Source organism: Triticum aestivum, chromosome 5B, assembly GCF_018294505.1.
Source record: "Triticum aestivum cultivar Chinese Spring chromosome 5B, IWGSC CS RefSeq v2.1, whole genome shotgun sequence".
NCBI lineage: Eukaryota > Viridiplantae > Streptophyta > Magnoliopsida > Poales > Poaceae > Triticum > Triticum aestivum.
The window spans coordinates 333,006,180-333,078,268 of record NC_057807.1 but is presented as its reverse complement, the minus strand read 5'-3'; positions in this window follow the sequence as shown (position 1 = coordinate 333,078,268).

Below are 72,089 nucleotides of genomic sequence, written 5' to 3'. Positions count from 1 at the left end.
CTCTTGAAGATCCATTTATTCTTAATGGCTTGCTGATCATCGGGCAAGTCCACCAAAGTCCACACTTTGTCCTCAAACATGGATCCCATCTCAGATTTCATGGCCTCAATCCATTTCGCGGGATCTCGGCTCATCATCGCTTCCTCATAGTTCGTAGGTTCATCATGGTCTAGTAACATGACTTCCAGAATAGGATTACCATACTACTCTGGTGTGGATCATACTCTGGTTGACCTATGAGGTTTGGTAGTAACTTTATCTGAAGTTTCATGATCATCATCATTAACTTCCTCACTAATTGGTGTAGGAATGACTGGAACTGATTTCTGTGATGAACTACTTTCCAATTTGGGAGAAGGTACAATTACCTCATCAAGTTCTACTTTCCCCCGACTCACTTCTTTCGAGAGAAAACTCCTTCTCTAGAAAGGATCCATTCTTAGCAACAAAAATCTTGCCTTCAGATCTGTGATAGAAGGTGTACCCAATAGTTTCTTTTGGGTATCCTATGAAGATACATTTCTCCGATTTGGGTTCGAACTTATCAGGTTGAAGCTTTTTCACATAAGCATCGCAACCCCAAACTTTAAGAAATGACAACTTTGGTTTCTTGCCAAACCATAGTTCATAAGGCGTCGCCTCAACGGATTTTGATGGTGCCCTATTTAAAGTGAATGTAGTTGTCTCTAATGCATAACCCCAAAATGATAGTGGTAAATCGGTAAAAGATATCATAGATCACACCATATCCAATAAAGTGCGGTTATGATGTTCAGATACACCATTACGCTGTGGTGTTCCAGGTGGCGTGAGCTATGAAACTATTCCACATTGTTTTAAATGAAAGCCAATTTCGTAACTCAAATATTCTCCTCCACGATCAGATCATAGAAACTTTTATTTTCTTGTTACGAGGATTCTCCACTTCACTCTGAAATTCTTTGAACTTCTAAATGTTTCAGACTTGTGTTTCATTAAGTAGTTATACCCTTATCCAAGGTTGTCAGAATTGCGATTCTGTTATACGATTCTACGACTTTACGATCCAAACTAAACCCTATGATTCTACGATTTTAGTTCATAGAATCTACGTTTCTACGATCCTGATAGTGAAGATTCTACGATTTGCAATCCTACCATCAGAGCTCCGATCCGATTCAAAATCACGATTCTGACAACCTTGCCCTTATCTGCTTAAATTGTCTGTGAAGGTAGAAAATAACAATACACGCCACGAGCATCAACACTCATTGGACCGCATACATCGGTATGTATTATTTCCAATAAGTAACTATCTCGTTCCATTGTTCCGGAGAATGGAGTTTTAGTTATCTTGCCCATAAGGCATGGTTCGCAAGTATCAAATGATTCATAATCAATTGATTCCAAAATTCCATCTTTATGGAGTTTCTTCATGCTCTTTACACTGATATGACCCAGACGGCAGTGCCACAAATAACTTGCACTATCATTATTAACTTTGCATCTTTTGGCATCAATATTATGAATATGTGTATCATTATGATCAAGATTCAATAAACCATCAACATTGGGTGTATGACCATAGAAGGTTTTATTCATGTAAATAGAATAACAATTATTCTCTATCTTAGATGAATAATCGTATCGCAATAAACATGATCTAATCATATTTATGCTCAACGCAAACACCAAATAACATTTATTTAGGTTCAACACTAATCTTGAAAGTATAGGGAGTGTGCGATGATGACATATCAATCTTGGAACCACTTCCAACACACATCATCACTTCTTCCTCAACTAGTCTCTATTTATTCTGCAATTCCTGTTTCGAGTTACTAATCTTAGAAACCGAACAAGTATCAAATACCCAGGGATTACTACGAGCACTGGTAAGGTACACATCAATAATATGTATATCAAATATACCTTTCTTCACTTTGCCATCCTTCTTATCCACCAAATATTTGGGGCAGTTCCACTTCCAGTGACCATTTACTTTGTAGTAGAAGCACCCAGTTTTAGGCTTAGGTCCAGTTTTGGGCTTCTTCACGGGAGTGACAACTTTCTTGCCATTCTTCTTGAAGTTCCCTTTCTTCCCCTTTGCCCTTTTATTGAAACTAGTGGTCTTGTTTAATCATCAACACTTGATGCTCTTTCTTGATTTCTACCTTCATCGATTTCAGCATCACGAAGAGCTCAGAAATCGTTTTCTTCATCCCTTACATACTATAGTTCATCACGAAGTTCTAGTAACTTGGTGATCATGACTAGAGAACTCTGTCAATCACTATCTTATCTGGAAGATTAATTTCCACTTGATTCAAGTGATTGTAGTACCCAGACATTCTGAGCACATGCTCACTAACTGAGTAATTCTCCTGCATCTTTTAGGCGAAGTATTTGTCAGAGGTCTCATACCTCTTGACACGGGCATGAGTCTAAAATACCAATTTCAGCTCTTGGAACATCTCATATGCTCCGTGGCGTTCAAAACATTTTTGAAGTCCCGGTTCTAAGCCGTAAAGCATGGTGCACTAAACTATCAAGTAGTCATCATATTGATCTAGCCAAACGTTCATAACGTCTGCGTCTGCTCCTGCAATAGGTCTGTCACCTAGCGGTGCATCAAGGACATAATTCTTCTGTGCAGCAATGAGGACACACCTCAGATCATGAACCTAGTCCGCATCATTGCTACTATCACTTTTCAACTTGGTTTTCTCTAGGAACATATAAAAAACATAGGGAAGCTATAACACGAGCTATTAATCTACAACATAATTTGCAAAATACTATCAGGACTAAGTTCATGATAAATTAAAGTTCAATTAATCATATTACTTAAGAACTCCCACTTAGATAGACATCCCTCTAGGCATCTAAATGATCACGTGATCCAAATCAACTAAACCATGTCTGATCATCACGTGAGATGGAGTAGTTTTCAATGGTGAACATCACTATGTTGATCATATCTACTATATGATTAACACTCGACCTTTCGGTCTCCAGTGTTCCGAGGCCATATCTGCATATGCTAGGCTCGTCTAGTTTAACCCGAGTATTCTGCATGTGCAAAACTAGCTTGCACCCGTTGTATGTGAACGTAGAGCTTATCACACCCAATGACATGGTGTCTCGGCATGATGAACTGTAGCAACGGTGCATACTCAGGGAGAACATTTGTACCTTGAAATTTAGTAAGGGATCATCTTAGAATGCTACCGCCGTACTAAGCAAAATAAGATGCATACAAATAAACATCACATGCAATCAAAATATGTGACATGATATGGCCATCATCATCTTGTGCTCATGATCTCTATCACCGAAGCATCATCATGATCTCCATCGTCACCGGCACGACACCTTGATCTCCATCGTAGCATCGTTGTTGTCTCACCAACTATTGTTACTACGACTATCACTACCGCTTAGTGATAAAGTAAAACAATTACATGGCGATTGCATTGTATACAATAAAGCGACAACCATATGGCTCCTGCCAGTTGCCGATAACTTTGTTAAAAAACATGATCATCTCATACAACAATTTATATCACATCATGCTTTGACCATATCACATCACAGCAAGCCCTGCAAAAACAAGTTAGACGTCCTCTACTTTGTTGTTGCAAGTTTTACGTGGCTGCTACGGGCTTCTAGCAAGAATCGTTCTTACCTACGCATCAAAGCCACAACGATTTTTCATCAAGTGTGTTGTTTTAACTTTCAACAAGGACCGGCCATAGTCAGACTCGATTCAACTAAAGTTGGAGAAACACACACCCGCCAGCCACCTTTGTGCAAAATCACATTGGTAGAACCAGTCTCATGAACGCGGTCATGTAATGTCGGTCCGGGCCGCTTCATCCAACAATACCGCCGAATCAAAGTAAGACGTTGGTGGTAAGCAGTATGACTATTATCGCCCACAACTCTTTGTGTTCTACTCGTGCATATAACATCTACGCATTGACCTGGCTCGGATGCCACTGTTGGGGAACGCGTTAATTTAAAAAATTTCCTACGATCGCGCAAGATCTATCTAGGTGATGCATAGCAAGGAGAGGGGAGACTGTTTCCATGTACCCTCGTACACCGAAAGGGGAAGCGTTTCAATAACGCGGTTGATGTAGTCGAACTTCTTCGCAATCCAACCGATCAAGTACCGAACGTACGACACCTCCGCGTTTAGCACACATTCAGCTCCATGACGTCCCTCGTGATCTTGATCCAGTTGAGGACGAGGGTGAGTTCCATCAGCACGACGGCTTGGCAACGGTGATGATGATGCTACCGGCGCAGGGCTTCGCCTAAGCACTATGATGGTATGATCGAGGTGCGTAACTGTGGTGGGGGGCACGGCACACGGTTAAGAGAAACTTGTGTATCTTTGGGGTGCCCCCCTGCCCTTGTATATAAAGGAGGGAGGGAGAGAGGCAGGCCCTCCTAGGGGCATGCCAGGTGTAGGGAGTCCTACTAGGACTCCCAAGTCCTAGTAGGATTCCCTTTCCTTTTCGGAGTAGGAAAGAAGGAAAGAAGGGAGAGCGAGAAGGAAAGGGGGGGGGCACCCACCCCTTGTCCAATTTGGCTTGAGCAGGGGGGAGGCACGCGCCACCTCGTGGCCCTTCTTCCCTCTCTCCACTAAAGCCCAATAAGGCCCATTAACTTCCCCCGACGAATTCCTGTAACTCTCCGGTACTCCAAAAAATACTCGAATCACTCGGAACCTTTCTGATGTCCGAATATAGCCTTACAATATATCAATCTTTATGTCTCGACCATTTCGAGACTCCACATCATGTCCGTGATCTCATCCGGGGCTCCGAACAAACTTCGGTCATCAAAACACATAACTCATAATACAAATCGTCATCGAGCGTTAAGCGTGCGGACCCTACGGGTTTGAGAACTATGTAGACATGACCGAGACACATCTCCGGTCAATAACCAATAGTGGAACCTGGAAGCTCATATTGGCTCCTACATATTCTATGAAGATCTTTATCGGTCAAACCGCATAACAACATACGTTGTTCCCTTTGTCATTAGTATGTTACTTGCCCGAGATTTGATCGTCGGTATCATCATACCTAGTTCAATCTCGTTACCGGCAAGTCTCTTTACTCGTTCTGTAATGCTTCATCCCGCAACTAACTCATTAATCTCATTGCTTACAAGGCTTATAGTGATGAGCATTACCGGGAGGGCCCAGAGATATTTCTCCGTAATACAGAGTGACAAATCCTAATCTCGATCTGTGCCAATCCAACAAACATTTTCGGAGACACCTATAGAGCATCTTTATAATCACCCTTCTACATTATGACGTTTGGTAGCACACAAAGTGTTCCTCCGGTATTCAGGAGTTGCATAATCTCATAGTCTGAGGAACATGTATAAGTCATGAAGAAAGCAGTAGCAATGAAACTGTAACGATCATAATGCTAAGCTAACAGATGGGTCATGTCCATCACATCATTCTCCTAATGATGTCATCCCGTTCATAAAATGACAGCACATGTCTATGGTTAGGAAACATAACCATATTTGATTAATGAGCTAGTCTAGTAGAGGCATACTGGGGACAATATGTTTTGTCTGTGTATTCACACATGTATTAAGTTTCCAGTTAATACAATTCTAGCATGAATAATAAACATTTATCATGAAATAAGGAGATAAATAATAACTATATTATTGCCTCTAGGGCATATTTCCTTCATGATTACCATACCTTTGCCCCACTCCCCTGAGTTTTTAGATGAGGCCTGTGGTGCCCCTCCACGCCAGATCCATATCCCCTACTCCAGAATGTCACAGCCTAAGCTTCACCATGTATCCTGGGGAGCCTGACAAGCATTCGGCCAAGAATAGGTTTATCATGGCCTCTCCGGTGGACGTTGGCAAGGTGCCCGCCGTTTGCTCCGACCTATTGATCCCGGAGCAACACGTCACCAAGGAAGCCGGCGAAGACGTTGACTACGTTGCCATGCCGAAGGCTTCATGTCAGCGGGCTAGCGTATTGCCATATCTCGGGAAAGTTGGCTACGACATCAAGCTCGTCCATAGCAACGGCTTCACGTGGGCCATGTCACAGGTTAAATGGTCCATCCCAACCCCTCTGATTCAACCGCCATCGATCTCTTCGATGACCCGGCTGCTAATCTCCTCCGCCAAGTTGTCAAGGATTTGCGATCTTTATACACCATTGAGACCAGTTTTTCATTTCTGAAGGACACGTTCTACGGCGGTGGCTTGGGATCCTTAGTTGCCAAGTCAGATCTCATCGACCACGACCACGACCACGAGGAGGGCACCCACGAAGGTTCTTCCAAGGTGAAATATCCCACCTGTGACATCAAAGAGCGCACCATGGGTCTGTGCTCTTCCAACTAGAAGGATCCCATCCATGAAATGTGAGGCATCATTCTATCAACAAATCTTACCTTTTCTAGCTTGCCAACCCGTACCCTTTGTTGTAGTAGAATTTGCCGTGCGGTGCTTTAACCGTGCCATGTTTAATTATTTCAGTTATGCAAAAATGTATTGTTCAATAGGGCTATGTGATGTTTAAGTATGAATTGTCCACTTCAGTTTCACGAATGGCTATATTTGGTTGTTTATAGTGAGTAGATGCCCTGTTTATCTGTATTTGGTTGTTAGGTTGGTTGGAGTGAGCATTTTTCCAGTTATCGAGCAGATGCCTTGTTTATATGTATTTGGTTCTTAGTTTGGTTGCAGTGAGCATTTGTCCAGTTATCAAGCAGATGCCTTGTTTATCTGTATTTGGTTGTTAGGTTGCTTTTTTAGCATTTTTCCAGTTATCAAGCAGATGCCTTGTTTATCTGTATCTGCTTGTTAGGTTGGTTGTAGTGAGCATTTGTCCACTTTTCAAGCATATGCCCTGTTTATCTATATTTGCTTGTTAGGTTGGTTGTAGTGAGACTCTGTCCAGTTTTCAATGGCTATATTTGGTTGTTATACTGGTCATGTATGTCTTGTTTATTTCAGTCATTCACAATGTGTTGTCATTATCTGCAAGTCGGAACTATGCCGCTCGCCTACATCAATACCAGTTTGAACGGCTATATTTGGTTCCAGCTATTCCTGGTGTAGTTAACACATGCCCTTTATTTCAGTTTTACACATTTATCCAGTGTGATGTTTAAGCATTACCTACATTCTATTCATTTTCAACAATACCAGTTTGAATTGCAATATTTGATGGCAGTTAAGCCTGCTTTCGGTAACATTGCCTTCCATTTTATATGTGCTTTAACAGAATTCTGAAACCAACACATTCAAGCTATCATTTGGAGATGATGTTGTTTACCTTTGCTATATATGTTTGATGTTAAGGTTGCTGTACTTATCATGCCTTTACACTACTTATGCAGGACAACAACGGGAGTGGCCACCATTTTCCGCTGAGGTTAGCTTCATCCCTCGGCTTGTACCCCCCGTCATTCCATAAAGTAGTGCATATAGATCCAGGCCTGGACACTTGTTAGCTTATAATATTGACTTGTTGCTTGTAGGTACATATGCCCTTGGAAAGGATCCACACATCAACCCTTTTTGCGTATGGGGCAATGAGATATTCATGAACAAGCATCAAGTGAGGAAACTGATAAGGATTATTAGCAAAAAGATACGAATGGTGGCAAGCAAGTTATTTGTTTATGCAGCCTTCTCTTTTTACTGCCCATAATGAGTTGTTAGACAACAATGTCTGAATATTTTTCATTCGCAGTGGTTCCCGAAGCAGTTCACTCAAGATTACCTCGCAAAGTACATGATTTGTGGACACACAATGAAGGTTAAAGTATTTCATCCAGACTACAATGAGCATCGAGAAGTCCTAACAAAGACAATGAAGGATGGACGTGCAACCATCACAAGGGGTTGGCCTAGAGTCATGCGTGCATTACACTCGGAGGAGGGCACAATATGGGCATTCCACTTCACCTTCTCCAGCAACAAGAATGTCTTTCACCTCTCTCTTTACAGTCTTTAGTACAACTATGGTTCATCATTCTTTACTTGGTGCTTTTGTAGTTCTTCAGTATATGTACATGTGCATCGAATTATGCATTCGTGGTTGAACCTATATCTGAAATAAACATGGTTGAACATGAAATAAGTGATTGCCTACTTTCAAATTCAAAACATGTGATTTTTAAATTAGGTATTAATTAGGGATTTCACTGCACACGGTTTGCGAAAGTGAAATGTCTGCGATAGACATGGAGATCATAAATGTTTCTGGGATCCACTACGTGTGCGATCAATCTCCACTGCACACACGACATCCTCTTGAAAACTGTTTGCGTTAGGCCACCTTGCGCAAACGTTTACCACATAAGAACTATGTGTGATGGACATCCTTTGCCACACAGTTCCTTCTATGCATCGTGTGTGATGCATTAAATAACGCAAACGATAAATTGTTAATATCGTGTGCAATGGCAACGCTTGTTGGTGTCAAAATCGGCGGATCTCGGATAGGGGGTCCCGAACTGTGCGTCTAAGGCTAATGGTAAAGGAGGCGGGGGATACAATGTTTACCCAGGTTCGGGCCCTCTCTATGGAGGTAATACCCTACTTCCTGCTTGATTGATCTTGATGATATGAGTATTACAAGAGTTGATCTACCACAAGATCGTAGAGGCTAAACCCTAGAAGCTAGCCTATGATTATGATTAATCTTGTCCTATGGACTAAACCCTAGAAGCTAGCCTATGATTATGATTAATCTTGTCCTATGATTAATCTTGATTGATCTTGTCCTATGGACACCGAAGGGGGCTAGGGTTACACAGAGTTGGTTTCAGAGAAGGAAATCTACATATCCGAATAGCCAAGGTTGCCTTCCACGCAAAGGAGAGTCCCACCCAGACACGGGATGAAGTCTTCAATCTTGTATCTTCATAGTCCAACAGTCCAGCACAAGTACATAGTTCGGCTATCCGAGGACCCCCTAATCCAGGACTCCCTCAGTAGCCCCTGAACCAGGCTTCAATGACGATGAGTCCGGCGTGTAGATTGTCTTCGGCATTGCAAGGCGGGTTCCTTCTCCAAATACCCCAAGGTAGATTTTGAACACAAGGATCGTGTCCGGCTCTGCAAAACAAATTCCACATACCACCGTAGAGAGCACAATATTCGACTAATCTGATCTACTGACAACTTTTCCCAGCGTGACATCACGCCACGACCCGGTCATTATTCGAACCGTTTTTCTCAACCTGCTACTGCACATATTGCGAGGCGGTTTCATTGGCACGTCTTGTCGAAGTAGAGATCGTGTCCCCTTGTCACGGGATTCTCATCAATACGAGTGTGGGTAACCCAACCGCGCCATCAACACGACGCTTGGGGAATAAGCGAGTTTACAGGATAAGTGGGGAGACGCATGGTTTCTACCGTCTTTATAAAGAAATAAGGATTCCCTTTTTTCACCCACGCCTTCTTCTTTCTCTGCTCATCCATTCTCATTCACTCGAGCTCCAGCACCCAAGTTCTCACCTTCTCCGCAAGGCCATCCCAAGCATGTCTGGAGTGGGAGGCAAGTGGATGGCCTCCTCCGTTAAGGAGGAGGACATCACAAAGCTCCGGGAGGCCGGATACCTGTCCGCGAACATCGCGCACCAGCTTCCGGCTGAAGGGCAAATCGTCCCTACCCCGTTACCCCAGAAGAGGGTAATGTTCCTCTCTCACTTCGTCCGCGGACTGGGATTCCCCCTCCACCCGTTTGTCCACGAGCTCATTTTCTACTACGGGCTGGACTTCCATGATCTGGCCCCCAATTTCATCCTCAACATCTCGGCGTTTATCGTCGTGTGTGAGGCCTTCCTCCGCATTATGCCCCAGTTTGGCCTATGGCTAAAGACCTTCAACGTGAAGCCGAAGGTGGTGGTCGGCTAGCAAGCAGAGTGCGGAGGTGCCATGGTGGGCAAGATGCCCAATGTCACTTGGCCCGAAGGCTCCTTTGTGGAGAGCGTGAAGGGGTGGCAATCGGGGTGGTTCTACATCACCGAGCCGCGCGACTCCAACTGGGTGGAGATCCCCGAATTTCGATCCGGCCTCCCCATGTGGCTCACCTCTTGGAAAGAGAAGGGCTTAGCCTGGGGTTCATCGGTAGAGCTGACCGGAATTCAGACCTATGTCCAAAATATGATAAGCAAGAAAATCAAGCTTGTTAACGTGGTCCAGGTCATGCTCTTCCGTCGGATCCTTCCATGTTAGAGACAGGCTTATAATATGTGGGAGTTCGACCCGGCCAAACACCAGACGTTGCGAGAGCACTTCGACACGTCGCACGAAGACGTCTGGAAGGTGCTGTTCAAGGCCACCGAGGTACCACCGCCCATAGCCGAAGATCGCGGACTCAACTCCAAGCGCCCCGCCAATCCGGTAAGTTTTTATATTTTGCAAGATGTGCCTTTCCCCATCATGTTCGCAGGAGGAATCTAAGCCTCCATGACAATTTAACAGGACCGGGTGGCGATAATGGAGCGGATGGACTGTCCGGCTCCACTACCCGAAGATCCAGCATTGTCTCTCTTAACGAAGATGCTGTTTCTGACGCCTTATGAGGTGCCAGAGAAGAAGGCCAAGAAGAAGGCCACAAGGACCAGGAAAGGTCTCCCGCGCAAGGTTGTAGCGGACTCATCGTCCGAAGACAACGAAGCACGCTCCTCCAACGAAGTCGAGGAGGAGGAAGAAGAAATCCCTCCCCCCCAACCGGGGGGGGGGGAGAAGAGGATGGCCGCACCGTCTGGGGAGGCCGAGGGGTCCAAGAAGGGAAAGACCTTCTTCTGGACCATTCCACCACAACCACCTATAGCGGCAAGGAGTGGCTGCCCAGGGACAAGCCCCTGGCCAAGTCCTAAGTATCCGGACACTATAATACTTCGGGTATGTTTTGATTTATTGCTTTCTTATCATGCCGAACGTGCATATGTAGTCCGGCCAAGTCCCACATCGGGGTATCCTCCTCGGATGTGTCTTTGGGCCAGTCGGCGATGAACAGCAATTCACTCCCGACGGCCACCTTCCCCCGGCCCACGGACGACACCGAGGTGTTGTCTCAGAGGATACCGGACCAAGGGGAGACAATTCTGGAGACGCCCCCAGGCGAAATCCCAGCCACCATGCACATGGGGGGGGGAGGCCCCCATGGACTCCAATAACGGGGCCACAACAAGTCAGGCCCCCAGCCGGATACTACGCCGGAACCTCCAGTGGTTCCGGATTCAGGCAGGCAACCTCTCACTAAGGGGGGCGAGCCGCCTGTGCTGATGACCTCTATCCATCCAGAGGCATCGGACAACTTGCTGGAAGTGCTTCGCGGTGCTTCCATTGACGAAGAGCACCGGACCATCATGAGTGCGGTGATCGAGAAGGTCCGGTCTGCCAAAAGCAGATTGACCGAAGCTTGCACCAGCCTCCTAACAGGCTTTGAGGTAAGTAATAAAGTTATAAGAAAATATCACAATATAGACAGTAGCCCCTGATGCTCTATTTGGCGTTCGGAAAGAAAGGCCGAACAGAGGATCAAATAACATCCATAGGAGTCTAACAGAAAATGTCCATGTGAATAAGCAGGCGTCACTGCTAACCACTGCCGCTCGTACTGCAGAGGCCTCCAGACTGAAGCAGGACCTGGAGCGGACCGAAGGAGAGCTCGGCCTCGTGAAGAGGCAGCTTGAGGAGAACAAAGGCACCTAATACCCCATCTGTATATTCATAAAGAAAAAATGGTTTCAGCTCATAAAGGCATCATGAACTTTAATAGGGGCCACGACCGAAGTGGCAGCCCTTAAGAAGGCACTGACCAAGGCCGAAGACAAAGCGGCCAAGGAGCGCACCGAGCGCGAGAAGCAAGAGGCCCGGGTCGACGAGGTCCAGCAAGAGCTCCAGGATTTCATCAAAAAATACGAGTCCTTGGAGCGTGACTCTAAGACGCGAGAGTCAGAGCTTGCTAAGGCCCTCCAGACACGAGAGAAGCCAAAGCCAAAGCCCAAAACGCCCTCCAGGAGATTGAGGCAGCCAAGAAGATAGCGGTGGGTAAGACATTCCTTATGCAAAGCAAGCATGTGAAGGAGACTTTCCTTTTACTAACCCGAATTTGGAGCTCTCTAGGAGCGTTCATAGATCTGCCGTGCAACATATCAGATGCCGCAGAGTTCTACCGAGCCAAAGAAGGGAGCTCGACGGAGAAGTTGTTCTATTCTTAGTATATTGGGGCCGAACATCCGATGCCCTTGAGCGACCAACTGAAGCAACTGGTCAAACTGCACAAGGCGGCCGAACGGGCCATGAAGGACCTTATAGTCCGGCTGTGGCCTGCCGAGCCCTTGCCCAGCAGCTACTTCGGCCTTATGAAGCGGCTTGTAAATGCCTGCCCGCGGCTTGAAGTCATAAAGCGGCCAATTTGCATTGAAGGTGCACGCATGGCCTTCACCCGTGCAAAAGTGCACTGGGCGAAGATGGATGCCGAGAAGCTGGTGACGGAGGGGCCGCCGAAGGGTAAGGAGCACCACCACCCCGAAAAGTATTATGACAGTGTCCTGAAGGGCTCCTGCCTTGTGGCGGAGCTATGTGCTAAGGATGTAATATTTAAATGAATGTACTCATTTGATATTGTAATATGAAAACAAGTTCATGTGCGCTATATAACGCTTGCTGATTTAAAATTTTACCTTCTGTGCGGCCATTTATAAAATCTAAGAGTTGGCCAGTCGTCGGCTTCTGCCCCCATGTAAATAGTACCGGGGTGTTCGGGACAAATCTAAACACTCTTTATCCAATTTTTTGGTCCTTTAAGGAGGTGTTTAGCGCAACGAACAAGGCAATCAGAATATATAGCTTTATCACTCTCACTTAGCCATAGAAGTCTATAATTTTAAATTTTGGCGTAGCCCTTGGTATTCGTAAGGCCGAACTTGGGGCACTATACATGCCTAAATCGGACAAGGCCGATTGCTCGCCCAAAGCGGAAAAAATCTTTAAGGATTTGAGACCTCTCGAACAGCGACCAGCTCTCGCTGCATCATGAGAGTCAGTTTTCGGCTTTCTCTACAGAGGTGCTCGTCCGAAAGAACCGGGACACACACTACCAAAAAAATACACTTTCGTGATGATACGTGTTTGTCACAGTAGGTCGCGTTTTTTGTCATGCATGTACATCCATGACGATTTTATGATAGAATCAAGATAGTCATACCTGTGCTGTCGTAGAAGTGTTCCATGACATTACCAAAATTATCATCAAGGAAGTGTCCACTTCCATGACGATAAATTGCGCGTCACAGAAGTGCTTTTGTCAAGGGTGACCGACACATGGCATCCACCGTAAAGGAACGCCGTTAAGGTATCGGGTCGGGTTTTGGATCCGATAACCCGTTAACAGCCCCGACCAATGGGGATTTTCCACGTGTAAAATCATCATTGGTTGGAGGAAACATGTGTCGGCTCATCGTTGGGACAGATGTCATCCACTCATTGGACAGAAGGCGCCTATGATACGTCGACACGTGGCACGACCCATCAAGTTTAAATGGGCCGGCCCAACTAAAGGCCCACAAGATTTTGCGGACCATAATGGGCCGACCCAGCTAAAGGCCCACGAGATTTTGCGGACCATAATGGGCTGGCCCAGCTAAAGGCCCACAAGATTTCACGGGACATAATGGGCCGGCCCAGGTAAAGGCCCACAAGATTTTTGTGTGCCATAATGGGTCGGCCCAGGTAAAGGCCCACAAAATTCTTGCGGATCATAATGGGCCGGCCCAGCTAAAGGCCCATGAGATTTTGCCAACACTAATGGGCCGGCTCAGCTGTAGGCCCACAAGATTTTGAGGACCCTAGTAGGCCGGCCCATTAACTGGCTGCCATGTTTTGGGCCAAATGCCAACCTATATTTGATCTGGTCCATTAATGGCCTACCATGTTCCGGATCTAATAATGGCCCATATGAGATCCGGCCCATTAAAATCCTCCCACGTTCTGGGGCAAATCACGGCCCAGATCAGGTCCGGCCCTTTAAGAGGCTTTGGACTCAATTATGGCCCATATCAGATTCGACCCGTTAACTAGAGGCTATGGTTTTGGGCCCACTTGCTAAAGGCCCATTTAGTAATTCGGCTGATATTAGTTTCGGCCTGTTAAGGACCTGTTTAACATTTCGGCCCTTTATTAGTTTCGGCCTGTTAAAAGCCCGTCATATAGTTGGGCCTAACTATGGCCCGATTTGCATCTGGCCTGCTCGTAGCCGATATCTGATTGGGCCAAATAAGGACCGAGACAATTTTGGCCTGTTAAAAGCCCGTGATTTGATTCGCACAATCATGGGCCGGGGTCCATTTCGGGCTGCTGCCGGCCCGTGAGCTGTTCGGCACGTTTCCGGCCCAACCTACTTCTCAGCCTCCTAAAAGCCCATTGAGTTTTCTTGTGAAAAGAGGGCCGGGGGTTACTCGGCCTATTAAAGGCCCAAATCTACTAGTGGGCCAGTTTGACGGGGCCCATGATGCGGATCATACATCGTGATTGCATGATGGCCCGATTATGTACCGTAATTTTACGGTTTGGCCGGTTTACTGCAAAGACAGGATATATATACAGTAAAATAACTGCAGTATCGTGAATAAGAAAAAACCTAGACTATACAATAAAGAAATTACGGCATATTACATCCACTGGGCATCAAAGTTCGCCACTATGATAATAAAGCACAAGCAGACAGCAGGTTACATACACTGGGCATCAAAGATCGCCACAAGTGCAAATAAACACGCCTACAAAATAATATACAAAACCGACAGCACTTCAATAGAGTTCAAGAAAGGTTAGCCCTGCTGGCGAGCTGCAACGCAAGCACCTGAGCAAGATGATGAGACTGCGCTTGTGCAACACTTATATCTTCCTCACTCTGAAAGATAAATAAGCAGACAGATGACAGGTTTTGCACATAAAAGTATCAGTGCTGACAATTCATCACATTTCTTACTGACGAATAAAGTGACACAATTTAAAATGGGAAACGTTTGGGGCCGGGGCACCGGTCGAAGCTTCGGCCGGTCTAGTCCACGCGCGCACGCCGCGACCGCGACCCAGTCGCGAGCAACCACGTGGCGCTGTGGATCTCGCGAATCTCGCCTCATTCCTGTCTCGCAGCTCCGCGGATCTCGTCCCCATCCTCATCTCCTGCAGCCCCGGCGCCCACATCTCGCTGTCGCCCACATCTCGCCGTCGCCCATGGAAGGTCGAATCCCCCGCGCGTCCATGGATGTAGATCTCACCCCGCCATACTTTACAACCCGTTTCTCCATTGGATGCAGCCCGTTGACCAATCCCCATCCCCGGCGGTTGCAACTCCCACACTACTCGTGCTTCTGCCTCGCCGCCGACGAGCCGGACGGCGATGGTCGACACCGGAGGCTTCTGCAGAATCGTCGCACCCCCTCATGTTGCAACCGTTTTAAAAAAGCTCCATCCCCTAGATGAAAAGCTTCAACCAGATGTAGAGAAAGCTACAAGTGGTCAGCGCCATCGCCAGAAAGCTACAACCATTGACATGAAATGCTACATCCTTCGATTAAAAAAGCTTCAACCGAAACGACACAAAAAGCCTTGACCAAGTGCCGCTAAAAAGAAAATAGCTACAACTTTTGGTAAAAAAGCTTCAACGGTTGTTGGAAAAAGCTCCAACCATTGAGAGAGAAAGCTACAACTAGACACTATGAAAATAAGAAAGCTTCAACCAGTGACGGCTGGAGGTGGAAGAAGATGATAAAATGCTGCAGTTTTGCTACATGCTTCAACCGGCATAGATTTTTGCTACAACTGGCATAGCATTTTGCTACAACTAACGTCATGTTTTGCTACAACACACAACCGGCGTCGCGGTTTTGCTACAACTAGCATCATTTTTTGCTACAACCGGCATAATGTTTTGCTACATCCATCATGGCCGAGCTGCGACCCAGCACGGGTTTCCGTGAATTCTGGCAGCGAGATCCAGCACGGGGGGCAGGGGCGGATGCTGCAACCGGTCACTGGCGAGCTGCTACGGGCTCGTGGCGAGCTGCAACCTCGACCGGCCGTAATGGAGCTCGAGCCCAAATCCATGGCGGCAAGGAGGCCATGACGTATGTAAGACACGATTGAAGCAATCCCAAGGCGGCTTGATAGATGGGGGAGCCCCTCGTCGACGTGATTCGGCCGCGGGGAACGAATAACAGGCGGATCTAGCCGCCGCCGTCGCGGATCGGGGACGGGCAGTCGCGGGGGGATCCAGCTCCCCTGTTTTCCTTGCTATGGTTGTTCATACACGGTCGCAACAAAACTGTTCTTTTTTGCTGCAACGGTTGCTTCAGTCCGTGTATGCGTGCAGATCTAACGGTCCATGCAAACCGCATCGGACGGCTGTGCCTCGACCGGCCCAACTGTTGGGCCGGTGCGCCGGCGCAGATCGCTGCCCATTTAAAATTGCATTAACACAATATGGTATTGTTCAAGTCAAGACATGACAGGAAATGACATTGTGAAGGAGTTGGCAGCTTCACGACACCAGTGGATTACAGATCAAGAACTCATAAGTATCAATGATTAGGGTGCTGTCAATTTATCCCATTTCAGATTGGCAAATAAAGAGACGGTTTAAATAATAGTAGAATGATATGACATTGTTCATAGTTAAGATATTGCAGAATATGACATTGTGCTGTAGTGGGTAGGTTCACCACACCACTGGATTACGGATGAAGAACAAAAGCATACATGCAGTGCAAAAGAAGATAACTTGCTCTATATAGTTTAATTTACATGGTATGAAGAAGGAACTTGCTTGTACAACTGAAAACTTAAATTGAGAAGGACAAACTTTTGTTTATGAACTACATAATAAACTTTAAACATGCAATTTGATGCAAACACCAAAAATAAATAGCTGTTATAGTCATGCCTAAGCAAATATACACAACAAAGTTTGAAGGCTTGAGATGGACAAACTTACATTACTGGTGATGACAGGCTCTATAAAGCCATTGTCCATGCTGATGGGGGGGGGCAATTCAAGAAGTTTACCACAGAATCTTCTTCATAAGCATTGCCTTTATTCTACATTTTGTTAAGAGTAAATATAGATGTGATAATATACTAAAAAATGGAGAATATTTAAGATAACATGAAGAGTGATGCTACATAACCAAGTAGCTATAAATGTATGTGCAGCGATACAGGCAAAAGGCACATCCAAGAGCAATGCACAACTAAACTTCTTCAGTACCAGCCTTATGGTAAGAGTAAATAGAGATCTGATCTGTAGAAAATGGAGGGCAAAGGAAAATAAGCTGCAGAGTGATGGTACATGAACAACTACCTGCCAATATAAGTACACTGATAAAGGACAGCATGTACCTACAAGAACAATGCAGAGCTAAAAAACTCATTGGCATTGAATATATTCTACACTAATGTAACCATTCATACAGATCAGATAATTTGGAGCGAACAATTGATAAGCAAGCTATCATGCATACTGCTGTCACATAATGAACCAGGTATGTATGCAAGTACAGTGATACATGATAACTGGTACTAACAAGAGCAAAGCAGTGGACAGCATATTTGAGATATCCTGTTGTTCTTTTCAAACCGGAATTCTTCTTCGAGCAGATTTCCTGCAAAAAAGATCTGTAAGGCACATGCGGAAAAGTAGAAGTTCAAATTGTCATGTGATTTCATAGACAGTACCTCATCCTAGGAACGAGACCAGTGCATAACAAGGTTTTTCCATTCAATGTCTTCTAAATTTAGCACAGGAGACTTCACCGGATATTCGTTTATAGACTTGCCAGCAAAGTGTGATTTCCTCAGGTAACACCGATACTGCTGCAATGCTTCCTTGAAAATCACAAGCAAGCTTTGCTCGTCATGACTATCCAGATTGACCCTCGCCTAGTTACAACAATGTAATGTAAATCATTGATCTGTTCGATCAGCAGAAAACAAGAAAATAATAACCATGAATAATAGCACTTACACGTAAGTTGGACATGAAGATGTGAAAATGGTGTTTGTCTTCACCATAATCTTCCCATGATGGGAATATATGCACGTAGTCCCTAACAACATTGAAAGCATTGTCTTTTAAACTGGGAATAAATGGAATGGGGTTCCAATCTCCAGGATTTGGCCGTCTCTGCAGTTGGGATAGGTCTTTGATTGGTGGACTTGTTGTACTTTTTGCTGGAGTGGTATTTTTCTGTGGTATGACTGGTGCTATGGCAAATGAAATCGGTATACCTTTTGCTGGAGTGCAGGTCCTGTGTGGTGGGGCTAGTGGTGTGGCCAGTGAAGTATGGGTACAGTCTGCTGGAGTCGGTCCTACGTTTTGTGTCACTGGTTGTACAGCCAATATAAGTGGGGCACTGTCTGATTTCTACGGCACCACCACGTTTTCAAGGACTTTGCTGGTGCTCCTTCAGGTTCGACAATCACCCTCTTCCTTTTTGATGTCTGATGCACAAGAACAACATTTGAGTGAAAAAACATGGTATGATGACAGATGGAATATGTATTGATAATGGATGGGCATGACATCTCGAGTTATATGATGAGTAAACTAAGCAGATGGCGGTGCAACAAAGTAGAAGAAATGCAAGACAACATATGCAAGATACGCGCACTCAATAAAACCTTACCAAATTAGAACAGGCACCTTGATGGGTGAACAGGACATGCCTTCTGCCTTTGACTCCTCGAGGTTAGAATAGTCATTAGGATGATATTCTGAACAAGAATCAACAGGTGGGGAGCGTATGAGTTTCATTGCTTCCAGAATGGCACTCAATGCCTTGGTGCCAATTTTGTAAGTCATTGCAGTGTTCCACAATATTCTTATGATGCGCGGATTCTAATATTCACTGTAATTGCGTATAATATCTGAGAACCATGAAAACATAAATAGTTGTGAGATTATCTTTGTAATGTAGATGATATTCTAATATAGGGGCGCCCCTGTAAACACTTGTGTGCTATCACTGGATTCTGATGAGAGAGCTCATTTGTGCTGTAATATAGTGCGTGCATTTATATAATCTGACACAAGTACGCAAAAAAGAGGCTCCAGAAGTAAGGATAGCTGGCAGATGATAGGTTCATAATATACTGTATAGAGAGTTTATTGCCAAACCATGATAACAAGAGCACACAACAACTAGGTAGATCATAGTGTACATAACAGGGGTACACCATAACCATGATATATAAATCTGGGAAAGTGGAACTGGCTTGAAAATACGGTGTTGTATTACCGCTAGTAATTGAAAGCCTATAGATCACGTATAGGCCAGCTCTATCAGCTGTTGACTGCAGATGTCCCTGCGCCCCTTCCTGACAAGGAACATATTGTACGTACTAAATACAGAATAAACAAAGAGGAACATGTTAAAGAACAAAAGAGGAAGCATATTCTTGAGGTTCCGCTTCATTGCATGCAATGTTGGTTGCCACTCATGATGAATCACAATGCCCAAAGAAATGCAATTCCATGTTGTCTCTCTATATGTGGCAATTTTGAACAAGAGTCATTAGGATCATATTCTGAACAAGAGTCAATAGGTGGGGAGCGTATGAGTTTCATTGCATCCAGAATGGCACTCAATGCCTTGGTGCCAATTTTGTAAGTCATTGCAGTGTTTAGCTTCAAGAGTGGACTGCTGCTAGTGCGACACAAAGCAGCTACACAGATCATAGTGTAGATATAACGAGAAAACCTTAAGCATCAGAGTAAAATCAGCAAAGTGGAACTTGCTGGAATATATGTGCTAGTATTGCCGGTACGGCTAGAAAGGCTTCGGATACCAGCTCTCTTCAAGTGAAGGTGTGGTACTGTTAATATCAGTGTAACTCTCAAAGGCGACACAGCTCCCCGCATTTCCTTGCTATTCTTATAGGATTCAAGTGGGCAGGCCACTACAAATCCTATTCCTATGTTTACAAGATCCTACGAATCAAAGAGGCTCAAAGTGTCCATCACAACCGACCGTATAGACCTCTACACTGCAAATGTCCCTGCTCATCTTCAGTACAAGGAACATACTGTACTACTATCCTACTCCCTTCGTTCCAAAATATAAGTCTTGGTAGAGATTTCCACTATGGATCACATACAGATGTATCCAGATACATTTTAGAGTGTAGATTCACTCATTTTGCTCCATATGTAGTCCATGGTGGAATCTATACAAAGACTTGTATTTAGGAACGGAGAGAGTACATATTAAAGAAGAACGGAAGAGGAACATGGTAAAGAAGAGCAAGCAGATTTTGGATAATAAAATGTTGGTTGTGCAGTTCCCACACATGATGAACCAGAGCGCATTAAGAATGCATCTCCCAGCTGTCTCTCGACCATTTCAGGCGGTTGGATGAAGATCCTACGTCTCCTAACCCTTCTTCTTCTTCGTCTTTGATTCTTCCCATACAGAACACCGCACGGGCCGCCGGCCGGACCACTGGCCCCCACCACCTGTGTTCCTCCGCCACCCCACCCCCACCCCAGCCCCAACCCCCAGCCGTGTCGAGTTTTCTACGTTCGGCGAGGCCCCACAACCACCCGAGCCCCTTCGATCGCACCGGCAAACTCCGGCGAGCTCTGAAAAATTGACTGATCCAATTTTGAAATTTAGTCTACTATGATTTAACTAGTGTGGAATATAAAAGGGTAAAACCATAAGCATTGGGAGTATGGTGTTGAGCGTGCCATGGCGGATCTGAAGGTGCAAACCGGACAAAGGCAACTTCGCAACCAAGACAAGAAATCAGAGTAAAGCAGTGGTGATCTATTTTCTTGCTGCGATAAATAAGTTGAGCAGATACGAAAGAGTACCGCCTCTGGTGCGGCGCCGTGTACGCATCTGCTGAGAATTTGATGGTGCTGCGGTAGCGATGGCTGTCGGCGGCGTGGAAGCAGATCTAGGAGGGTAGACGGTGGCGGTAGGGCGCGGTGGATGAGACAGTCGTAGGAGCACCGCCGGCAAGGTGGACAACGACGGGGATGAAGCGAGAGGACGGGATGCAAGGATCCCGGTCCAAAGCCGTGGATGAGAGAGGTCGATCTCTTGTAATGGACGGTGGCGTCGTGGTATCATCTCCGGCATGGTGGAGAAGGACGACGGTGGATGGGGTGGCGGACAGAGGAGGGTGGGGTGGAGAGGGTGTTTTGGCGCCCACGGAGTACGAATGGGGAAAAGGGAGGTAGAGAGGAAGGGGGGAACCATGTATTCAGGGCGCGCTTGTCTCAAGTGCGAGGAAATTTACAAAATTAGCCCCTGTTTTAAATTTCTACTACATCACAGCAATATTAGTCGGTTGGGGATAGGACAGTAATCTCATATACATCGAATATTTGCCGACGAGAGTTTGTTTTTGGCGCCCACCGTGTATGAATATGAATCGGGGAGGGAGTCTATTTAGGCCGAGGACACACACTGTTTTGGCACACACCGTTTATGAATCCGGGTGAGAGGTGGTTACGTCACATTTGGGTGAAATTACAAACCTACCCCTATCGAAACCTATAGAAATCCAGCAGATAGGCTTTGCGTGGCAGGGATAGGCAGTAGTAATTTCCATCTCGCAGATTTTGGTTCGGGCGGTTACTGCGACTTTCGCCGCTTCGTTCAAATTTTGCAGACTGCATGTTTACCGTGCCAACTCATTTCGAATCCCGTTTGTATTCTATTTTTTTCGGGCGGGATCCATTTTCAATTGGAGTTACATTCTATATACATCATTTTTTATAAATACTTTCAAAAGCACAACACCATTTATACATAAATATGGTTTACAAATGGCATGATCTCAGATTCATAAGGTTGTATCCATCAATTTCGATTTTCAAATATTTGAAACCACTTTATGTTGAAATCCAATGTATGCATTCCTCGCTAACTATCTCCAATTAATGTGTGTTTCATGCGTTTTTTTACTTATCAAACATCTATAATGTGTTTCACACACGCAACATATAGTGTAACCCCGTTTAGACATTAATTGCATATAAACCATGCATTGTTTGTAATTAAAGAATCTATAGATCACCAATATTGATAAACTATATAACATTACACGTGTGCCCAAATTCAAATGAATATGCATGTTTGATACACCAATTTGCATTATGATATTATCGATGTCGTGATCTCCAGTTTAAATATTTGAATCCCCTTTAATCCATATATTCATCTCATACAGCTATCACTCATGCTTATATAGGACTATCTCTCTGGACCTATACGCGTTCATCGTCTCTTAGGTATCTCTCATGCTACCTGTATGTCGACAATGATCTTTTATCTTCATAACACACTGACGGTACTCTCTCCGTCGACCTTCATCACTCTATCTCTCTCTAAGTATATCTCGCTCTCTGCTATGTGTCTCTAACTATGATTCTCCACGTGGAATCTCTTTCTCTCACACAAACACAAAACTTTGTCTCCCGGGGTCTCATTTCTCTCTACTATTCCCATGTGTGCCACTCGCACACCCCTCATACAGAGATGTCTTTCGCTCCTTAGATATGAGAACCTACGACTCTTCCTCTTAAATATCTCTTTCTCACACACAAACACAAACTCTGTCTCCCAGGGTCTCATATTTCTCCATTGTTCTCTTGTATGTCGCTCACACACACTCTCTCTCCCTAGAGATATATTGCGTTCCCTCATATGTCTCTCTAGCTATAACTCTCGTTGTGAAATATCTTTCTCTCTCGCAGACACAAAACTCCGTCTCTCGGGATCTCATTTCTCTCTGATATATGTTTGTATATGACTCACATGCACGCTCTCTCTATCTCTTTCACACCCACACACATAACTCAGCCTTCTGATCCACTCGACTCCTATCTCTAATGCACACTAGCTAGCATCTTTATCTTTCTATTTATCTATTTCTCCATCAACCTTCTTTCTCGCCCTCACTCTTGATTCCTATCATGCACACTACGTATGTTTCTCTCTACATGCAGACTAGTGCCCTCTCACACACATATATAACTTCACCCTGTGAACCACCTGGCGGTCATCTCCAATACCCAAACTAGCAGATGTCCCTCTAGCTAGCATCTCCATCTCTGTATCTATCTGTAGTTTCTCCGTCAACATTTCTTTCTCGCACGGAGTCTTGCTTCCTATCACTCACACTATATATGTCTCTCCATACATATGCATTTATAGGTTGATCTCTTTTGCACAATCGTTGTGCCTCACTCCCTCTGCTCGCCATAGATGCATGCTCCAGCCCACGCCACTATCTCTTAAAGACAAAAACACATGCTCAATTGTCGGGACTTCTTCCCTGCATTCTCACATGCATGCATATTGTCATACCGATCCGTCTCTCCCATGTCGTTGATCTTATGACTTATGTCTTATTTCTTTTATCTCGATCATGCGCGCTCACACGCACACATCCCACGTATACATGTATACCTCTCACACATGCACGTTCAAGGTCTCTATGTCTCCATACGTAGTTAATTACCCTCAATCCTAATGCCACATCGAATCGTTCTCCTCTTTTGTGCACATAACTTCCGCCTGGATGGGTAAAACACACACTCACACTTAACAATCTCCTTCTAGCTACCCCCCGCCTCTCACTCTTCCCCTATATCCCCGAAACCAATAAGACCATCCCTTTGTTTAATTCCCACCTACATGCACCATCGATATATAGTAGTCTTCCTCAGTGTCTCTCGAACAAACACGTTCTCTCGATGTCGACTCCTCTCATGCGCACACACCTTCTCTTCCCTCTCTACGGGCATTTTCTCTCTCGCACCCCATCGTTGGTGGCCTCTGCCATACACATCACCTCTCTATGATGAAGCCATGCACACTTAAATTACATCCGCCACAGAGGACCCCACGACACACACACACACACACACACACACACCACACACTAAGAATCCATCTCTCTCTCTCTCACAAACACACACACACACACACACGCACGCACGCACGCACCCCCCACACACACTAAGACTCCATCTCCCTCTCTCTCACACACACAAACTAAGACTCCATCTCTCTCTCTCTCACACACACACACACACACACCCCACACACACACTAAGACTCCATCTCACACACACATGCTCTAGGCGGAGCATTTGTTCCTACCACCCTTCATCCAACCTTACTCATATGATAAACAATCACCTTTATTTACTTGCATAACATGGACAAATTCCACTTTACTTTAGTAGTCAACAAACTTATCATCTGTACCCTTATAAAAAAACGAGTTGGCGATGATGGTGTGCCTGCCATCTTGTAATACAAACCGTATGATCTATATCTGACGGATAGAAAGCAAACTATGATAATTTTACAAAAGATACCCGCACCTCTCTCCACATCATTATCTCCCACAACCTCATTGCTCAGCAATTAAAAAAGGAATAAGTCTCTGGAACAATCTAGCATGCATGGTGGCCGCTGCCACTTGCCGGCGCCGTCCATCCCCATGCCTCCGCCCATTCCGACCACCAGTCACCACCACGCTCCACTCCTCCTCGCCATATCTCTCATCTTTCATTTTTTCAATGACATTCTCGAGATACCAGTTTTCCGATAAAATTCTCGAGATATCATTAGCTTTTACACATGGGATTACACCTGCATGGGTCAATCACAACAGGTGTTTTGTAAAAAAATGCATATTGATGTTCCGTGCAATGCACGAGAATCTTGCTTGTAATTATATAACGCAAATCACAAGCAGGAAGTGACATTTTTTTGACACACCCACGTTAACATGGCCACGTAAATCACTAGCTAAAGTAAATACTATTATACTTATATCTTGATGCAAAAGGTTGAGTACATGTCCGAACAGTATAGTCGCACACACACACTCTGTCTCTCAGAATCTCTCTCACACACACACACCAGTTACGTGACGCCCACTTAAGCAGACACATATGTTACAATTTGTGCACCCGCGGGTACACGTGATGCTGTGCATTTATTTAAGCCGGAAGGCGAACCCAAACAATAGTTGCATTCATTCCCCTCCCGCCGCCTCTTCTCTGGTCGCCGTCGCCCGGTAGCCATGGACCGGCCGAAGGTAACAACATACGCCATACTCCTGCCGGAGCGGCGCTTTAATATGGAAATTTTAGTGGTCATGCATGCATCTTTTTGTGCTAGCACTCCTATATAAGGGTTGATCGGTCGCTTCCCGCGAACATGCGCGGGCAGTGGAAGAAGAAGGAGAAGGGAAGCGGGCTGTGGAGTAACGTTTTTTTACCACAATTTCTTAGGAAACTGAGTGCAATAATTGAGTAGTTTTGCAAACTACCAGTACTACACCTGAAACTATTCAAAACCTATACTCCCTTGCCAACGCGCGCTTCCCACATGAAACAGTCAGCGTCACCCTGGAGCGTTAGTGCCGCATTAATGCCCGACCAGAGCGGAGGCAACCTCTCACTGGCGCCGGCTTTGAAGTGGCGCGACGGCCGAAAGAGCGCCACTTCCTGGTGCACGCGACTGCTCAGCGTCGAGACTGGCCATAGGCCCTGTTTGCATCCATGGGTTAGAGTTAGTTTGAGCTAGTTGGGGCTCAAATAGCCCTAAAGTATCCAAGCATGAAGGTTTAAATTGGAGGAAGTTGCACCGAACCCACCAAAAAAAACTATCCCACCCAAGAGGTGCTAACTAGAAATAGTTCTCATTGGGACCACTGAAAAATCACTTTTCTCTCTCCATCAAGTGCATTTATTGTCAATCTAACCCTGTCACCCAAACAACTCTTTGGCTATAGTTAGTTCAGGGTTAGTCATGAGTTAGTCTAACCTCTAGCTAAGTTAGAGTATCAAACAGGAGCAGTATAGGACATGCAAGTTGCTCAAAGCATACATGCAAATACGTACGTGAAAGGATTTTTTTCTTTTTGAAAACGGAACGTGAAAGGAATTTTTTTTAGAATGCTCTTGGAATTTCGCTAATATGTGATGAGTTAACCGACCTCAATGGACGACAAAAATGCCAGCCCATCGCACTTTGATAGAGACGAGGAGGGAGAAGCGATACAGGCTGTTACTAGAGATAGGTGTTGCACGGAAGCCAAGAAATATGGTGATAGCGTGGGTTAGCCATGTACTAGTATGATGTAACTACACTGGGCTGCCGTGTTTCCTACTCTTCCAGTCCACTGTGGAGATGATTGGTTAATTTTATATTGCTGAATAATATTAAATATTATGAGTGCAGACGCTCCACCACGAGGTTCCTTGTTCCTTCTCGGTCGTCCGGAATCTATGTTCTTCCACTCTATTTATTTACGTGAGCTTTGTTCATCCTTTTGCCAACACGGGAGACATGCATCAAGGTGCACGTGTTATGCAAGGATCGTTCCATCTATATGAAGAACACATGGGACTGGAACTACGAGACGGACATGTACCCAGGAGTGGATGTACGAACCTGAGTAATGTAGCGCAGTAAGTGAAGTAGAAAGGCACAAATGGTATGAACATGCGTGGCATATAGGGTGTGTTTGGTTGCGTTGTCATCTCAGCATAGTTGTTCCCTCTTCATGCATGCTCAACTCAACACCCCTCTTCATGCATGCTCTCTTCATGCATGCTTCTAGTGTATTTGTGCTAAACTAGTGTGGACTCATGCACCCTCCATACACTCTACCAAACACCCAAAAGTAGGTCGAGAAGGGAACTCTTGGGCGGCATTTGTCTCTTACTACATACTACCACTAAATGTTGTACGTGCAATGCACGGTGATGTTATGGAGTACATGCCTAAGTACTCTACTACTACTATATTAGTTGGAGGCACATATTAACTTTTATATTTGTTTATGTGTATGCCCCGAGACCTTTCCAACTAGACGTGTCTTTCTCTCCAGGTCGCACTTTTTATCGTTCATACCAGTAAGTACTACTATGTGTGGTCTCCGACCCAGAAGTGGAAGAAGTGGAGACGCTCTACCATGCTGTTTTTTTTACATTGGGCTCTACCATGCTGTTCATGTCCCACTCCTTTCGCTGACGTGTGGGACATCCAGCACGTGTCGTGTTTGGCACCCTTCGTCGTAAGAGTTGAAACGCTAGCATTCATCAGAAATAAAAAATAATTATAAATCAGTAGTGATACTTTTTTTTGCGAACCAATCAGCAGTGATACTATACCACGTGGTTTCCTTGCTCCTCGATATCGGAAAGAATACTTTCGTTCGCCAACATGTGGGACATCGATCATCCTGGTCCACTTGCCATGCACGTAGAACTCCAAGGGAGAGTCACCCAGGTCGTCGCGCTGCAGTAACAATGACTAATGAGCCGTCAAATCACAGGCCCACTTCCCACTTTGAAGTTGCTCGGACAAAGGAACCATCATGACTTCGTTGAATTCCGCTTCTTGAAGAAAACTACTGTACCAGCAGTACTGCTAGCTACAATAGTTACTCCAACAGAGGCCTCCTTTCGTTCATAGGATAGGAATTTTATAGGAATATGAAAATCATAGGAAGTGAGATGACATGCATCTAAATTCCTATAGAGAAAGAGATGCCATTTGATGCATAGGATAGGAATTTTTCCATTTAGTCTAGGCTAATGTACTCGTAATTTGCTCTAAAAACTACAGTAGTAACTAGTAGTACCGGTACATGCTCGTACTCAGACACAGACACACACACTAACTACTAGTACTACTACTTCTCACATGCTGGCCAGATGCCATCGTTCTCCTTCCCGGCTTTGTCGGCGACACCCCACCGTGCTTGGATCTTTGCCGACCTCTCTGTAACGGCGCGTGCGTCCTTTTCTTTCTTGCGGCAGCAGGCCTCTCTTTTCTTGAGTGCTTTCTGACTTTTCCGCTCCCTCTGTGCGGCTTTGGCCACCTCTTGCTCTACCGCCCATTCGGCCTTGGCATCTTCAAATTCCTCCCACATAGTTGTAAGGTCGCGAGCGGCGATGAACTTGGCACGGCGGGATGCCATCGCTTCCCTAGCATTTTGTGTGCGGTCGTGGGCGGCGAGGAACTCGGCGCGGCGGGATGCCATCGCTGCCTTACCAGTTAGTGTGCGGCACGGTGGCATGACCGATGCTTGGTGAGAGCTCTGGGGTGGAGTGGCCGGACAACCGTGTAGTGCATTGGTTTGTCAAGAGCTCAAGGACATAAGACGAAGCAAATTTGGATTCCCCTTCAATCCTGGTCATTTATTACCGAGTAAAATGCATCGGCGGTCATCGAACTTGTCTTGATAGCTCACTTTGATCATTGTATACGAGATATGGTGATTATACGGTCACTGGCTCAGCGTATAGCTCCATATTTGTCTGGTTAACCAGTCAAACAGTCCGCATGCGCCTCATCAGCTCGTGTTCTTTATCTATCTACCCGGGCCTACCTGTCAATGGAGAAAGAAATACTGTAAAAACCAAAATTATGCGTATGTGGGGAATCAAACCACGGACTCGTCGCTGCAGCGCACCCTCGTCAGCCAAATGAAAATGAAATACTTCGCGTCAGACACTCACGCTCACGCTGTCAAAGCATGCTAATGCATGCACGTCGCCCTCTAAATCAAAGTCCTGCTCATGGCGCAACGCAAACGGCAAGCCCATCACCTGTGCGCCCCAGCGGTGCCTGACATTAATGTTTAGACGTTTGATGGAGGCCTACGTGAACGCCGAGCATGTATTCACCTGGCTCAACACCAACGGTCATACTCGGACCGCCTTGCTCATGTATATCGTCCATCACAATGACAAACTATAAAACAACCTAGCTAGAGAGGGTACTATGGTAGTATGGTACGGAGTATGTACTATCGTGAGCGACCGATCTTAGTGCCACTGCACACCGAAACCCCTTCCATCGCTAGCGCGTGCTTCCCGCCTGAAACGGTCACCATCTCTCCAGAATGTCAATGCCGCATTCACCGAACTTAACTACAGGTGCAATTGGTGTGTCACTGACATGCAGGCCAGATGCCAGTTGGGCCCACATGTCAGTAACCCAACGCATCTTCAGTTAAGTCACTGAAGCAGCGTCCGCATTCACGCCCGACGAACCTACTCCGGCGCCAGTTGTCCATCCGTCTGCCGTGGCTCATTGCCATTCGCCCGCTATATTAACTTGAGCCCCTATTCCCAGCCATATCCAAAGACCCACACTTATTCTCCTCCGGTCCCTTCCTTCTGTCGGCACCACTCCAACCATGGCCTCCTGGCAGTCCGAAGCTCTCTTGGACGTAGTATCGCAGGAGCAGACGAGGGACATCCGCGGCTCCGCTCCGGGCGTGCTCCAAAGCTCTCTTCGACGTACTGTCGCAGGAGCAAACGAAGGAGATCGCCCGCACCCCCTGGCCACCCTCCGCCGCCACGACCACAAAGCCGGCGCGCGTGCGCAGGCGCAGCCGGCAGCGAGGAAGGGTAGTACACGGTAGGTCGCCGCCGCTCTGGTCCCGGGAAGGCCACCGCTACTCCACTTAGTCGACGCCAATCTTGGTGGGGTAAACATCGGCGGCTGATTAGCCGCTTGACGGCGACGTGGAGGCGGAAATCTTCAGAACCTTATGCTCCGGAGGAGGAGGTTATCGTGGCGGATGAGGAGGAGGCAAAGGCAATGGCCGGCTTTCTCGGGTTCATGGCCCGACATGGTGGTCGGGCGCCGATGATCGTTTTGATTAGGTTTACAGTAGGTTTTAGTATGGTTTGTGCGAAATATGTAATGAATTTCGTCCAGTTTGTAGGAAAAGTTTTTGAAATGTAATGAATTTCATCCGGTCAATTTGAAATTTGCTTTGTTTGCACGAATTTCGTCTGGTTAGTTCATATAGTTGTCGAAAGGTATGCGCACAGCATCGGCTGGCATCCATCAGTGTCCTCGGACAGATGCCGGTGTAAATTTGTGGGCCAGCACTGGAGATGCCCTAACTATCATGCTATAATCACTAACAGTCCTCCATTATTTGGCAGGGAACAGTTATCCCTCAATCAAAATCAGATCCGCGGTGTTTCGCACTCCTCCTTCTTAAGAGTGTAAACTCTTGCTTACATAAAAATGGAGCAAGTGGATGACACTGTAGCACGTCATATCACTCGAACTAGCCCGCCTAACAAGCGGGAAAGCACCGCCCTTGTCATTTTGTTCTGGATTTCTATCGATCGATCACGCGAAAATGTTACGCTTCGCAACTTATAAAGGAAAAGGCGGCACACTTACGACTCGTATGCGTCGCACCCTGCTACGTCTCGAGCTTGCGTTGGTTTTCCCCGAAGAGGAGGGGGTGATGCAGCACAGTAGCGTAAGTATTTCCCTCAGTTTTTGAGAACCAATGTATCAATCCAGTAGGAGGTCACGCGCAAGTCCCTCGTACCTGCATAAAACGATAGCAACTCGCAACCAACGCTTAGGGGTTGTCAATCCCTTCACGGTCACTTACGAGAGTGAGATCTGATAGACATAATATTTTTGGTATTTTTGGTATAAAGATGCAAAGTAAAAAGTAAAAGCAAAACAAGTAAATAAAGTGATGGAGATTGATATGATGAGAATAGACCCGGGGGACATAGGTTTCACTAGTGGCTTCTCTCAAGAGCATAAGTATTCTACGGTGGGTGAACAAATTACTGTTGAGCAATTGACAGAATTGAGCATAGTTATGAGGCTATCTAGGTATGATCATGTATATAGGCATCACATCCGTGACAAGTAGATCGAAACGATTCTGCATCTACTACTATTACTCCACTCATCGACCGCTATCCAACATGCATCTAGAGTATTAAGTTAAAAACAGAGTAATGCCTTAAGCAAGATGACATGATGTAGAGGAATAAATTCATGCAATATGATAAATACCCCATCTTGTTATCCTCGATGGCAACAATACAATACGTGCCTTGCAACTCTTTCTATCACTGAGTAAGGACACCGCAAGATTGAACCCAAAGCCATGCACTTCTCCCATTGCAAGAACTACCAATCTAGTCGGCCAAACCAAACGGATAATTCGAAGAGACTTGCAAAGATAACTCAATCATACATAAAAGAATTCAGAGAAGATTCAAATATTATTCATAGATAAGCTGGATCATAAACCCACAATTCATCGGTCTCAACAAACACACTGCAAAAAGAAGATTACATCGAATAGATCTCCACGAGAGAGGGGAGAACATTGCATTGAGATACAAAAAGAGAGAAGAAGCCATCTAGCTACTAGCTATGGACCCGAAGGTCTGAAGTAAACTACTCACACTTCATCGGAGGGGCTATGGTGTTGATGTAGAAGCCCTCCGTGGTGGACGCCCTCTCCGACGGAGCTCCGGAACAGGCCCCAAGATGGGATCTCGCGGATACAGGAAGTTGCGGCGGTGGAATTAGGTTTTTGGCTCCCTCTCTAGTATTGGGGGTACGTAGGTATATATAGGAGGAAGGAGTACGTCGGTGGAGCTCCGAGGGGCCCACGAGGTAGGGGGCACGCCCAGGGGGGGCGCCCTCCACCCTCGTGACCTCCTCGGAAACTTCTTGGAGTAGGGTCCAAGTCTCCTGGATCACGTTCGGTGAGAACATCACGTTCCCAAAGGTTTCATTCCGTTTGGACTCCGTTTGATATTCCGTTTCTTCGAAACACTGAAATAGGCAAAAAACAACAATTCTGGGCTCGGCCTCCGGTTAATAGGTTAGTCCCAAAAATAATATAAAAGTGGAAAATAAAACCCAATATAGTCCAAAACAGTAGATAAAGTTGCATGGAGCAATCAAAAATTATAGATACGTTGGAGACGTATCAGGCATCCCCAAGCTTAATTCCTACTCGTCCTCGAGTAGGTAAATGATAAAAAGAAGAATTTTTGATGCGGAGTGATACTTTGGCATAATTTCAATGTAAATCTTCTTAATCATGGTATGAATATTCAGATCCGAAAGATTCAAGATAAAAGTTCATATTGACATAAAAATAATAATACTTCAAGCATACTAATCAAGAAATTATGTCATCTCAAAATAACATGGCCAAAGAAAGTTCATCCCTACAAAATCATATGGTTAGGCTATGCTTCATTTTCGTCACACAAAGATGTTCCCAACTTCTATAACCCCGATGACAAGCCAAGCAATTGTTTCATACTCAAATAATCTCAAACTCTTTCAACCTTCACGCAATACATGAGCGCGAGCCATGGATATAGCACTATGGGTGGAATAGAATATGATAATGGGGATTGTGTGAGAAGACAAAAAAAGAAGAAAGTCTCATATTGACGAGGATAATCAACGGTCTATGGAGATGCCCATCCATTGATGTCAACATGAGGAGTAGGGATTGCCATGCAACGGATGCACTAGAGCCATGAATGCTCAACAAAAGAAAACTAAGTGGGTGTGCATCCAACTTGCTTGCTCACGAAGACCTAGGGCACTTTGAGGAAGCCCATCATTGGAATATACAAGCCAAGTTCTATAATGAAAAATTCCCACTAGTATAAACAAGACAATTTATGAGACTCACTATATGAAAAACATGGTGCTACTTTGAAGCACAAATATATCATACTCACTACATGAAGAACAAGGTGCTACTTTGAAGCACAAGTGTGGTAAAAGGATAGTAACATTGCCCCTTCTCTCTTTTTCTCTCATTTTTTTATTTTTCTTATTTTTTGGTGGGCTTCTTTGGCTTCTTTTTTTTTATTTTTTATTTGGGCTTCTTTGGCCTCTTTTTTTGTAAAGTCCGGAGTCTCATCCCGACTTGTGGGGGAATCATAGTCTCCATCATCCTTTTCCTCACTAGGGAAATGCTCTAATAATGATGATCATCACACTTTTATTTTTCTTACAACTCGATATTACAACTCGATATTTAGAACAAAGATATGACTCTATATGAATGCCTCCGGCGGTGTACCGGGATGGTGCAATGAATCAAGAGTGACATGTATGAAAAGTAATGCATGGTGGCTTTGCCACAAATACGATGTCAACTACATGATCATGCAATGGCAATATGACAAAAGTAAAGTATGTCATGATAATGATGATGGAAGTTGCATGGCAATATATCTCGTAATGGCTATGGAAATGCCATAATAGGTAGGTATGGTGGCTATTTTGAGGAAGATATAAGGAGGTTTATGTGTGAAAGAGCATATCATATCACGGGGTTTGGATGCACCGGTGAAGTTTGCTCCAACTCTCAATGTGAGAAAGGGCAATGCATGGTACCGAAGAGGCTAGCAAATGCGGAAAGGTAAAAGTGCGTATGATCCATGGAATCAACATTAGTCAAAAGAACTCATATACTTATTGCAAAAATCTATAAGCCATCTATCGGGGAAGCTGATCCACGAACACCTATGGGGCCGGCGGACCGGGCCCCTTTCGGTTCGGCGGGGGGCGGAGGTCGCACGAAGAGCGGATCGAGGCGAAGCACACGAGCAGTTTACCCAGCTTCAGAGCTCTCCGGAGAGATAATACTCCTACTGCTGCTTGTCTGATTGTATTGAGTTCTTGCTCGGGAGCGCTGAGTGCTACAGTACACACGAGACCGAGCGTGAGTGTTTTCTGGTTTCGAGCTCCCCTCTATGTTGTGCACGGGCCTCCTTTTATATGCTCAAGGGGTCTCCGACAGGTGGCAACGTAGACAAGGGCAAAAATGGAAAAGGGAATTGCGGTTGGTACAGCTACCTGTACAGTGCATCCTACCTAACCCTGACGGCAGGGGACAAAGGCATTAAATGCCCGTCTGTGTTGCCCGAATAGTGCAAAAAGGACCGTCAGGGATGACACCTCTCGCCACGATGGCAGTCTTGTCAGCGTCGCTTGCCACCATGCACCGCTGGCTGCACAGCCTCTTGCCACGCGTACCTAGAAAGGCCCCAGGGTGACACATTGGTTGATGTGCTGGAGCGTGGGTACAGAGCGGTAGCCTGCCGCGGCAAGCGCCTTGCCGCGGCCGTTGTCTTGTCACGTCCGGAAGCTTGTCACTCACCGGGCCTTGCCGGGACGCATGGCGCGTCGCGGCAAGTTCCTTGAGATGCCTTGGTTGGCCTTCCCGGCAAGCTCCTCTTGTCGGGGCCTTGTCTCCTTGGCTTGAATACTTTGTTCTTGAATGGCTCCAAAAAGAACCACGGAGGACCTTGGTGGTCACCCGGCAAGCCTTGCCGCGGGGCGTTGCAACTGCCCGTGCACAAGTTTGGGATACTGGGGTACCCCTACTCTAGTACACCGACACCATAAAAAATCAAGTACTACGTACAATGCTCCTAGGGGGATAGATTGGTAGGAAAATACCATCGCTCGTCCCCGACCGCCACTCATAAGGATGCACAAGCCAGGTACACTTTCATGCTTCAAATTTGTTACACAACTTTACCCATACGTGCATACTACGGGACTCACAAACTTCAACACAAGTATTTCTCAAATTCACAACTACTCAACTAGCACGACTTTGATATTATTACCTCCATATATTAAAACAATTATTAAGCATTAGATTTATCTTAGTATTCAATTCACTCAAAATAAAGTTTCACATATCTCGAACACTAAGTATATTAACATTAAGCAAATTACCATGCTATTAATGACTCTCAAAATAATCGAAGTTAAGCATGAGAGGTCAAGTTTCTTTAAAACAAATCCACCACCGTTCTCTAAAAGATCTAAGTGAAGCACTAGAGCAAAAAATTATCACGCTCAAAAGATATAAGTGAAGCACTATGAGCAAAACTATCAAGCTCAAAAGATATAAGTGAAGCACATAGAGTATTCTAACAAATTTCAATTCATGAATGGCTCTGTCAAAAGGTGTGTACAGCAAGGATGATTGTGGTAGACTAACAAGCAAAGACAGAAATAATACAAGACGCTCCAAGCAAAACACATATCATGTGGTGAATAAAAATATAGCTCCAAGTAAATTACCGATGGAAGTGGACGAAAGAGGGGATGCCTTCCGGGGCATCCCCAAGCTTTGACTTTTTGGTGTCCTTGGATTATCTTGGGGGTGCCATGGGCATCCCCAAGCTTAGGCTCTTGCCACTCCTTGTTCCATAATCCATCAAAAGAATTCACCCAAAACTTGAAAACTTCACAACACAAAACTCAATAGAAATCTCGTGAGCTCCGTTAGAGAAAGAAAACAAAAGACTACTGCAAGGTACTGTAATGAACTCATTCTTTATTTATATTGGTGTTAAACCTACTGTATTCCAACTTCTCTATGGATCATAAACTATTTTACTAGCCATAGATTCATCAAAATAAGCAAACAACACACGCAAAACAGAATCTGTCAAAAACAGAACAGTCTGTACTAATCTGTAACTAACGCCAACTTCTGGAACCCAAAAATTCTACCAAACTTGGAAGACCTGGGCAATTTATTTATTGATCAGCATCAATTGGAATCACTATTTTATCACGTTCTGGTGATTTTTAACAATTCGGGCACTGAGCGCAAAGATTCTGGAAATTACAGCAAGATCAAATAACTATCTTCCAAGAAGATCTAATAGGTTTAACTTGGCACAAACACTAATTAAAAGATAAAACCACATCTAAGCAGAATCTAGATGGATTATTTATTCCTAAGAAGAACCAAAAACAAAAAAACACAAAATAAAATTGGGTTGCCTCCCAACAAGCGCTATCGTTTAACACCCCTAGCTAGGCATAAAAGCAAGGATAGATCTAGGTATTGCCATCTTTGGTAGGCAATCCCTAAGTAGCTCTCATGATAGATTCATATGGTAATTTTATTTTCTTTCTAGGAAAGTGTTCCATGCCCGTCTTTAAGGGAAATTGGAATTTAATATTCCCTTCCTTCATATCAATAATTGCACCAATCGTTCTAAGGAAAGGTCTACCAAGAATAATAGGACATGAAGGATTGCAATCTATATCAAGAACGATAAAATCTACGGGCACATAATTCCTATTTGCAACAATAAGAACATCATTAATTCTTCCCATAGGTTTTTTAATAGTGGAATCCGCAAGATGCAAGTTTAGAGAGCAATCATCAAAGTCACAGAAATCTAGCAAATCACACAAAGCTTTGGGAATAGTAGAAACACTAGCACCCAAATCACACAAAGCATGAAACTCATAATCTTTAATTTTAATTTTAATGGTAGGTTCCCACTCATCATGGAGTTTCCTAGGGATAGAAACTTTCAACTCAAGCTTTTCTTCATAAGATTGCATTAAGGCATCAACAATGTGTTCGGTAAAGGCCTTATTTTGACTATAAGCATGAGGAGAATTTAACACAGATTGCAACAAGGAAATACAATCAATTAAAGAGCAATTTTCATAATTAAATTCCTTGAGATCCAAAATAGTGGGTTTAGCAATATCTAGATTTTTATTTCTTTCAATCCCACTTTTATCAATTTCATCATCAAGATCTAAAAACTCAGAATTCTTAGAACGCCTTCTAGGTAAAGGAAGATCATAATCAGATTCATCAAGATTCATATTGCAGAACAAGGATTTAATAGGGGACACATCAATAACTTTTAGATCTTCATCTTGATTTTCATAGGAATTAGAAGAACATGCTTTAATAAAGGCATCTTTGTAAGCATGCATCCTAGCGGTTCTTTCTTTGCACTCATCAATGGAAATTCTCATAGCTTTGAGAGACTCATTGATATCATGCTTAGGAGGAATAGATCTAAGCTTTAAAGAATCAACCTCAAGAGAAATTCTATCAACGTTCCTAGCCAAATCATCAACTTTAAGCAATTTCTCTTCAAGCAAAGCATTAAAATTCTTTTGTGAATTCATAAACTCTTTAACACTACTCTCAAATTCAGAGGGCATCTTATTAAAATTTCCATAAGAGTTGTTGTAGGAATTTCCATAATTATTAGAGGGATTACTAGGATAAGGCCTAGAATTAAAATTCCCTGTATACACGTTGTTACCAAAACTATTCCTACCAACAAAATTCACATCGATAGATTCATTATTATTCTCAAGCAAAGTAGATAAAGGCATATTATTGGGATCAGAAGAAACACTCTTAACAAATAAATTTCTAAGTTCATCCATCTTTTCACTCAAAACATTGATTTCTTCTATAGCATGCACCTTTTTATTAGTAGATCTTTCAGTATGCCATTGAGAATAATTGACCATAATATTATCTAGGAGTTTAGTAGCATCTCCTAAAGTGGTTTCCATAAAAGTGCCTCCCGCGGCTGAATCTAAAAGATTTCTAGAAGCAAAATTCAATCCAGCATAATTTTTTTGTATAATCATCCACAAGTTCAAACCTTGAGTAGGACAATTACGTAGCATTAATTTCATTCTCTCCCAAGCTTGTGCAACATGTTCATGATCAAGTTGCTTAAAATTCATAATATCGTTCCTAAGAGAGATAATCTTCGCTGGAGGAAAATACTTAGGGATAAAAGCATCTTTGCACTTGTTCCAAGAATCAATACTATTTTTACGCAAAGATGAAAACCACACTTTAGCACGATCTCTAAGCAAAAAAGGAAATAGCTTTAATTTAACGACATCATTATCGACATCTTTTTTCTTTTGCATATCACATAAATCAACGAAGCTATTCAGATGAGTAGCGGCGTCTTCACTAGGAAGGCCAGCGAATTGATCTTTCATAACAAGATTCAACAAAGCAGTATTGATTTCACAAGATTCAGTATTGGCAAGAGGAGCAATCGAAGTGCTGAGGAAATCATTGTTATTGGTATTGGTGAAATCACACAATTTGGTAGCATCTTGAGCCATCGCGACAAACAAGCAAACTAACACACGAGCAAACAAAAGGCAATGGGAAAAAGAGGAGGAGATTGGGAAAGAGAGGGCAAATAAAACGGCAAGGGTGAAGTGGGGGAGAGGAAAACGAGAGGCAAATGGCAACTAATGTAATGCGAGAGATAGGGATTGTGATGAGTACTTGGTATGTTGACTTTTGCATAAGCCTCCCCGGCAACGGCGCCAGAAATCCTTCTTGCTACGTCTCGAGCTTGCGTTGGTTTTCCCCGAAGAGGAGGGGGTGATGCAGCAAAATAACGTAAGTATGTCCCTTAGTTTTTGAGAACCAAGGTATCAATCCAGTAGGAGGTCACGCGCAAGTCCCTCGTACTTGCACAAAACGATAGCAACTCACAACCAACGCTTAGGGGTTGTCAATCCCTTCACAGTCACTTACGAGAGTGAGATCTGATAGAGATAATATTTTTGGTATTTTTGGTATAAAGATGCAAAGTAAAAAGTAAAAGCAAAACAAGTAAATAAAGTGATGGAGATTAATATGATGAGAATAGACCAGGGGGCCATAGGTTTCACTAGTGGCTTCTCTCCAGAGCATAAGTATTCTACGGTGGGTGAACAAATTACTGTTGAGCAATTGATAGAATTGAGCATAGTTATGAGGTTATCTAGGTATGATCATGTATATAGGCATCACGTCCGTGACAAGTAGATCGAAACGATTCTGCATCTACTACCATTAATCCACTCATCGACTGCTATCCAGCATGCATCTAGAGTATTAAGTTAAAACAGAGTAACGCCTTAAGCAAGATGACATGATGTAGAGGAATAAGTTGATGCAATATGATAAATACCCCATCTTGTTATCCTCGATGGCAACAATACAATACGTGCCTTGCAACTCTTTCTATCACTGAGTAAGGACACCGCAAGATTGAACCCAAAGCCATGCACTTCTCCCATTGCAAGAACTACCAATCTAGTAGGCCAAACCAAACGGATAATTCGAAGAGACTTGCAAAGATAACTCAATCATACATAAAAGAATTCAGAGAAGATTCAAATATTATTCATACATAAGCTTGATCATAAACCCACAATTCATCGGTCTCAACAAACACACTCCAAAAAGAAGATTACATCGAATAGATCTCCACGAGAGAGGGGGAGAACATTGTATTGAGATCCAAAAAGAGAGAAGAAGCCATCTAGCTACTAGCTATGGACCCGAAGGTCTGAAGTAAACTACTCACACTTCATCGGAGGGGCTATGGTGTTGATGTAGAAGCCCTCCGTGGTGGATGCCCTCTCCGGCGGAGCTCCGGAACAGGCCCCAAGATGGGATCTCGTGGATACAGGAAGTTGCGGCAGTGGAATTAGGTTTTTGGCTCCCTCTCTGGTATTGGGGGTACGTAGGTATATATAGGATGAATGAGTACATCGGTGGAGCTCCGAGGGGCCCACGAGGTAGGGGGCGCGCCCGGGGGGGGGGGCCTCCACCCTCGTGACCTCCTCGGAAGCTTCTTGGAGTAGAGTCCAAGTCTCCTGGATCACGTTCGGTGAGAAGATCACGTTCCCGAAGGTTTCATTCCGTTTGGACTCCGTTTGATATTCCGTTTCTTCGAAACACTGAAATAGGCAAAAAACAGCAATTCTGGGCTGGGCCTCCGGTTAATAGGTTAGTCCCAAAAATAATATAAAAGTGGAAAATAAAGCCCAATATAGTCCAAAATAGTAGATAAAGTAGCATGGAGCAATCAAAAATTATAGATACGTTGGAGACGTATCACACCCCTGACAGTCCAGCTCGCACGCTGCTCACCAGAGGGGACACGCATTGTCTTGCAATTTCACTAACATGTGGGACTGTAATTGAATAAACCGTCGATAGCCGAAATCTAATCGCTCGGCGGGCGTTGGCTAAGAAGAGAGAAACGGGGGAGGGAGAAGAGATCGCCCGCCCGCCGCACACGGACTCCAAGAAATATATGGTGATAATGTGAGGTGGGCCATGCTGGAGTCCGGACAGCTTCCAGAGCCCGCTCTCACCGTCCTGGCCCCTCAAGGCGCCAGCTGCCCGCCGCATGCATGCATAGCAAGTAGTACTCCTTATGTGGAGGAGAGAGAGGCATTGACAAAGTCAAAGAGTGGGCTCTGCAAGAGCCCGTCTCTACACGTGCTCCTAGGTATAAAAAAATAATTCTAAAAAAAGGCATAAACAACAATTGTGTCTTAAAAAAAGAAAGGTAAAAAACATTTGAGAGGAAATAGATAGAGAGAAAGTGAGAAAAAGCTGTAACCTGGGAATTACATGAGGAAGGAGGGAGTGGTGCACATGCCAAGTTCACTGGGCTGCCGTGTTTCACACTCCTCCGTCGTAACAGTGGAGACAATAGCTTTCATCAAAAATAAACAATGAATACTCGTTGCTCGTCCTCTATATCGGAAAGAATACTTTCATTCGCTGACATGTGGGACGTCGACCATCCTGGTCCACCTGCCATGCACAAAATTATCCTGGTTTACCCCAGTCGTATCACAGGCCCAACCTTTCCCACTGTAAATTGTTCGGACGAAGGAACCATCATGACTTCGTTGAATTCCGCTTCTTCAAGAAAACTTACTGTACCCGCAATACTGCTACCACACGCGAAGACTGGACGACACTGTACGACGTCATATCACTGAAACCCACTAGGCCAAACTAGCCCGCCTGGGTCATCTATTTTGGAACGGAGGGAGTACGTCTCTGCACTGCTATGATTTTGTGTTGCACCTTCTCTGTACTTTTGCTACGATTTTCCTACCCTATGAACCAAATGAGGCCTGAATGTATCCGTGTCGACTATTGTCTGATCGATTGCTAAACCTACAATTTTAGGAGCTAGGGCTATTGGCCGATCGACGAGGGATAAGTATAAGCGTACCACGAGCTCATCAGCCCCAACATTTCTCTTCGGTGAGTGTTTTGCAAGTACTATAGCTCGCACAGTAGCTAGCCTACTAACACCAAGAATCATCAAACAAGCCCTGCTAATATGATAAACAGTTCAAACTTACATCTAAGCATGCCATATATTACATCAAAAGCTGGTGAGGATACATCTGTTTCCATAACTCGGAGAGGGTACACATGATTTATCGCATGATTCACTATCAAACAAAAGTAGCAAGATCCGCCCACACAAGACAGTGCACTAGCCCTAAGATGGTTTGATAACACGCATCGTTCTGATAATTAAACATAGGGCAATGCAAACTACCCTGAAGGATTAGCGCGACCAACTATTTCTTGTCATCGATCTCTCGGGCAATGACCACAGCATGGACAACGGCATGGGAATCGATTTCTGGGGTGATGTCCACAGGACTGACCGCGACATCAGAATCGATCTCTGGGGCGATGTCCATAGGATGGACAGTGGCATCAAAATCGATCTCCGGGGCGATGCCAACAGGACGGGCCACGACATCGGAATCATCAAGGACGTCAACCGGCACCTGCACAACCCTAACATATTAGCAAGAACATTGCAAATAATCAAAAACCACAACTATGGTAATAAGCCATTATTTTTTACCTTGTGCAGCTCACCGAGGGATCTCATCCCTTCGGGGGCCATCTCCTCGTCCTCGATGGGGGCCATCACCTTGCCAGGGGAATACTGCTTCTCAACAGCGACTATCTCCTCAAACTCGGCCTTGAGCCTCGCATAGGTGGCAATCAGAGTTCCTGGGGTAGGCATGGTGGGGCCCTTGCTGTTCTTCCAACTTTCTTTGAGGAGTTCGTCCGCCAACGTCGTCAACTCTTTGGCCAGTGCTTGTTTCTTGGAGTTCTTCGTCTCCAATGGTTGGCCCGCCAACATGGTCAACTCGTTGGTCGGTGCTCGCTTCCTGGAGATCGCTGTCTCCAGTGGGTTGTCCGCCGACAACTCTTTGCCTAGTGCTCCAGGATCCATCAATGAACTGACAAACAAAAAGCAATCGAAAGGAAACCACAATCGGTGAAAACGGGAAAAGAATAGGATGTGAGAATCAGTCGGTGCTTCACAAAAAGAAGATTCTTGGAATGAAAATATAGCAGCATAACTGATTCGCCCACATTTCCATCATCGGTACAGAAGAAAAATGGCAGAAGTGAGTAGCCTGGAGTGAGGTTTTATTCAAGAAAGGGAAGAAAGGGCTTGAACGAACGTTCCATTGAAATGATGGTTGCTTCGCCCAGTCCAACTTGGAGGCCACCTTACCACTGCTGGTAAAGGTGTGGGTTTTGTGATATGATGGGTCATGACAGCCACACCGGGGTGACAGGTGAGTCTCGACTGTAGCACCTCACTGTGATTTGGTGGATGGCACGTGGGCCTGGATGCTTTGAAATGTCTCACATGTAGATAGAGCGGCTAGTCATATAGGAGTGCTCAATATTGTGCACCGCGACCAAGGCGGAGAGGAAAACGAGAGAACTACGTAATTAATGCATGAGTTTAATTAGTAGTTTTGTAAAGTACGAGATACATTCCTCCAATCGCAAAATGCCTTGGTTCATGAGATTTGAGATTTGAGCCCTATAAACCGGAAGGGAGGGAGTACTGCACGGCTGCACGCAGTGTAGTCTAGTCACTTGTTGAAATCTCTATGTCGGGGAAGCTGATCCACGGACACCTATGGGGACCGGCGGACCGAGCCCCTTTCGGTTCGGCGGGGGGCGGAGATCGCACAAAGAGCAGATCGAGGCGAAACACATGAGCAGTTTACCCAGTTTCGGAGCTCTCCGGAGAGATAATACTCCTACTGCTGCTTGTCTGATTGTATTGAGTTCTTGCTCGGGAGCGCTGAGTGCTACAGTACACTCGAGCTGCTATTGAGACCGAGTGTGAGTGCTTTTCTGCCCCCCCCCCTACGTTGCGCATGGGCCTCCTTTTATATGCTCAAGGGGTCACCGACAGGTGGCAACGTAGGTAAGGGTAAAAATGGAAAAAGAGGGGTGGTTGGTACAGTTACTTGCACAGTACATCCTACCTAACCCTGACGGCAGGGGACAAGGGCGTTAATTGCCCGTCTACGTCGCCCAAACAGTGCAAAAAAGGGACTGTCAGGGATGCCACCGCTCGCCACGATGGCGATCTTGTCAGCGCCGCATGCCACCGCGCACCGCTGGCTACACAGACTCTCGCCACGCGTGCCTGGAAAGGCCCCCAGGGCGACACGTTGGTGGATGTGCTGGAGCGTAAGTACAGAGTGGCCGCTTGCCGCGGTCGTTGTCTTGCCACGCCCGGAAGCTTGTCACTCACCGGGCCTTGCCGGGACGCGCGGTGCGTCACGGCAAGTTCCTTGTGATGCCTTGATTGGCCTTCCCGGCAAGCTCCTCTTGCCGGGGCCTTGTCTTCTTGGCCTAAATACTTTGTTCTTGAATGGCTCCAAAGGAACCACGGAGGACCTTGGCGGTCACCGCGGCAAGCCTTGCCGCGGGGCGCTGCAACTGCCCGTGCACAAGTTCGGGATACTAGGGTACCCCTACTCTAGTAGACCGACAGGAGCCCCCGGGCCTGGGCCACACACGGTGCCGAGCGCTGTTGGGCCAGGCCCAAAACAGGGCACGGGCACGCGTGGCCTAGTTTATGCCGTGTCTTACTCCGTATCCGCCGCGCCCTCCCCCAACGGCACGCGTCGAATGCGGCATCGTGGGAGAGATCGTGGGTGGTTTCTTTATTCGGAAGGACGAAACGTCCGCCCCCTCCCTCTTTATAAGCAGAGGAAACAGGGGCAGTTCGCCCATCTCACCGGTTGCTACTCCAATCTTAACAAATCTCCGTCGCTCCCCCCTTCTTCTCGAAGCTGAAAGAGAGGAGCGCTTCGCCCCCCATTGCCACCAGTACCACCAACGCCGCCGATCTCCCCCACCACCTTCGCCATGGCTCCGAAAGCCGACAAGGGGAAGGGCGTGAAATCGGTCGAGGCGCAGCGGCTCGCAGCGCTGCGGAAGGAGCGTGCAATCTTCCCCCCTCAGCTTGGCGCGAAGGAGCTGAGGGAGTACTACTACCTCTTCTGGTCGACCGAGACGCAAGCGCATCCGCGCACGAAGGTACTCCCGGCCGCCGCTTCAGAACTAGCTCCAAACGGGTACCCCTTCTTCGCACTGTTCTTCTACTACGGGCTCTGCCCGCCCTTCTCTGAATTCTTCTGCGACATCATGAACACCTACGGGTTCCGCCTCCTTGACTTCACCCCCAACGCCGTTCTGACCATGGCAGTTTTCGCACATCTCTGCGAAAACTTTGTCGGAGTCCACCCAAACGTAGCCCTCTTCCGCCACTTCTTTATGCCTCGGGTTGAGAGAGGAGAGCCTCTTGCCGGCGGGATCGCCTGGATCTTGAGAGTCGGCAAGAAGGAAGCTTATCTGGAGGGAGAGCTCTGCAGCAAGTGGGAGGAATGGAGAGCAGAGTGGTGCTGGATTGTCGAGGAGAACCCGCAGCCATTTACTGCCCTGCGCCAAGCCCCAATAGTGCGTGGCAATGACTGGAGCAACGTGGCCCCGGAAGACGACAGGCTGAAGATTGCCGTCCCGGATCCTACGCCTCAGGCTTGCCGGGCTCATCGTAGGCGCCGTTGGCGCAGATTTTCTTTGTCGTCGCATCGCCCCCCTGCAGGAGAGGAGGAGACCCGCCTGGGAGTTCCAGAACTCGGTGGATATCATGAGGCTGCGCCCGGGCCTCAACTTCAACTTCACCGTCCTGGAGCTGGATGCGATGCTCCTGGAGCTGTTCAAGCGCGATCCTCAACATCCATTCATGTTGCCGAGGAGGGTCGTTCCGTTGTGCAACAACTCTTCGCTCGACCGCATCCGCGCAATGATGCCGCTGTGCGACTCGCACGGCATCGTCCCGACTTGGCAAGAGCCTGCCGATGACGTCTTGTGGGATTTCTTTGGCGGCTTGGTAGAGGTGCCGGTCCGCGCTGATGAACAGAAGAGCCTCACTCGCGACACTACCGATGATGAGATGCAGCACATCACCACCAGGCTGGAGGAGGCGGTGGCAGCCGCTGCCGTGGGTGAGTTTGGGTTCACCGTGAGGAGGCGGAGGCAGCAGAGGCGGCAAGCCTTGCCGAGCGCGAAGAGTTCACCGGCGAGGAAGAGCTTGCCGGGCCTGAAGCTGAGCCGAGCGAGCCCGGCGAGGGAGAGCTTGTCGGGCCTGAACCTTCAGACAGCCTGCCGCAGGCGGAGCCCCCAGCCCCGCCAAGAAGGCGTCTCCGCAAGGTCACGGACTTAGCGGGGCGGGAGACGAGCCAACAGCCGCCGAGCCGCGCGACACGCTCTACCACGGCAAGCACCGTTGCCGCGGGAGCGCCTCACGCCGCTGCGACAACTGGAGCGGGGTCTTCCCGGTCCACCGCTACTGCTCCTGTGAAGCGGGAAAGGGAACCTACTCCTCCGCCTCGTCGCACCGGAGGTGAGCCGGACTTCGATCTCTCCGCGCTCAGCTCCGACGAGGAAGAAGAAGAGTAAGATTCCTTGCTATTCTTGTAGTTCTTCGATTCTATTGCTTTGTCTTGTACCTGACTTGTTTTTACTCTGAACCTATTCCTTTTCAAGACGCTGGCCCAGAGAGCGGCGAAGAGAGCCAAGGCTCCGTTGATTGTCATCGAGGACGACCCCACCGCGACGGCAGAGGACATGTTCGAGACCACCTTGTCGGACCCGGCATCCATTCCTCAAAGCAGCCCCCAGCGCAGCCCTCCACGTAAGTATATGGTTTAGTTCATGCTGTCAGGCGCGCATGGGTGCTCTCTCTTTGCTTATATCTGACTGTTGGTTTGTGTAGGAGCAGAGCAGCCTCACCAGGAGTGCCCGGAAGCCGCTCCTGAAATGCCTTCTGCTTCGACTACACCGCCAAGGGAGGCTTCCCCGGCAAGGGAGCATTCTCCGGCAAGGGACAGCTCCCCAGCAAGGGACAGTTCCCCGGCAAGGGACAGTTCTCCGGCAAAGGGCAGCACCAGTGATCCTCCAGTGGTTGAGACCACGACTGCAGATCCCAGTGCAGGTAACCCTTTTGCTTGAAAACTTCCCTTGGGTTCTTCTTCTTCTGATTTTCTTTCTGAGTATTTGCTTGACTTTTCTCCTTTTTCCGTTCGTCAGATCCATCTGCTGCGGAGCCAATGGATACCGAGGCCGCTGGCGAGGAGAACACTGAGGAGAACGCACGCAGCAACCCCGACGACGACGTTGTCACCGAAGGAGAGGCCGGTGCTGATGATCCCGCCGGCGAAGAGGCCGCCAAGGCTGCCGCCGCAGAAGCTGGCGAGGGGTCCGGCGATCGCACTGACGGCCCCGAGGCCGCAGGAGCGCCAGGCGCTGCACCGACCGCCGATCCCTCCGCTGATGCTGCAGCACCAGGCTCCGAAGAGCCCCAGCCCGGCGCCTACTTGAAGGCCGGCGACGGTATCTTCATCAAGCTTCCCTGGGCGTCAAGCTCTAGGGCGCCGGTCGAAGGAGAAATTTTGGACGGAGAAGTGCTCGCCTCCGCTGGGCTGACGATGGTCGACGCGCCAAGCAGCAGCAGCGACGAGTCCGAGGAGGAGCGGCTGCTGCGGAAGCTGCTGTCGCTCTACCGCGCTCGACAAGCCAAGCTAGCATCACGAGAAGCACTTGTCGCGAAGGCGGGAGTGGACATCGAGAAGCGCGCGGAGGAGCTCCGGGGCCTCAGGCAGGAAGCCCTCCGGTCCCTGGCGGAGGAGCGGGAGCAACTTCTCGAGGAGCGGAAAGCCTTCCTCCTCGAGAAGGCTGAAGTTGAAGAGAAGCAACGACTTGTCACTGAAAATCTATTTGCGCAGGAAGGAGAGTTAGCGCAGCGCAAGGTCAACCTTGACAGCCACGAGGAGGAGCTTGCCGCACGTGAGCAAGCAATTGGCGGGGCTCTCAAGGAAGCAAGGGATGCTGCCGAAGCTGCCGAGGCCGCCAAGAAGGAGCTGGAAACGAAGGTGGCGCAGCTGGAAGCCAATCTCAGGGTGAGCAGCGAGGAGCTCGCCGCGCTCAAGCGTGAGCGCGAGAAGGACGCTGCCGCTCATGGTGAGCTGCAGGGTCTTCTCGCTGAGAGGAGCAAGGAGCTCAGCGCCGCCAAGGATTCCAATGCAGATCTTGAGTTGAAGTTGGCTACTTTGACTCAGACGCTGGACGGCGCCAGGGAGCGGGAGGTGGCCTTGTCGGAGAAGATCAAGGCCGACGAGGCGCTGCTGGCGAGTGCTGCTGCCACCCATGATGCTTTCAGGGAGACTGTGGAGCACTGGACCGAGGGTCTTGTGGATCTTGCCGCCGCCATCGACGGGGAGCTGGCGCAGCTGGGGATGGAGGATCTCGGGTACTCCTCCGACGAGCACCTCCAACCCAGCGCCAAGCTCAGCTTGTTCTTCAAGGGCGTGGCGACAGCCCTCCAGCGACTCCGGGAGAAGATCCCAAAGAAGCTAGCCGACGAGTGGCGCAAGATCTGCGCAGGAGCTCTCCAGAAGGTGCTGATGAAGGTGGCCTTCCGAAACCCAGGCCTCAACTTCACCAACGTCCTCAAGTCCTTGCCGCCGGATGCTGACCTGGAAGCGCTCAAGGCCCTTGTCGCACCCATTGTGGACAAGGTGAGCGGGATCAAGAGGGTTGAGGGCGATCGCGTAGATTAAGCCGCCCGTTTTCTCTTTTTCTTGTCACTGCTGGTCATGTTATGAGAACAATCTATTAGAGCTGCGACAAGTTATCTTGTAATATAACTCTATTTTGAGTAGAGATTGCTGTGTTATTTCCTTTACTTGATTCCTTCCTTTGTATGTTTTTGCCCTACGCTTTTAGGGAACTTGTCGGTGCAGGCACCTGGGCTGCGAGCGCTGAGTGCGGGACATCAGCAGCCTGCTGGCGGTGCCGCTACCGACAAGAAACCTTGTCGCAACTAGTCGCAGCTCACTTAAGTTGTTGAGCGGACTCGAAACAAAGTAAGGGCGCAACAAGCTACGAGTTGGTTCCTCTGCGCACAGGTTTTCCATACAAAGAACGGTCGTTCGAGGAAGATAACTTAAAAATTAAAACTGATTGCTCAAACTCTGGCAACTTAGCTTTTCTGTCGCTTGCTTTCTGGTAAGGCGAAACTTCCTTGAATGATGCCTGGTCCACACCATTATCTTCTCCTTCCCCCCGGCAAATTTGTGGGCGAGGGAACCTTCCTTTCCTTTTTGAGAAAAATAAAGAAGAGAAAATAAAGATATGGAGCCTTACGGCTCGTTATTGCTTACCGGGGGTAGGTGCTGCACAAAATGTCAGATAACGTATGCAAAAGTAAAGTAGATAGCATGGTATTGACAAGATGTGCGGAGCACATGAGCTTTACTAATGCACGGGTTCTGCGCCCGGCTTTGTACAAAGGATTACATGCAACATCGGCAAGACTTGTACAAAAGGTGGTTGCCGGAACGGGTTCCGGCAACCGCGCCCTACGGGTAAAACTTACGAAGATGCTCAATGTTCCAGGAGTTGCTCACCGGAATGCCATCTTCGGTCTCAAGGCGGACAGCGCCAGACCTAGTGACTCGTTTCACCCGGTAAGGGCCTTCCCACTTTGGCGTCAACTTGTTGGAATTCTTGGCGGACTGAACGCGCCGAAGAACAAGGTCGCCTTCCTCGAAGCTTCTGGCATTAACTTTGCGGCTATGGTAGCGGCGCAAAGCATGCTGGTATCGAGCAGCTCGTATAGCAGCCTAAAGACGGTCTTCCTCAAGGAGCAGCGCGTCATCTTGTCACAGCTGCTCTTGCGCGAGCTTATCATAAGCGAGCACTCGAGGTGACCCGTATACGAGTTCCATGGGGAGAACTGCCTCTGCTCCATAGACTAGAGCGAAAGGTGTCTGGCCAGTGGCTCGATTTGGCGTCATCCTGATCGACCAAAGAACCACCGGCAGCTCCTCGATCCAGTTCTTTCCGCACTTGTGGAGCCTGTCGAAAGTTCTGGTCTTGAGCCCGCACAGCACTTCAGCATTTGCCCTCTCCGCTTGACCGTTGCTTCTCGGATGAGCAACAGAAGCGAAGCAGACCTTGGCGCCAAGATCTTGGACGTACTGCATGAAGGTGCGGCTCATAAATTGCGTGCCGTTGTCGGTAATGATCCTGTTAGGGATCCCGAAGCGGCAAACAATCGACCTGAAGAACTTTACTGCTGACTGTGTTGTCACCTTCCTCACTGCTTCCACTTCCGGCCACTTTGTGAACTTGTCGATTGCAACGTACAAGTACTCAAAGCCCCCGACAGCTCGGGGAAAGGGGCCGAGGATGTCGAGCCCCCAGACCGAAAATGGCCAGGATAAAGGGATCGTCTGGAGAGCTTGAGCTGGCCGGTGTATCTGCTTGGAATGGAACTGGCACGCTTCACACTTGGTTACTTGTGCAGTTGCATCCTGGAGGGCTGCCGACCAAAAGAAACCTTGCCGGAACGCTTTGCCGGCAAGTGCTCTTGCGCCAATGTGGTGACCACATATGCCTCCATGTATCTCTGCCAACAGCTCTTGTCCTTCTTCCCGGCGAATACACTTCAATTTCACGTCGTTGAGTCTTCTTCTGTACAGTGTGCTGTCGACAAACTGGTACATACTTGACTGCCGGGCTACTCTTTCCGCTTCTTCCTACTCTTTGGGAAGTTCTCCTGTCTGAAGGAAACGGACAATCTACTGTGCCCATGCTGGAGCTTGCGGCTCGACAACAAGGACTAAAGGCACATATGTTGCTGTGGGAACATCCGCTTCTTCAGCGAGAACCTGTGGCTCTGCCGGAGCTTGATGTTCCCCGACAAGCTTGCCGGAGCAAAACTTGTCGGGAGCGTCTGCTTCAACAGAACAAACCCTAAGGCTTGTCGGAGCAGACTGCTCCTCAGCATCCTTGGTGTTGATTTTGGGGACCTTCTTGGCGGCGGCTCCGGGGAGCTCTGCCGGAAAATAGTCACCAGGAATCAACTTCCTCTTCTTGCTCTGTCCAACTGAGGGCGTTACGGATGGTTGAGTCAGCTTGAGTACAAAGATCCCTGGTTCCACAGGTAACTTAAGTGCGGCGCACTTTGACAGACTATCGGCAATGTCGTTCTGAGCTCTTGGAACATGTTCCATCTGTAGGCCGTCAAAGTGCTCTTCTAGCTTCCTTACTTCATCCACATAAGCTTCCATCAACGGACTCTGATAGTTCTTGTTCACTTGGCGGACGACAAGCTGCGAGTCACCCCTGACAATGAGCTTCTTGATCCCAAGGTCTGCTGTGATCCTGAGACCGGCAAGCAAACCTTCATACTCTGCTGTATTGTTCGTTGCTTGCTCCATGGGAAAGTGCATCTAGACTACGTACTTGAGGTGCTCTCCAGTGGGTGCGACAAGTAGCATGCCCGCACCGGCGCCTTGCAGCGAGAAGGCACCATCAAAGTACATCAGCCACTCTTTGCTTGCTTCTTTGACGGGGATGCTTGTCTCTGGAATTTCTTCATCTTGTGTTGGCGTCCATTCTGCTATGAACTCTGCCAATGCTCTGCTTTGGATAGTTGAAGTGCTCTCAAACTTGAGGCCAAAGCTTGACAGTTCTAGTGCCCACTCGACAATCCTGCCTGTTGCTTCTGGATTCTGCAGTATCCTCTTCAGTGGAAAACGGGTGACGACTGTGATCTCATGTGCTTGGAAGTAATGGCGCAGCTTTCTCGAGGCCATGAGAAGGCCGAAAAGCAATTTCTGCACACCAGAGTATCTTGATCTAGCTCCCTGCAGAAGGGAACTGACAAAGTAAACTGGGCGCTGCACCATTCTTTTCTGCATCTTGTCACGCTCCTGCGTAGATCCATCTTTGTCGGGACCAGAGCTTGCCGGTGAAGTCCCCTGCTTGTCGCTGGATGCATCTGCCGTGGTTGCTGGCTCATCATCTGCCTCCCTTTCCGCTACTAATGCAACACTAACCACTTGATTGGTTGCCGCTATATATAGCAGCAACTTCTCTTGTGGCTTAGGTGCGACAAGTGTTGGAGTGGAGGACAGGTATCTCTTCAAGTCCTGCAGCGCAGCCTCCGCCTCCGGAGTCCATTTCATTGGACCTGCCTTTTTCAATATTTTGAAAAATGGTAGGGCATGCTCAGCAGACCTAGAGATAAACCTGCTGAGAGCAGCTACGCAGCAGGCAAGTCTTCGTACATCCTTGACGCGCTTCGGTGCTTCAATCTGCTCAATGGCCTTGATCTTGTCGGGATTGGCTTCAATTCCCCGCTGAGACACGAAGAACCCGAGAAGCTTGCCGGAAGGGACTCCAAACACACACTTCTCGGGGTTAAGCTTGAGGTTGATCTTGCATAGATTTGCAAAGGTTTCATCTAAATCTTGAATCAGGGTCGCCCTATCCTTGCTCTTGACCACTATGTCATCCATGTAGGCTTCCACATTTCTGTGCATCTGTGGCTCAAAAGCGTGATGGACTACTCTTGCAAATGTTGAACCAGCATTCTTTAAACCGAAGGGCATCCGTACGAAATAGTATGTGCCACATGGGGTGATGAATGCAGTCTTCTCCTCATCCTCTTCTGCCATGAAGATCTGATGGTATCCTGAATATGCATCAAGAAATGAAAGCAAGTCACATCCGGCTCTGGAGTCAACAATCTGGTCGATGCGCGGCAAGGGAAATGGGTATTTGGGGCAAGCTTTATTAACATCGGTAAAGTCGATACAAAGCCTCCATTTCCCGTTTGCCTTACGCACGACTACAGGATTGGCCAACCACGTAGGATGGAGTACTCCTCTGACAAGGCCTGCTGCTTCCAATTTCTTGATCTCTTCTGCAATAAATTCTTGGCGCTCCACTGCCTGTTTCCTGACTTTCTGCTTGATGGGCCGCGCATGAGGAAAGACGGCAAGATGGTGCTCGATTACTTTCTTGGGAACACTGGGGATGTCAGACGGTTGCCATGCAAACACGTCGACGTTTGCCCGCAGGAAAGCAACGAGCGCGCTTTCCTATTTAGGGTCGAGAGTGGCACTGATGGTGAAGGTACCACCAGTGCCATCCTCCTTGGCGGACACCTTCTTGGTCTCTGGTGGAGCTGCCATTGTCTTCTTACACTTGCCAGTGGAGCTCGATGGTGCGTCCTCGATGGTAGCGCAGCACTCCGAAGAGGTGCACTTGCCGGAGTGGGCATCAGAACTCTTGCCGGACTTGGTCTTCTTCTTCGCCCTGGGAGCTTCAACGGCAAGTGACTTGCGATCTGTTGCTGCTGCTGCCTCCCGGTAGATCTTGTCGGCGCAGATAAGAGCATGCTTCTTGTCGCCAGGGACAGAGATGACACTTATCGGGCCTGGCATCTTCAGTATGTTGTATGCGTAATGAGAGGCTGCCATGAATTTGGCGAGCGCTGGATGGCCGAGTATCCCATTGTAAGGTAATGGAAAATCAGCAACGTCAAAAGTGACCCTCTCAGTCCTGAAGTTCAACTCGCTGCCAAATGTCACCGGCAACGTGATCTTTCCCTTCGGCTTGCTCCTTCCCGGATTGATTCCTTGGAACGTGTCGGTCTCTTCGAGCTCGCTATCAGGGATCTGGAGTTTCTGGAGTACTGCGGAGGAGATCAGGTTCAAGCCGGCCCTGCCGTCAACTAGCATCTTAGTGACCTTGAGGTTGCGGATAGTTGGTGAAATCAACATCGGCAAGCACCCGACCGCAGTTATGCGATTTGGGTGGTCCTCAATATCAAAGATGATAGGCGTGCTGGACCATTTCAGGGGCTTGCGTGATTCGACGGGTGGCTCTGCAGCATTGACTTCCCGTACCCACTGCTTGAGCTAGCGGTGTGAAGTATGCAGAGAAGCACCGCCGTCAACGCACAGGACCTCTGTGGCTTTCTGGAACTCCTGCTCGTCGGTCTCGTCATCATCCATATCTTCATTGTCGTCGTCATCTTCATCTTTGTCACGGCCGCGGGGAGGTCTATCTCCTTGCCGCCGCTTGGCCTTGCCGCGGCGTCCTCCTCGGCCGGGACGTTTCTTGATGGTTCCTCCAGCACCTTCCTGGGCTTTCTCCTTGTCCCGTCGCTCGTATTCAGCCTTTTGCTGTTCGACAAGCTGCTCGACCTTCTTGCAGCTCTGGAGGTCATGGCCCTTGGTGCGGTGGATCTTGTAGTACTGCTTGTTGGTGTCGTTCTGCTTGTCGGCAACCGCCACAGCCTGGTGGTTGGTGCCTGCGGCAATCTCCTTGTCGGAGCTACAAGCTTTGGCTTTCTTGCTGGACTGCTCAACGACTAGCACCTCTTTGCCTTTCTTCTTCCTGTTGTTCCGCCGCCGGTTTTTCCTTGCCGGGGCAGTCTCCTCACTATCAGATCCTCCTGCTCCTATATTCTCTCCGGGGAGTTTCTTCCCTTCCTCAGCACGTGCACACTTGTCGGCTAGGGCATATAGCTCACTGACGTCTCTGATCTTGCACATCGCCATCTCCTCCCGCATCCTGCGGTTTTGCATGTTCTGATGGAACGCGCTGATTACCGCGATAGGGTGGACATCTGGGATGTTGTGCTGTACGCGGCTAAATCTCTGAATGTACTTGCGCAGGGGCTCTCCTTCCTTCTGGGCAAGCAGATGAAGATCGCTCTCTTGGCCATGAGGCTTGTGGCCGCCTGTAAAGGCGCCGACAAACTGATGGCATAGATCTGCCCAGGAGGATATGGAGTTATCCGGCAAGTGCATGAGCCAGGATCTGACATTGGGCTTGAGCACCAGCGGGAAGTAGTTGGCAAGGATCTTGTCGTCTCGTCCCTCGGCGGCCTGCACCGCGATGGTGTAGATGCTGAGGAACTCCGACGGATGTGACTTGCCGTCGTACTTCTTTGGTACGTCTGGCTTGAAGTTCTTCATGCTGGGCCACTAGACTTGCCGCAGCTCACGAGTGAACACAGGGCAACCTACCGCGTACGGCAAGTCGCCTGGTTCCCCTGGTGCATGCATGTCGACAGTGGACCCAGCGCGCTGGTCTGATTGACGTCGCGCTTCTCTTTGGCGCTCGATGCGAGTATGAGCGTCTTCTTGTTGTCATTCGTGAAGAACTTGGCGCTGATCGCGATGAGCTCGTGGATCTGATGATGCGGTAGAGTCGTTGTCGAGGTTGATCCGACGAGTCGGCGATCTTGGCCTTCGGGGTGGAGAGTGCCTGGTAGTTGCACCCCCACCGGTTTCGTTGCCATCGGCTCGTGCCTGGCGGTCCTGCCGTGGCAGCGATGCACTCGGCTGCCGCGGAGTGTCGCCGTTGGCGAAGCCGATGAGACTGTGAATGGTGGCCCTCCATCCGTCGATCTTGTCTTCCGTTGGAGGGTAATCCAGGAGCAGTTGAGATCGTGCCAAAGCTTCTGCTGGAGTGGTGGGAGGCAGTGGTGAACGGTGCGAGGAGCGGGATATGCTCGGACTTCTAAATATGTTAGAAGGAGCAGTATCCCGTCCGGGCGACCGTGCCTCGCTCGTGCCAGCATGTTGGCGTGCATGCTGGTCTTGAGCACCCTGAGATCCACCAGCTCGATCTTGGCCCAACAAACGTATGGTACTGCGAGTACCATGACGCTGTCGGTCCTGCGCCTCCTGAGATGGGCGCGGAACATGTACGGACGCCGAGGTCTGCGCAGCCTTGTCCTTGGACTTGGCAGCATCGTGAGCTCCCTCGTCGATGTCCGTTCTTCCGCCGGCGTCTTCACCACCACTCATTTGCTCCGGGGGTGGTGGGATTGACGTGGACGGAACAGCTGCCGCCGAAGTCTTCTTCTTCGGTGGCATGTCGATGAAGAAGATGAAGATCTAGCTCGTGTGAATAGCCAGATCAGGTTCACACAACCTCGACGCCCCCTACCTGGCGCGCCAAAGATGTCGGGGAAGCTGATCCACGAACACCTATGGGGACCGGCGGACCGAGCCCCTTTCGGTTCGGCGGGGGGCGGAGATTGCACAAAGAGCAGATCGAGGCGAAACACACGAGCAGTTTACCCAGCTTCGGAGCTCTCCGGAGAGATAATACTCCTACTGCTACTTGTCTGATTGTATTGAGTTCTTGCTCAGGAGCGCTGAGTGCTACAGTACACTCGAGCTGCTAACGAGACCGAGTGTGAGTGCTTTTCTGGCCCCCCCCCCTACGTTGCGCATGGCCTCCTTTTATATGCTCAAGGGGTCACCGACAGGTGGCAACGTAGGTAAGGGTAAAAATGGAAAAAGAGGGGTGGTTGGTACAGTTACTTGCACAGTACATCCTACCTAACCCTGACGGCAGGGGACAAGGGCATTAAATGCCTGTCTGCGTCGCCCGAACAGTGCAAAAAAGGGACCGTCAGGGACGCCACCGCTCGCCACGATGGCGATCTTGTCAGTGCCGCATGCCACCGCGCACCGCTGGCTACACAGCCTCTCGCCACACGCGCCTGGAAAGGCCCCTAGGGCAACACGTTGGTGGATGTGCTAGAGCGTAAGTACAGAGTGGGCACTTGCCGCGGCAAGCGCCTTGCCGCGGTCGTTGTCTTGCCGCGCCCGGAAGCTTGTCGCTCACCGGGCCTTGCTGGGACGCGCGGCGCGTCGCGGCAAGTTCCTTGTGATGCCTTGATTGGCCTTCCTGGCAAGCTCCTCTTGCCGGGCCTTGTCTTCTTGGCCTAAATACTTTGTTCTTGAATGGCTCCAAAGGAACCACAGAGGACCTTGGCGGTCACCGCGGCAAGCCTTGCCGCGGGGCGCTGCAACTGCCCGTGCACAAGTTCGGGATACTAGGGTACCCCTACTCTAGTACACCGATACTCTAGAAAGGCAAATACTCCTTTCCGGTTTACAGGGCTATACTACTCCCTCCGTCTAGGTGTGTAAGTCATCTTACGAAAACCAAATAGTCCCAAAACACTTAGGTGCGGTGCATTAACTTCTACCTTGTTTCTTGTTTCTTGACATATCAACCAATAAGAGATGAGAGGTGTGCATGCTTTTAATGACTTGCAATGGCTAGTTCATTGCAAGCAATGCTATTAATTAGCAAATAAACATTGGTGACCCCAGGAGGAAATGGTGCTAAGCGCGTGGACCTATGCCGAATGAGTATCAACCAATGGATGATGGAGTTTAATTGTTAAACAATAGCAATTTTGTCTCATGCAAGAGCCTGGCTAGTATATGCGTGCTCCAAGGCACCGCACCACGCGAGCGTTCACAACTGCCACGTTCGGGTTGCGCTTGGCTCTTCGCCTCTTCGAGAAGACGAACAATGATGTTACTCCTACTTCTATAGTATCGAATCCACTGCTGCATGTCCGTCCACCTCGTGCGGGAGGGATAGCGTGTAGCGAAAGCTTCTACTTACTGCTCCTGCCTTTGCGTCTATGACAGGTGGGCCCAACAGGTGGTTGGCCCTCCTGTCATGCAGCCAAAGGCAGGTGCAGTTAAGGCACCGGAGCTCAGTCCACGAGGGAGAGGGCGTTGTAGTAATCAAATTTCTCGGTCTTGTACGAGTTGACGCAACACATCAAAGCACCGCACTCGATATAAGTCTTTTTACACATTTCAAATGGACTACTTCGTATGTAGACATATTCTGCTTCGTATGTAGTCACTTGTTGCAATCTCTAAAAAGACTTATATTTGGAAACGGAGGGTGCATGCATGCCATGACTTTCCTTTTGATACTTGCATGTGTTGATTTGATGCACCTTGCCAAATTTTGACTATAAATTTAACTAACCAAATTTACATGCATGTCACAAAAAATTATGGGGCTGTTTGGATTGTGACTATGTTTGTCTTATGTTGCCACATTATTTTTCCCACACATGCCACACTTGCCTAACCTGAGTTGCTCAAATTGTTAGACACACTTTGGCTTGCCTAAGGGAATCTTGCCACAATTTTTGTGTCTATGACATGTGGGGTTTACTGCTAATAAAAAAAATCTTGTCTTAGGTGTGGCTAATAAAAAAGACTTATATTTAGGAACGGAGGGAGTAGAGAATATAAATAATAATGCATGTTGGGGCAACCCACGTTTCCCCTAATTTTAGCCGTGGGCTTGTTCACAATTTTTACGAGGGGGTGGTTATTCATTTAATGGAGGGACTTGTAGTACCAGACTTGAACGATACAAAGTGCGACCTGGCACACCGTAACACCACTTGGAACAAGCAGGTAGCTATTTGTAGGACCTTGATAAGAGGTGTCTAGAGGGGGGGGTGATTAGACACTAAGTACCAAAGTTGCAGTTTTTAACTTCTTTAAGTTTAAGTGGAGTTTAGGCACAAGTTTAACATTCACAATACATAACAAGCAAGCATGCAAAAAGTGTATGAGCAGTGGAAAGTAAAGCATGCAACTTGCAAGAATGTAAAGGGAAGGGTTTTGGAGGATTCAAACGCAATTGGAGACACGAATGTTTTTGTCATGGTTCCGATAGGTGGTGCTATCGTACATCCACGTTGATGGAGACTTCAACCCATGAAGGGTAACGGTTGCGCGAGTCCATGGAGGGCTCCACCCACGAAGGGTCCACGAAGAAGCAACCTTGTCTATCCCACCATGGCCGTCGCCCATGAAGGACTTGCCTCACTAGCAGTAGATCTTCACGAAGTAGGAGATCTCCTTGCCCTTACAAACTCCTTGGTTCAACTCCACAATGTCAGAGGCTCCCAAGTGACACCTAGCCAATCTAGGAGACACCACTCTCCAAGAAGTAAGAAATGATGCGTTGATGATGAACTCCTTGCTCTTGTGCTTCAAATGATAGTCTCCCCAACACTCAACTCTCTCTCATAGGATTTGGATGTGGTGGAAAGAAGAATTGAGTGGAAAGCAACTTGGGGAAGGCTAGAGATCAAGATTCATATGGTAGAAATGGAATATCTTGGCCTCAACACATGAGTAGGTAATTCTCTCTTAGAAAATGTATGCTGGAAGTGTAGGCACGTTCTGATGGGTCTCTCCACGAATGAAGAGGAGGTGGAGGGGTATATATAGCCTCCACACAAAATCTAACCGTTACACACAATTTATCAAACTCGGTGGGACCGAATCAACAAACTCGGTCAGACCGATTTAGTAAACCTAGTGACCGTTAGGATTTTCGGTGGGACCGACATGCAACTCGGTAGGACCGATATGGTTAGGGTTAGGGCATAACGTAATCTCGGTGTGACCGATTACACAAACTCGGTGAGACCGATTTTGGTAATTAGCTAACCAGAGAGTTGGTCAGGCAAACTCGATGGGACCGATTACTCAAACTCGATGGGACCGATTTTGGTAATAAGTTAACCAGAGAGTTTGCATTGTAATCTCGATAGTATCGATTGCTCAAACTCGGTGAGACCAATTTTGGTAATGGACATACACAGAGAGATTACAATCCCATCTCGGTGAGACCGAGATCCCTATCAGTAAGACCAATTTGCCTAGGATTTGTGGCAGTGGCTATGACATTTGAACTCGGTGGCGCCGGATAGAAGGAGTCGGTATGGCTGAGTTTGACTTTAGGTTTAGGTCATATGTGTGGAAGTGGGAAAGTATTTGAGGGTTTTGGAGCATATCACTAAGCATTGTGGAGCAAGAAACTCATTAAGCAACACCTCATCCCTTCTTGATAGTATTGGCTTTTCCTATAGACTCAATGTGATCTTGGATCACTAAGATGTAAAATGAAGAGTCTTGATCTTGAAACTTGAGCCAATCCTTTGTCCTTAGCATCTTGAAGGAGTTCCCACATCCTTTAGTCCATGCCACTCCATTGTTGTACTTATCTGAAACATACTAGATAAAAGTGTTAGTCCAACAAGAGATATGTTGACATTAATTACCAAAACCACCTAGGGAGCACTTGTGCTTTCAATCTCCCCCTTTTGGTAATTGACGACAACATACATCAAAGATTTAGATAAAGATATAAAGAATAGCAAGTAAAGCTTTGGAAAGACATGTAACAAGCATAGGTTCCCCTACATGTATGCAATCATGTGAATATGGAATATAGAAGCATGTGAGAGCATAACAATGATAGAGTAGGCAATGTGTTACATGTATCTTGGCCATATGCATCAGAGCAAAGAATATTAAAGAGAATACCTTCATGCCCATGAGTCCTTCTTGCAAACTGTATGTACATCAGCAAGAATCCCTCATACACATGATTGTGATGCATATACTTACCTTGTAGTCTTGAGTTGGCTTAGGATGGAATGAACCTGCGTAAACAAGGTTAGATAACACAGGTACATCTACTAGCCAGAGCAAACAGAAGAAACCACAAGAATACCAAGACTGGGATGACATGTAGAGAGTGAGTACTAAGTACCACATTGGATTAGACATGTCCCCAAGAGTAAAGATATGCAATGAATTTAAATGATTTCTTTCCCTTAGATGTCTTGCTCCCCCTGAATCTAGCATGGGATACTGGGAGAAGATAGGGAACAGAAAATCAGAGCTGAAAGATATAAATGAACAGAGCTAATGAAAATAAGCACATATGAACATGTATTTCCCCTCAAGAAGACATGTGGCATCTCTCCTCTTGAACACAAAGCATTTGGGTCCTTGAGAAATACTTTCTACTTGAGTATTATCTCCCCCTGGAGATCTCTTTCTCCCCCTGAGGAGGTGATACCCTCTCTCTCTGATGTGATCTCTCTAAGTGGTAAGCTTTGATGTGATCTCTCTCTCCCCCTTTGACATCAATTTCCATGAAGCGTTCGATCCTTGAGTCACAGCACAAAGCATTTATATAAATGTGATGCTTGTACAGGACAAGATTCATTGAGTGGAGCTGGATCAGAAGAAACATGGAATAAGTGGCAAACTGTTTTTCCTGTTGTGAAATCGGTGGCTCCTAGTGGTGTCAGGACCCCGACTCGATGCCACATAGGTCTAGCATGTAACACCTCATATCACTTTGCGGCCTCACGCACGGTATTCCCACGGGTGTCGCCTTACCTTTGCCCGGGACCGTTTGCGTCTTTTGGCACACGTATATGATAGTGTCGCTAGCACCCATATGATAAGGAGCCCGGGCTGACATGGCTAGTCGTAAACCCAAAGTGGCACAGACTTACAGGGACAGGCATCCATGACCCAGCATCGAACGTGTCGGTCATCAGCGAGTGAATCCAGGCTGTAGCACTGGTCTAGCAGGACTCCGGTAAACCGGGCTGTAGCGGGCTAACAGGACTCCGGTATTTATCGCGTGACATTTCCCCGAAGGGACAGACACAGGAACGAAGAAGGACACATGCCGGCCAGCCTAAGTGTTCCGGAGCAGTAGCAAGCTACCATGGCTCAGTGGAAACACTAGGAGACATTTCCCGGTAAGAGAGGCTACTAAAGATAAACAACTAGATGGTCAGATCCCACACATACCAAGCATTTCAATAACATACACACAATATGCTCGATATGTGCAATACAACATGGCATCACAAAATGACTCTACGACTCAAGTAGTTTATTCAATAGGCTCCGAGGAGCGAGATATTACAAACATGGGTCTCATGACCCAACACTCAGAGCATACAAGTCAAAGCACAAGCGGAAGCTATCATGTCTGAGTACAGACAACTATAAATGAAAAAGGCTGAGAAGCCTGACTATCTATCAGATCCTGCCGAGGGCACAAGATCGTAGCTGAGGTATCAAGCTAAACGTCGAAGTCCACGTGAAACTACTAGCGAGACCGAAGTCTCTCTGCAAAAACATAAAATAGGCAAACGTGAGTACAAATGTACCCAGCAAGACTTACATCAGAACTATCTACATATGCATCATTATCAACAAAGGGGTGGTGGGGTTTAACTGCAGCAAGCCAACTTTGACTCGGTGGCTATCCTGAACTACGACTGCGAGTAACTTTTTTGAGGTGGCGCACACGAGTCCACATATTCACCATATCAATACACCACTATGGATCCGCTCCCGTCTCCCTACGAGAACGCCATCCATAGGACTCACGCTTATCTTGCGTATTTTAGAGTATCCACTTTCACTTGTCTATGAACTGATATAAGCAACCCAGAAGTCCTTTTCCGCGGACACGGCTATTCGAATAGATTAGGTTAACCCTGCAGGGGTGTACTTCTTCACACACGCTCTCACCACTTACCGCCGTTTACACGACATGTACTCGGCAACCTTCAAGCGGAAGCCCAACGTGGGTGTCGGCCACGACCTACCTAATCACCTAAGTCTCTAGTCCAGGTTTATCGCCTATTCGGGTTCCATCCATGAGGAGATCCGGCCGGAGTTTCGCTCACAGCCCCAAACGATGTGAACAGGGTTCCCGAGACACCAAACGGGCGCCCGGTACACCGTGCCACGTGCCTACCGCATCACAGCCCACCCCTACGGTCAGCGCTGCGCACGGCCTCCAGCATACTACAAACACCAGAAACTACTTGCAACTCCTGGACAGAGGACAAGGGTGATCAAGAAGCTGAGAGGGTCCATTGGTTTCGGGCCCAATGCGTGGTAGTAGCTGAATCATGGATCACAAACACAGAACTCAGTTCCTGAGGACGGCTGCAATGAGACAACCCACCATGTACTCCTACATGGCCTCTCACCGCTACCTTTACCAAATCGTGTTCACACACTTAGCTCACACACAGTAGGACAGGTTCACACGCCTCTGATTCATCCCCGATGAATCAGACCTGACTCAACTCTAAGCAATAGCAGGCATGACAAACAAACATGAATGAGTAGGCACATCAGGGCTCAAACAACTCCTACTCATGCTAGTGGGTTTCATCTATTTACTGTGGCAATGACAGGTCATGCAAAGGACAAAGGGGTTCAGCTACCGCAGCAAGTAACAGATGAATCGGTGTTGTCCTAATGCAGTAAAAGAGAGCAGGAGCGAGAGAGTGGGATTGTATCGGAATGAACAAGGGGGTTTTGCTTGCCTGGCACTTCTGAAGATAACATTGAGTCTTCATCAGTGTCAACGATCACATCCTCGGTATCACGTCTATCGAGAGGGGACAAATACCGGCAACACAGAAGGAAACACAATCAATGCAATGCACAATATGATGCATGATCATGACATAGCAAAATGAATGTGTTTTGGGCTAATGCATCTAGCAACAAGTTAAATGAAGTTGGTTTGAATACAAGATTCAAATTCAAACTCCATATGTGATTATTTAAATGCCCTTTAATTGATTTGTGCTAAACAGCAGCTATAAGTTGTTCTAACATGCATGAAAATGGTACAGATGGATTCCTTGAATTTTTCTGATAATTTTTCATATATAAATTATTTAATTTGGAGTTACGGTTGAATTTCTATGATTTATTGAAGTTTTAGCTATTTTCTGGAATTAATAAATCATTTAAGAATTATTTAAATTCCAGAAAGGAATTATTGCGTCAGCACTAGGTCATGCTGACCTCAGCATAGTCAACAGGGGCTGGTCCGGGTCAAACCTGACCAGTGGGGTCCACTGGTCAGTGACACAGGGACTAATCCCGCGTTGACCCGGGTTAGTTAGCTTTGACTAAGCCCTGGGGCCCACTGTCAGTGGCCTAGGGGGTTGATTAGCGGGGTAGTTAGGCCCTAATGGCTGGCCACGTCGGCTCCTGCCGGAGTTTCGCCGGCGGCGACCATTAGCGGGGCGGCGAGAGTGGTTTTGGCCACTCCGGCGACCAAATGGGCCGCGGAGGGCATCTAGGAGGAGCTGGGGACGAGCCGAAGCTCCTGGTGGAGTCAGTTGCGCTCGGGGCGGCCGGAATCGGTGTCGGCGGCGAGCGAGGCGGCGGCCGGAGCTCGGTGGTTGCGGCTGGAAGGGCTAGAGGGCACGGCAGGTTGCACGGGTGGGCGCGCTCGGCTCCTGGAAGGGTGCTGAGCACGTTACCGTGCTCGGGAGTTGGCTACGGTGACTCTAGCACCGTCTGCGACATCGCCGGCGGCGAGGAACTGTCGGCTCCGACAGCCGGGGTGGTTAGAAGGCACGGGCGGGCACGGGGAGAGAGGGGAAATGGACAGGGGCTCACGAGGGGTCGGGAGAGAAGCTCGGTGGGCTCGGGGAAGCCTCTGCAACGACGAATTGACGACGGCGATCTCCGGGCACCGGAGATGAAGACGACGACGCTCCGGTCGACTGCGGCCTCCTCTGGTCGCGTGTGTCGCGTGTGTAGCTCCACGGGGTCAAGGCGGAGCTCAGGGATGCATAGTGGGAGCGAGAGGGTGGCTGGCCGCGGTGTTTCTCAGCGGAGTGGCCATGGCGGCTTCGGCCATGAGGGAAAGAGCAGGGGAGTGAGAGGGGGAGAGCAGGGAGAAGTGAGAGGGGTCGGGGCTGCGTGGCGTCGCGGAAGGAACCAGGGAAGGAGGAGGCAGCAGGAGGTGGAAGCAGGAGGTGGCGCTCGGGCGCGGGCGCGTCGACACGCCTCTGCCTACTGGCAGAGGTTGAAGACGGTGGAGAGCTGGGCTGGGCCTCACAGGTGGGCTGCACAGGGGGGGCTGGGCTAGCACAGGTGAGCGCCAGGTAATTCCCGTCTCTTCTCTTTATTTTTCTGTTTTTCTATTTCCTGTAGTTTGCTTTAATTTAGTTTATCAACTAAATCATTTAAATAAATTCTGTAGATTTTTATGTGGCTTGCTAAAATATATACAGAGCCACTCACAAACCTCCAGAATTATTGGAGTCATATTTAATATATATTAAATATAAATCCAAAGCAGATAGTTATTGGATTAATTCAAATGGCCCAAAATAATTAACCCTGAGATACCAAAAATATTGTTTTGAGTTTTACCTCTTTGCAATATTTTCAGAGACTAAGAGGAACATTTTCTTGGACACATTTGAGAAGATTTAATTGTTGGTTATTTTTAGAGGTTTCTGAGGCTTTGAAAATTCCTCAATTCAAATTTCATTTGAATTTAAACATGATGCAGCAACCAAGCTAGTCCATGGCCAGGGTAAAGCTAGGGATGTGACAACTCACCCCCACTAAACAAAAATCTCGTCCCGAGATTCAAGCGTAGGGTAAGGTGAAGGGGAAACGCAACTATTATAATATTCACGATCCAGGGTGCACTTCAGTTGAACGTTGATTCATTCACCATCATTGTCTTGTCGTCTTGCTCTGAGAACTCCAGCTAATCATGAAAAGAAGAGGAAAGGAAAACTCTAGAAGGATCGGTCTTCTCAAAGGTCGAACAACTCAGGATTAACTCACGGAATGAGACATAGAACCATCTCTCGGGTTGAGACACGAGATACACATCAAGAGGGGTGGAAAGAGACGGATGACGAAGGTTCACTAAGTAGACAACAATTTCACGCTTAAGAAGGTGGTAAACGATTGTCAACGTAGCGAGGAGTTGAGTTGCCATGATACCATAACGATACACCTTAGGGAAGGTGACTCGTAGAGATATCCCCTTAAGTGGCAAAAAGAATTACTTTTGATTCAAAGATCATTGAAACTCTTTAAACCAGCCTAAGGCAATTCTCGAGCGATCGTTTGGAGGGGGTCAGTAGAATGGCATACTCGGACTTGGATGATGTGGATTACCTTGTTGAAGACAACGCAATGGATGAATTTACTTATCACCGGAAATGGAAGGGACATTGGTGGTGCAAGCTGGGAACAAAATGCAAATGCTGGGAACGATTCTGGTAACTGGGGAAGAACCCAACAATAGAGAGTGAATTCACTGTGGAAGTGGTTATAGCATAACCGACGAGACTAGGAGCAATCCCGGTTAGTGCCGGCGATAATACCTAGCGCTTGTGCGTGCTCTCAAGAACTTGAGCATTTCCACATTCATCAAGGTTTTACCAACATCCGTGTCAAGGGTCCGATAACACAACTTACTACCATGATGAATGGTGATGGAGGATGCAGATGCAAAGGAAGATAACATCTTCGCAGATTTCACCCTTGGCGGGGCCAAGGAAATAAAATCTGGATGATCGACCGAGAGGCATTTAGCACTCCGCTTCTAATGTTCTCCTTGATGTGCTAGTGTAACCCATTCATAGATATGGTTTGATATCTAGAACATCAAATAAAAGTCGGACTTCGGGAACACAAAGATCCATAGGGGCAACTAGGGAGTAAATCCTACGAAATCCCTATGGGGAGGTGGCCAACTTCCTCAATCAAGATATTATAATAACAGGTCTTCCGGCTGGGTGTGTTGGCCACGACATCCACTTTACCGGTTTTCGAGGGACCGATATTATAGTTCTTGGGAAATGTTCCAAACCATCATATCTGCCTGAGATTCAGATCTGGTTGGTGTCAGGATATTCCAGACTCATCAGGTCTAGAAAGAAAAATGAAAGTTTGCAACACAAATCGACGAGATGACGTTGCGAGATTCTCGGGAGATGAACTACGATAGCAAGTTCCAAAACATGAGCTGGTTCTGCTACAAACATGTGAACACGTTGTCGCAGACAAGCATGCCCTCATGGTGGTCTTACAATAAAACACTACCGAGTTCAGGAGGGGGAACCATCAACGAGGGTATCGAAGTCTTGTGCATTACCATGGATTAACACTTAACTCCTTTTCTCGAACAAATCAGTCAGTGGCTTGGGGTGCTACGGAACACATATGGAATGGAGGTTGCAAGTCTCCGAACAACAGAATACTTTCGCACGTATGCATGACTGATTTGGGATGATTCCAAAGGAAATAACATTGACTTTCTCGAATCCGCGGCGGCAACTTGCATCAGATGCACATGAATTAAAGGAAGTCACTACCTTCATCCAAACATATGCTTCATGAGCTAGCATGAACAAATGCTTTCAAAAGTTTCCAACACTAGCTTAATGTTCAACAAAATCATGGAGGAGATAAGGATGTTGTCAATGGGCTCAACAACAATTCATCTAGGTTCCCTTTTAAAAGGAATTCCATAGTTAGGTGAACACGGTGATAGCATTGGTCAGACCAAAGATGTAATGGTGTATGCTCGAGGAATCAACCACGAATAAGACAGCATTACGAGCATCGTTGGTACTGATTTGATTTGACGATAGCCCACACTCAAATCAAAGGATTGATAAGACAATAGGTCCAGCAACTGATCACAAGGACCAATCGATGAAGATATCATCTTTCTTCAACACACACTACACAAAATATCCCTCTGGAATGAACTAAGTCAGACAAGCTTTTATCTTCCAACTCTCCAAGTTGTTGTCTAGCTTAACCAACTAGCTCAGGGATATCTAACACCGATTCTTGGAGAGAAGGTGGTTCACAAGAAACCAACTTGATCACGAGCTCAACATAGCGGTCAGGTGACAACCTGGTAATACTTCTGAGAAGATATTCAGAAAATCACGAGCCACCGATATGTTACTAAGCTCGAGAACAATCTTGCTTTTCAGGGCAAGATGATATGATCAAATGAGCGAGGACTTGACAAAATCCTAACTCATCAATCAAAGAGTGCACCAGGAAATAAGGACTAGGTAGCACGATCAATCTTAGAAGGATGATTCGAAAACCAACATACTAAGAATGAAATTATTATCCTTTAACTACCAAGCAACAGAGTTGCTAGCGGTATTGATTTCACACATCACAATTCATTTGTCGGTATTCCGGTTGCATCAACACGAGGGCCGAGGAATGAAAAAGGATGGCGAGAAGTATCACTATGTCAAGAATTCACAAAGGTGGTGCAATTCTCATGAAATTCATGTCATAAAGAAGGTAATACTTCAGGATAGAGCAGACCAGAAGTTGGATTGTAACTTGATCTGCGGAACACAGCTACTTTGACCCAATCCTAGATATGGAAGAGGTAATGGAGTTTGTTTCTCCTAGTCATTCTGCGATAGAATGGCTTGACGGACCACAAGAGTAATAGGCATCGATAAACGAACGCACGCATACTCTTGACTATCAATTGATAGACGAGGGTCAGAATGCAACTAAAGAGAACAACTCGAAGGAACATATAACTTTCTGAGTTGTGGATGCATAGATTAGTATGTCGAACCAAGTTCAACATATTTCTTCCGGATAACCCATGCAGAAAGGTAGAACTGGCAGAGTCACGATTTATGAATGGAGAACTCCTCAAGAATAATCCTGTTGTGATATTTCAGTTCAACGAGGAACTTCTGCCATAAGTAGTTCATGGTACCTGGAAGAAGAAGATACCACGGGCTTCAAGGACTATCGCAAAGGTTACTAATAACCTAAGGGAGCTAGCAATTACTATCGACATGGAGTAAGTAGAGTGAATCTCGGGTTCAAAGCCCAAGGAGTAGAATACCTACTACTAAGTGGCATCACGGGATGCTTTCGAGAATAAAAGCCAGAATCATCACACTGGGACACAAAACATGGCTAGACTACTAGATGATCCCCTGAGACACCTAGGGTCATAGTAACAACTCTAACATAAAGGTTGAGGCAGTAAAGTACCTCAACTCACTGATTTGTGTGATTAATCTGACCAAATGCACATCGGAAACAGGAGGAAGGGATTTGCAAATGCATCAGACTGTTTGGAAACCTGGGATGACTCGGACAGCATAACGGCTGTAAATGCTCAGAAAAGATTTGAGACAATCACAAAAATGGTGGCATAACCACTCAGAAGCACAATATCAAGGTTCCGAGATCAACAGTTAACATACGGAAGTAGTAGGAACTGAACTGAGACTTAAATCCAACAATCTTATAAGTCTACTGATTAGTAACACGTGATCCTAATAGAAAGAAGAGATAGCCTAGTTCTTAATCCCCGCAGGAAAGATAAGATGACTCAGATCAGAAGGCCATGAGGTATAAGGAGTAAAAAGAGCCTTACGTTCCATCCCACAATCAATTCCCTTATATAACTAAAGAATTTCTAGACTCAACTTCGACCAGTTTGGCTTGGTAATCCTACAGGCAGTCAAGCTCTGATACCAACGCTGTCAGGACCCCGACTCGATGCCACATAGGTCTAGCATGTAACACCTCATATCACTTTGCGGCCTCACGCACGGTATTCCCACGGGTGTCGCCTTACCTTTGCCCGGGACCGTTTGCGTCTTTTGGCACACGTATATGATAGTGTCGCTAGCACCCATATGATAAGGAGCCCGGGCTGACATGGCTAGTCGTAAACCCAAAGTGGCACAGACTTACAGGGACAGGCATCCATGACCCAGCATCGAACGTGTCGGTCATCAGCGAGTGAATCCAGGCTGTAGCACTGGGCTAGCAGGACTCCGGTAAACCGGGCTGTAGCGGGCTAACAGGACTCCGGTATTCATCGCGTGACATTTCCCCGAAGGGACAGACACAGGAACGAAGAAGGACACATGCCGGCCAGCCTAAGTGTTCCGGAGCAGTAGCAAGCTACCATGGCTCAGTGGAAACACTAGGAGACATTTCCCGGTAAGAGAGGCTACTAAAGATAAACAACTAGATGGTCAGATCCCACACATACCAAGCATTTCAATAACATACACACAATATGCTCGATATGTGCAATACAACATGGCATCACAAAATGACTCTACGACTCAAGTAGTTTATTCAATAGGCTCCGAGGAGCGAGATATTACAAACATGGGTCTCATGACCCAACACTCAGAGCATACAAGTCAAAGCACAAGCAGAAGCTATCATGTCTGAGTACAGACAACTATAAATGAAAAAGGCTGAGAAGCCTGACTATCTATCAGATCCTGCCGAGGGCACAAGATCGTAGCTGAGGTAACAAGCTAAACGTCGAAGACCACGCGGAAATACTAGTGAGACTGAAGTCTCTCTGCAAAAACATAAAATAGGCAAACGTGAGTACAAATGTACCCAGCAAGACTTACATCAGAACTATCTACATATGCATCATTATCAACAAAGGGATGGTGGGGTTTAACTGCAGCAAGCCAGCTTTGACTCGGTGGCTATCCTAAACTACGACTGCAATGTAACTCTTTTGAGGTGGCGCACACGAGTCCACATATTCACCATATCAATACACCACTATGGATCCGCTCCCGTTCCCCTACGAGAACGCCATCCATAGCACTCACGCTTATCTTGCGTATTTTAGAGTATCCACTTTCACTTGTCTATGAACTGATATAAGCGACCCAGAAGTCCTTTACCGCGGACACGGCTATTCGAATAGATCATATTAACCCTGCAGGGGTGTACTTCTTCACACACGCTCTCACCACTTACCGTCGTTTACACGACATGTACTCGGCAACCTTCAAGCGGAAGCCCAACGTGGGTGTCGGCCACGACCTACCTAATCACCTAAGTCTCTAGTCCAGGTTTATCGCCTATTCGGGTTCCATCCATGAGGAGATCCGGCCGGAGTTTCGCTCACAGCCCCAAACGATGTGAACAGGGTTCTCGAGACACCAAACGGGCGCCCGGTACACCGTGCCACGTGCCTACCGCATCACAGCCCACCCCTACGGTCAGCGCTGCGCACGGCCTCCAGCATACTACAAACACCAGAAACTACTTGCAACTCCTGGACAGAGGACAAGGGTGATTAAGAAGCCGAGAGGGTCCATTGGTTTCGGGCCCAATGCGTGGTAGTAGCTGAATCATGGATCACAAACACAGAACTCAGTTCCTGAGGACGGCTGCAATGAGACAACCCACCATGTACTCCTACATGGCCTCTCACCGCTACCTTTACCAAATCGTGTTCACACACTTAGCTCACACACAGTAGGACATGTTCACACGCCTCTGATTCATCCCCGATGAATCAGACCTGACTCAACTCTAAGCAGTAGCAGGCATGACAAACAAACATGAATGAGTAGGCACAACAGGGCTCAAACAACTCCTACTCATGCTAGTGGGTTTCATCTATTTACTGTGGCAATGACAGGTCATGCAAAGGATAAAGGGGTTCAACTACCGCAGCAAGTAACAGATGAATCGGTGTTGTCCTAATGCAGTAAACGAGAGCAGGAGCGAGAGAGTAGGATTGTATCAGAATGAACAAGGGGTTTTTGCTTGCCTGGCACTTCTGAAGATAACATTGAGTCTTCATCAGTGTCAACGATCACATCCTCGGTATCACGTCTATCGAGAGGGGACAAATACCGGCAACACAGAAGGAAACACAATCAATGCAATGCACAATATGATGCATGATCATGACATAGCAAAATGAATGTGTTTTGGGCTAATGCATCTAGCAACAAGTTAAATGAAGTTGGTTTGAATACAAGATTCAAATTCAAACTCCATATGTGATTATTTAAATGCCCTTTAATTGATTTGTGCTAAACAGCAGCTATAAGTTGTTCTAACATGCATGAAAATGGTACAGATGGATTCCTTGAATTTTTCTGATAATTTTTCATATATAAATTATTTAATTTGGAGTTACGGTTGAATTTCTATGATTTATTGAAGTTTTAGCTATTTTCTGGAATTAATAAATCATTTAAGAATTATTTAAATTCCAGAAAGGAATTATTGCGTCAGCACTAGGTCATGCTGACCTCAGCATAGTCAACAGGGGCTGGTCCGGGTCAAACCTGACCAGTGGGGTCCACTGGTCAGTGACACAGGGACTAATCCCGCGTTGACCCGGGTTAGTTAGCTTTGACTAAGCCCTGGGGCCCACTGTCAGTGGCCTAGGGGGTTGATTAGCGGGGTAGTTAGGCCCTAATGGCTGGCCACGTCGGCTCCTGCCGGAGTTTCGCCGGCGGCGACCATTAGCGCGGCGGCGAGAGTGGTTTTGGCCACTCCGGCGACCAAATGGGCCGCGGAGGGCATCTAGGAGGAGCTGGGGACGAGCCGAAGCTCCTGGTGGAGTCAGTTGCGCTCGGGGCGGCCGGAATCGGTGTCGGCGGCGAGCGAGGCGGCGGCCGGAGCTCGGTGGTTGCGGCTGGTAGGGCTAGAGGGCACGGCAGGTTGCACGGGTGGGCGCGCTCGGCTCCTGGAAGGGTGCTGAGCACGTTACCGTGCTCGGGAGTTGGCTACGGTGACTCTAGCACCGTCTGCGACATCGCCGGCGGCGAGGAACTGTCGGCTCCGACAGCCGGGGTGGTTAGAAGGCACGGGCGGGCACGGGGAGAGAGGGGAAATGGACAGGGGCTCACGAGGGGTCGGGAGAGAAGCTCGGTGGGCTCGGGGAAGCCTCTGCAACGACGAATTGACGACGGCGATCTCCGGGCACCGGAGATGAAGACGACGACGCTCCGGTCGACTGCGGCCTCCTCTGGTCGCGTGCGTCGCGTGTGTAGCTCCACGGGGTCAAGGCGGAGCTCAGGGATGCATAGTGGGAGCGAGGGGGTGGCTGGCCGCGGTGTTTCTCAGCGGAGTGGCCATGGCGGCTTCGGCCATGAGGGAAAGAGCAGGGGAGTGAGAGGGGGAGAGCAGGGAGAAGTGAGAGGGGTCGGGGCTACGTGGCGTCGCGGAAGGAACCAGGGAAGGAGGAGGCAGCAGGAGGTGGAAGCAGGAGGTGGCGCTCGGGCGCGGGCGCGTCGACACGCCTCTGCCTACTGGCAGAGGTTGAAGACGGTGGAGAGCTGGGCTGGGCCTCACAGGTGGGCTGCACAGGGGGGGCTGGGCTAGCACAGGTGAGCGCCAGGTAATTCCCGTCTCTTCCCTTTATTTTTCTGTTTTTCTATTTCCTGTAGTTTGCTTTAATTTAGTTTAGCAACTAAATCATTTAAATAAATTCTGTAGATTTTTATGTGGCTTGCTAAAATATATACAGAGCCACTCACAAACCTCCAGAATTATTGGAGTCATATTTAATATATATTAAATATAAATCCAAAGCAGATAGTTATTGGATTAATTCAAATGGCCCAAAATAATTAACCCTGAGATACCAAAAATATTGTTTTGAGTTTTACCTCTTTGCAATATTTTCAGAGACTAAGAGGAACATTTTCTTGGACACATTTGAGAAGATTTAATTGTTGGTTATTTTTAGAGGTTTCTGAGGCTTTGAAAATTCCTCAATTCAAATTTCATTTGAATTTAAACATGATGCAGCAACCAAGCTAGTCCATGGCCAGGGTAAAGCTAGGGATGTGACAAGTGGTATGTTTCGGTTGTACCGAAAGGATTCGGTTGGACCAAAAACAGCAAATCGGTGAAACCGAGTTCATCGCAGAGAAAACACTTGTCACCTCAGCTCACTAGACTAGTAAGATCTCACAAAGATTTGCAAGGAATTTGCTTAATGATATGCAATGAATTGGATGCAGAAAATGCAGAGCAAACAGAAAGAAATCTAGATGAAGTTTTTTTAAAGGGGAAACAAATATGCATGAGACAAATGCAAAAGCACAGAAA